The sequence below is a fragment of the Pelmatolapia mariae genome, linkage group LG8 (assembly GCF_036321145.2).
Source record: "Pelmatolapia mariae isolate MD_Pm_ZW linkage group LG8, Pm_UMD_F_2, whole genome shotgun sequence".
Lineage (NCBI taxonomy): Eukaryota > Metazoa > Chordata > Actinopteri > Cichliformes > Cichlidae > Pelmatolapia > Pelmatolapia mariae.
The window spans coordinates 25,410,905-25,471,852 of record NC_086234.1 but is presented as its reverse complement, the minus strand read 5'-3'; the positions used below and the strand labels follow the sequence as shown (position 1 = coordinate 25,471,852).

The following is a 60,948-nucleotide window of genomic DNA, read 5'->3' as shown; positions in this document are numbered from 1 at the left end:
AGTCAGCAGGTTGGTTTCCAGGGGGGTTTCTCCAAGCCGAGTGACTCCAACGCCACGGCGGGCGGCCTGCTGAGTGACTCCAACGCCACGGCGGGCGGCCTGCTGAGTGACTCCAACGCCACGGCGGGCGGCCTGCTGAGTGACTCCAACGCCACGGCGGGCGGCCTGCTGAGTGACTCCAACGCCACGGCGGGCGGCCTGCTGAGTGACTCCAACGCCACGGCGGGCGGCCTGCTGAGTGACTCCAACGCCACGGCGGGCGGCCTGCTGAGTGACTCCAACGCCACGGCGGGCGGCCTGCTGAGTGACTCCAACGCCACGGCGGGCGGCCTGCTGAGTGACTCCAACGCCACGGCGGGCGGCCTGCTGAGTGACTCCAACGCCACGGCGGGCGGCCTGCTGAGTGACTCCAACGCCACGGCGGGCGGCCTGCTGAGTGACTCCAACGCCACGGCGGGCGGCCTGCTGAGTGACTCCAACGCCACGGCGGGCGGCCTGCTGAGTGACTCCAACGCCACGGCGGGCGGCCTGCTGAGTGACTCCAACGCCACGGCGGGCGGCCTGCTGAGTGACTCCAACGCCACGGCGGGCGGCCTGCTGAGTGACTCCAACGCCACGGCGGGCGGCCTGCTGAGTGACTCCAACGCCACGGCGGGCGGCCTGCTGAGTGACTCCAACGCCACGGCGGGCGGCCTGCTGAGTGACTCCAACGCCACGGCGGGCGGCCTGCTGAGTGACTCCAACGCCACGGCGGGCGGCCTGCTGAGTGACTCCAACGCCACGGCGGGCGGCCTGCTGAGTGACTCCAACGCCACGGCGGGCGGCCTGCTGAGTGACTCCAACGCCACGGCGGGCGGCCTGCTGAGTGACTCCAACGCCACGGCGGGCGGCCTGCTGAGTGACTCCAACGCCACGGCGGGCGGCCTGCTGAGTGACTCCAACGCCACGGCGGGCGGCCTGCTGAGTGACTCCAACGCCACGGCGGGCGGCCTGCTGAGTGACTCCAACGCCACGGCGTTGGAGCACCAATTTCAGTTCCAATATGTGAAGCAACTGAAATTGGTGCTGGAGGACTTGACTTTGGCTTTGGAATCTTACACTAATTCCACAGTCCTGACACAATAGCAAGAAAACTGCTTTGCTCTTGAATAAAACTCTTAACTTCAAGTTATGTGTTTATTTGTCCTAGTGATCAAGGGACTTTACTTCTTTCAAACATTTTAGTCATTTCCATAGAAATCCTAAACCAACTAAATTATTGGTATAATTTGAGTAGGTGGTGTTCAGTTCTGGGTGGTTATTTTATATTTTAAATTTAAAAAAAGCCCAACAAAAAGCTTGTTTACCGAAATGCCAAGAACAATCAGAGGGAAGGGTGGTGAGCTCATTGCTTATAGGTATGACATGAAAATGATACAGACCTCAAAGAGATAGTTCCTAGTAATGAAATAATATCCTTAAATAAATAAGCTGAATTTTAACCTACAAAACACCAACCTTCATAGTGGCCAGTAGCTACATGTCAATTTACTATGTGTGCACTAAAAGATGGCAAAAATACAGAAATTTAAATTATTTTTAACTTGAGCAGAAATGCAGAACTCCTGAGGTTTACTACGTGGATGTGCACCTTTAAGGTCTGTGAAAATGACCTTGGCAATTTACATAAATATATTATGAAATGTTATTTGCTACAGTGTAATTTGGTTACCTTTAGTTTCTGACTGACCACTTTCTTCCATGGTACCAAAAGAACTGTGCCTTCCGTAGCAAAATTATCTTCATGCATGACAATACACCATCTCATGCTGCAATTATCTGTCGCATTGGCTACTATGGGAATAAAAGGAGAGAAACCCATGGTGTGGCCCCATACTCCCCTGACCTCAATCCTATTATTTTTTTAAGCATCCTCAAGCAAAAAGGTCTGTGGGTGAGAGGCAGTTCACATGAAAACGGCAGCTGTTGGAGGCAATTGTGATATCTTGCCTTATCTCTCCACATTTAATGGATGCAAGAACTGGAAAGCTTATATGAAAGGGTCCTATGTTAACATGTTACATAAGTTTGCCTGTCAATATGTTTTTGATATAGCTTTTGGTTCTAAGCCGCTGAGCCAAGTACAGTATCAGTGTTTGTACTTTGTTGCTTCCCACCTCTGCTTATACTTTAAACTATTATCAGGGTGAAAACGATTCAGGTTTCATTAATAACACCGCCAACATCTGCTGTACCACTGAAAACTTGTGAATTTGTCAGTTCACACAAAGTGATGACAGTGTTGAGACTGAGTGAACTGTCACATTTTCCTGTCAGTTTGTGGCCCAAATCATCCCCACTGCAATCTGTGCATGTTTCAAATGTCCAAATACCTCACACTGCGGTATAGGTTGGTATTAGGCCTTCTGCATAAAGAATGGTCTTCCAATGCTGAGGTTTTAGATGTGTTTTGGCAAAGTCTAATCTGGCTTTTCTTTTTTCTTCAGACTTATTCTTTACACCTTATGGTAACAGTCTTCTCATTATAGTAGCCCAACAATAAAGGACACAAACCTGGAGAATCATTTTGTTATATTTTATAGAGGTTTATATTTACTATGGAAAGGATGCTGTGATCATCCACCAGTCTTCATTGATGTCCAGGCCTTTTTATGATAAGCTCAGTATGAACACCCCCCCCTTGTCCAAACCTTTGATTTTGCAATTCACATAGTTTTCCTTTTAAAAAAAAAACAAACCAAAAAAACCCATCCTTTTTTGCCACCTATAGATGTTCTAGTCCTGCTGACCTTTCCATAAAATATAAAAATCTGCACTTTAATCGCATATAATAAGAATTTCATTTCAAATTATGAAGAGCCAAATATATGAAAGTAGTGCCAAAAAAAACACTTGTGGACCTAACGATGGATCCCAGCAGTAACAATTGAAGCTCTGAGGACAGGAATCAAAGGATAGATGTCATTTTATTTCCTCAAATACAGATTTAAGATGTTCAATGACATTATATAAAAGTGCAAAAAAATGTTGCCACATAGTTTTTAGTTAACGGTACATTACAGTGCACAAATTCCATAAAAATCGTATCCATTAGAATTTGGTCTTGAGCGCAGCAGGTTTTCAGTCAGTGTGTTGGATTGGTAACAAGGTAACTAAATTACACTAGCAAATAACAGTTCCTACTAGTGCCATATTTACAATATGAATTAAATCCATGTTAAGGAGTTCAAATAGTCATTTTTATTGTGTGATCAATCAGTGAGATCCCTAAAAACAAGTGCAGTCATTTTTTAGGTAGCATTGCCTGTTCACATGAAAACTGTTTCATTCTTTCATGTCCAAGCCACGTGCAGCATTTCCTCCACAGTCAGTAGCTTTTCTCTGGGTTTCCCACGGGGTTCACCTCTTTTCATTTCCACATTGTCAATCTTCTCCCAGTCTGAAAAAGTCACTGGTTTCACTCCTACAGAAGAGAAAAATCACATTTGGCTGTGGCTTAGTGGGAACTTCAGAGAACAGGATTATGAAACAGACAGGTCACTGTGTGCACTGAGATGATGACGACATACCTCACTGCTGCTGTTGCTACTGATTTATGGCTCTCTGTAGCAAATGTTTTGGTGGCATGCAGGATTTATTGCTAGTTTTGTTTTGTAATTTTCTCTTTCAAATCTCTCTGCGTCTTTGTTTTTGTTTTTTCTTGCTCTTCGTCATTTTACTTCTTATGTAATCATTTAATGAACTTCCCTCCTCAGAACACAATTTATTTTACTACTACGACTTTTTGGTGACTGTTCCAGCACTGAGTTCATTTTCCCTCGTTTTTAGTCCAACTGTTTTGGGTCCACGCACATTTACTTTCATGACTCTATACTGGCTCATAGAATAACAGCACATCTCGAGAGCACAGTTATAGGATGTATTGTGAATGAAAAACTAACATTTTTATACCTCTCTTTTCCAGCAGAGCACTAATGCTTTGTGATCCAGGCTTGGCAGCAGACATATCCAACGTTCCCGAGTCCATGTCCTCCACAATGGATCGTGCAGTGTCAAAGCTATTGTTCATAGTGGTAGCTATGACACCTGTGGGGCCTGTTTTAAGCCAGCCGCTACAGTACAGACCTACAAAGAAAAATGGAATCATTAAATATTATTGAAGTAATAAAATATAATATAATGCTTGTTCTTTAGAGTGTTTACAGAGTACCTGCAGCCTGTTTAACGCGGCCCATGGTGTTTGGAACGATGGCTTTGCGGGAGTCAAAAGGCACTGATGGATCGATGGGCAGGCTCTTGTAGCCGATACTGCTGACGACCAGGCCGCAGGACACGTCCTCCACTTCTCCTGTGAGCACAGCCTGGGCTCCCTCACCTGAACCCTGCTCACAGAGAGGAGATCAGCTTTAAGAAGGAGCAGCAGCACAGTGACAGGCACTTTTGGAAATCCAAATCCTGCTAACCTCCAGCTTGTTGATCGCCAGTCGGATGCCAGCTATTCTGCTGTGGCCGGGTTCGGCCAAAACTTCCACGGGGCTCCGGAAGAATCGAAAGCCCCAGCTACGGGAGGCCTTGCGCCGTCTCTCCTGCTCCTTTTCTCCAGGTACCTCCAGGGCCGTCTTCAGCATCAGCTCTGTCAGACGCTTTCTGGGCCTCGGCAAGTCTGACACAGCAGAGATACTTCAGCTTAAAATCGCCCTGCTTTGCTTGCATTTATAACGTACAAATTTTTAATCTTCCAATTTTTTTTTGCATAGAATAGGTAGTGAAAACAACATATACAGTGCTGTGCAAAAGTCTTGAATCATCCCTTATGTCTTTATATTTTGCTTCCATGGAGCCAGGACCTTCTTGTACATTTTAAAGAGCCTTTTTGAAGGTCTTTTCTTTGAACACTGGCTGCCTTTTAACTTATCAATCTACAGCAGATGAACTGAATCCCAAAATCATATCCTTAAGAAACCTGACACGGCACCTGAGAGACGTGACCAATCAATGTTCTGTACTTTGTACCATTTCTTCCCTCTCCTTAGGAAACACTAGTCCCCATGTCCACTCCTATACTTGTTTTTATCTTAAGGGATAAGATGCTTTGTGAATAACTTTTATCTTTCTCCTTACTTAGTCTTTTGATTTTTAGAGGAAATTCCAACAAAACTTCACAATTTTAACAATCTTCTTAGAATTTTGTCACTAGCAGCTACTCTTATACTTGGGAACTTTATGGACACATGCTGTGGTCTCATGACTAGTATTTCTGTATATGGCTGTGAATGCATGTGTTTTTTTTTTTTGTTTTTTTTTTTTACATACAAGCGTGCATGTGGTCTTTCAGTAAGTGATATGTGAGTGTTGCTGTGCATGCATCTTGTATGTGCACATATGCACAGATTAGAAATGGCTTTAAGTAACTGGTCTTTATAAATTTCCTGTAACTGCAAAGTTCTGATGTGCTGCTGCGACCACAGACTTGTCACTCCTGTAATGCAAGCTCAGCAGGCACAATTACAACACAGATAAACATAGCCAGCTTCTTTTACCATCCTTCACTGCTATTTATCACTAAAACGAAACATACGCTCAGGGTTATTTTAGTAATCTGTGACTAGAGTCAAGGTTATCGTTATAAATCTGAGAGTGCCTGTCATCATCAACCAGGCCAGCAGTATTTCTCTGGCAAGGACGAGGCCAGGCTAAAAGGTCAGTACAATGCTGTGGGAGGGTGGGGGGGGGGGGGGGGGGGGGGGGGGTGTGTGTTGCACAATTCTGTTTTGCACCCTAACCTGCAGGTTCCCACACAACAGCAGAAAACCTTTCAAACTATAGCCAGCAGCAGCAGCAGTCTGGGCAGGTTGGCAGTTTCCATTCACCTCACAGTATATATAAGCTATACGTCTCAGCTGGGTATGCTGTTGTTAACCACAGCTTACATTTCTTCCTTCCTTTCAGCAGTCTTTCCTCTTATTCACATGTGTTACATGCACATGTAGGTATCTAACATGTTTTCACTGCTCACTTAAAAACACCAGGCATCTTTTCCAGCTGCACCAGAAAAATTGTAAAAACACTGAAATTTACAGATCTTAAAGCAGCCGAAACTATGTAAACATTTATTGCTTATAAAGACACAGCAGGTCAGTTAGAGGGGAAAGCATGAAGATAAAGCTGCATGTGGTCTCACCTTTAAGAGCCTGTTTGACTCCATCAAAATCAGCCGCCACCAAGTCCGGCCTGGTGTCCGGCAGGTTCACCATTTCTCTGAGCTCCTGTAGAAAAGGAGCATATGTTATGGTTCGCTGAAAACATCATTCAAAACATAGAGAATCTCTTTTGGTAAAATTCTGGTGAAATTATATTTACTGCAGTACCAACAATGACAGCGAACATATAAGAGGGGTGATGATCAGACAAGTTTGAAACAGTCTGGCAACAACAACCAAACTGTTTTCTGAGCAGAAGTACTCATTTTACAGGAGAAACCTCTGATTTTGCACAGGGTGACACTGAAAGATTGAAGAATAGTTCAAATAATATGGGCAGAAAAGAAAATAATGTGATGTTGATCTTGTTTTTTTTTTCACTTTAAACTACAAGATAAAGCTACTCCCTGCAGAGGACACATTTTCTACCAACCTCAGCAGTAACATTACAAGGTCACTGACCAAGTGTGCATGAAAGTGCTCTGGCTTTCTCTCATATGTGGGAACTCTTAAAGCGGACTATTATATTTTCCATATTTTTATTCTTTATTCTTGGACCCAGCTGTAGTAACTTTTAATAGTTAAATAGTTGAATTTTTTACCCCCAAAATTAACAAGTGGAATTAAAAAAGCGAGCCAAAGCTAACACGTAAACAGGTCATTAAAAAAAAAAGAAGCTAAAAACTGCTAGAATTAACAATAAACATTAGGCAAAAATGCAGATAAACAGTTGGTTAACATTTGCACAGTGGCTAAAAGGTTCAGTTTGTACCACTCCAATGGATTAAAATGAAGCCTTCTAATAATATTCTGTGTGTCTGTGGTGTTAAGAAACAAAGGTTTTGGAAGATGTGGTGTGGAGATGAATCGTGATCTGAGGAAGAGGCACTAGAGAACATATTATTCTTTCCTATTATGTTGTCTTTTCTTTCCGACACACACCTTGATTGTGCAAGCGATCTGAATGGGTCCTCTTCTGCCAACTATCAGCACCCTGCGGACCTGGCTCTCTGCCAGAGCCTCCAGCGTTGGTTGCGTAATGTCAGTTTTCTGCAGAAAAACAAGTTTGACAAGTAAATAAAAATTTCAGCTGGAAAACTGAACAGCTTTTTTTTCCAAGTGATTTGATTTGATTTATATTTATTGTTAGCTCATATTGCTGGTTCATACTGGAAGCTTGACTTACAATTTCATGGACAAAAACCCAACTTTTGTAATTTTGCACCATCACAGGCGTACAGACACATTTTAAAAACAATCAGTCAATATGTGATTGAAGTGCAGGCTTTAGATTTTAATTCAGCATTCTTTTACTAAACTTTTACATAAACTGTTTAAAAATTATACCCATTTTTATCAATTTTCAGAGGCTAACATCATTTTAAATATAAGAACAGTTTTTACTTCTTTACATTTGATGACTGCCTGCAGTTTAGAGCCCACGGACATCACCAAATGCTGCGCTTCCTCTCTTGAGAAGCTCTGCCAGGGCCTTTTTTCTTTTTCTTTTGGATAATGCTTTGGGCTTCACTTGTGAAGTGCCGACCAATTTGCAGAATTTGACTGACTCCGAGCAGTCACGTCATCGATAAACGTTAGCGATCCTGTTCCACTGGCAGCCACACATTCCCATACAATAAATCTCCCTCTACCACGCTTGACAAATATTATGGTATGCTCCATATACATCATTTCATTTAAAATCCACTTTATTGGTATACAGAGGCAAAACTACAGGAACTGTGTCCAACAAATGTGAGGTCTTGTATCACCTTTTGATATTTGTATGCCCAATTTCCCCACTTTAGTCTCACAAAGCAGCTCATCACCTATTTATTCCAAACTTCACTATTATAACTGACACCATGGTGTCCCACATCTACCAGTCAAGTATAAAAGGTCACTGTCATCTTTGACCTTTAATTTTGTGGTTATCAGTGGTGCTTTTGTATGAAATGACACACCAGAGAAACTTGAAGCTGATGAAAATGACTCCACTAAGTTGACTTTTCGCAGAGACTGTTAGTTGGGTTAGAGTTTTTAAAAGACGTTAGCTGTTTCTCAGCCCTGAAAACTTCCTGTGGTTAGCTCCTATACTTCCTATGATGTCATGCAGGCTGAGAGATGCTAGCTTAAAAAGCCAACCCCTGTGTACTTAAACTCAGTCCGAGCGGGTCAGAAGCTACTGTTAGTACAGGTCCCAAGGTTTAAAAGGAAACCAACTGAAATTATTAACAAAGTCATGTATTTGACAGGTATGTTGTCTCATGGTAAAGAAAATATTTTCACTATTTGAAAACATTCTGACTTCTCAAGGTGCATGACCCTACAATAATACATTTTACATAGCCTACCAGCCTTTTTAGGGGCCCTCATGTTCTTCTTCAGTCACATTTGCCCATTAATTCTTGTGTCAGGTGGAGGACTGATCAGGAAACTAGAAAGGTCAAACTTCACTTGTCAAAACTAGTGAAACTACTCTGTAGCACTATTTCTTATCTTATCTTTATCTATCGATGATTTTCTGTTAATTTTAGTTTATTTTTGCATTCTGAAACTACAACAGATAAAGACACAACATTTCTCCATTTGGCTTCACGCTGATGCAATTACACCCTGAAAAAAACAAAACAAAACACATTTTTGAGGTTTCAGCAACAGTGTTTTGCTTTTCATGCCTAACAGACAAACAAAACATTTCTGATTATTTAAGCAGATAAAATTCCTCAGCTTAAGCGGTTCTTTCATACATCTCAGAGCACTCAAGACTTGCTGACTGAAACATGTCTGCTCTTCCTGTTTTTGTTTCTTTTGTTCTAAATTTACTGATAACCAACTCACCTTTAAAATGTCGATGGGAGATAGCAGAATTCTTGCTACATCCAAGGCCACGTTGCCTTGTCCCAAAATGACTGCTGTTTCACAGCTCAGGTCTGGACTCAGCTGAAGAAAGAAATCGAACAGATGAGACAGAGAAGCAGTTTTACCTGACAGTTTTTCTTGTGACATGATCTAACTTTGTTGAGGCTCTTTTTGATGGATGGAAACATCTTGTGTGTTTATGTGAAACACTTACTTGGAAGTCTTACCTCTCGACAGCTGGGGAGTCCGTTGTACCAGCCCACAAAGTCTTTGGCAGAGTACACACCAGCCAAGTCTTCGCCTGGCACTCCCATGCTCCGGTTTCCCTCTGCACCATAACTCTGTCACACAATTTACAGAGTTCAACGGAAATAGATGATTATTTTTCACACGTTTAAGGTGAAGGAGCTGCAGTGGGCTTTCACATCCTTACCAGTACGACAGCGTGGTAGGCTTGCTGCAGCTCGGTGATGCTCACATTCTTGCCTACGTTCACATTGCCATAGAAACTGCAGCGTGAATGCTTGGCCGTTTGCGTGAATGTGTTGATGACGTTCTGAGGACAAGAAACGGTAAAATTTAAGTTAGCAAGCTGGACTCTCCATCTGTATTTCAATTCCACCTATTATGGGAGTAATTCTCTATCCAGTGGTTAATGACCTCAGGACAGCAGATGACTAAAGTTTGTTGGGGTAAACTCTGATTTAAGAAGATTTACATAAAACTTTACTATATTCCACTTTGTGAAGGTTTATTGTGCTTGTCTACAGTTTTATAGCTCCTGTAGTGGTGCTCAAACCCTTATTAGACTTATTTGGGAAAACTAATTCACTTTAATAAATGAAGTATACATTACTGTGTCCACATGCACACAAGAACTCAGATTTGAGTGCAGTGTTGCCCTTATGTAGCACACAGCATGGGATAACCTGCTTCAGATTTGCTCTCAGCTCTCTGAACACTCTGGCTGAAGTGAGGGCGCAGCCTCAAAAGAGTGGGCAGGAGATAAGACGCATGACGTCCACGCTCTACCCGTGAATTCGACAAGCCAGCACCTGCTTTATTTTCACATCTGTGTAATTAGAGACCCGGCGCGAGCAGACATCTGTGTTCTCACATGCAGGTCCAGTTTTTAATGCTGCAGTGCATTTATTTACAGTGTTATTATCTATTTCTGGAGACGATGCTTTAATAACTATGCCATATACAAAAGCCAGCAAAATGACTTCATGTTAGTTCCAGTTCAAAGTGTTTACCTGCAAACAAACAAGTACAGAACAGATCACAGAGCCCATTTTTTGCATGTTGTAAGAACAAAGAGTTCATAAAGAAGTTCTAACGTCTTCATGATAGAAGAGCTGGAGGAAAAAGGGATTTCCTTCACTTCACTGTTTGCTGATAAACTGAGAGGTTTTCTCTCAAATATTGTAGGGTCTTTGCCTAACAAAGTGCAGGCAGCTGACTGATGACTATATAAATAAAACTGAATTGAACTTTAGACTCGGACTGTAATAAGAGTACAGCTCAATGAGTGCAGTGGTTGCCACCTTTCACATCCCAGCTGCACTGAGATATGGAACAGAAAACATGGTAGATGGGACTATGTTAATTATCCTCACTGTAATTTTTAAATGCCAGTTTTATTTATATTATAAATACAATAATATACTTTCATTTGGGTGAACAGTCATTTGAAGATTTCAGGAGACGAAAGGCTGATGTTGGCGATGAAATGTTTGCATAATAATAAAAATAATAATGATGGAAGGACCAAACAATCTGTGTTGTTGAGAAGTGATATTGAAAATTCACAAATACCGATAATTTATTTAACTTTAGAAATGTGTGGTTGTTCAGAGGCTACTTAGACAGTAATGATAATCCTGTCTGAATATCGGCGCCTTAATGGAGCTGCTCATGTGGATCCTGCTGCTGTATGATGCCGCATATATTTAATAAAGACTCCAACAAACAGCTTTAAGCAAAAACACAAATTCATCTTTTGATAAGCAAAATATTAATGTATAACGGCAACCTCCAATATATTTGTGTCCTCTCCAGGGCTTGAATTTGCTTCATAGATGAATGTGGAACCCAGTTTTATTTATTATTACATTCTTGAGTTGTCCGTGTGGCTGCTTTAACAACTACAACAGCATTGTTTTTAACTCTCAATAATGCTTATGGAGCCAATGTTGCTTCTGAGAAAAATCTGATGTTAAGATTTGGGATCAGGAACAAAAACAAAAACAAAAACTACCAGAAAGAGCAAGACTGAGCTTGAAATTGTCAAGTATTTCAGTTGATCCTGATATCACCTCTACAACATCGTCTCTGCAGATAACCACATACGTGGACACAGACACACACACACGCATCGCATACACAGTTGTAACTTTCGCCCCCTTTCCCTGATGTGCAACAGTACCAAGTGCAATTTTTCCTACTATGACAAAGCATTTTATTCTGTTATGTACAGTATGTTATTCTATTTTATCTTCTCCCATTCTGTCGTGTTTTTCTTAAATCTTACTTTTCTTACCTTGTACTTTTTGCCGTGACCAGAAAATTTCCCACGTGTGGGATTAAAAAAGGTTTGTCTTATCTTATTACATTCAAATAAATCTGACAGTTAAGTCACAGGACACTGATACTTTTGGCTGCTATCTTGTTCACATGGGTTCGCTCCACATGATTTGGTAGATTTTTATGCTGGGTACCCCTTCCTGACCCAACCCCCAACAGATTTGTGTCTACTGGGATCAAACTGGGGATCTTTTCCAAATGTGTACACCACTACACTATGGGCCCACCGCTCTCTTACCTTTATGATAAGTGAAATTAAAAGCAGGGAACAGCTCAGCAGAAATATCAGACCAGACTAGATCGATTCATGCACTCACTCATGTGCTTTAAAGATGAAATCAACTGCTGCTTCACAAGAAATGGCTGCACGTCACCGAAAAAACACCTTGTTGTTGTTTTCGCATGTTTTGCCTGAGTATTGACTGAACAAAGAAGACACACTAGTGATTTAAAAGTCTTGGTGTATTACTTTCAAAGTAGTATTTCTGCTGAGCTAGGCTAACCACATCTCTAACCACGATTATATCAGACATGCGAAGGTGACATTATTGGTTATGGGAAACAAAGAAGACAGGTCTCGTTATTACCAGTATTCGTCTGTCATTATATTTGCCAGCATGTTAGGATATGTGTCCTGTGGAGGGTTGCGTAACATCGCTTTTGTTGTTCAGTTAAATTTCAATGAGTTGCGGTGTGATGATATGGAAATATAGCGAGCTTCAAACATTGCATTCAACCTCAGACATAAACGTGACAACACCCTTTCACTGTGATGTTATTCACACTTCTAATGGAATTTCACTTCACAGACTTATCTAACGTGTCTCTTTCTGTTTGACTGGTCTGCATTAACCACTGACTGGTTTTTATTTTCCATTAATGTTGCCACAGGTCGTTACACAGTCTGGCAAAACTAAACAGACTTTAAGAAACGGGTTTGTCTGAAGAGTTTCTTTTCCCAAAACAACACAATAATCCATGTGTTAAAAGATTTTCACTGCATCTGGTGTTAGAACTACTGAGGAGAAACTGGACTAATTATCTAAATGAATCTTTTTTTTCCTTTTTGCTTAAAAACAGGTAATATACAGAAAATGGTTTGAGGCAATTATCTGTTCTTTAAAAATCTATTAGAGGCAGACACCTTGACTTCAGGATGATCCGGGGCCACTCCGAACCTGACCAGGCCAAAGGGGACAGGCAGACGCTCATAAATGTCCACCTCAACATCTTGGCGAGCCTGAGAGAAAAAACAGAAACAAAATCCAAAATATAATGCGTAAAGCTTAAAGTGAACCGTTAATAAAAGGCATTAGAAAAAACAGAAACAATATTGTGTGGTTACAAAACTAACTGGAATATCTTTAGTTTTAGTCTTGAAATATTTTCAACACAGCCCAAAAATAAAAACCCTCAAAACCAAAAAAAACCACTGAAAATTAAATAATCTAATTTTTTTTTTAAACAAACCAATTAAAAAACTGTTTGAAAAAAGGATTGCTTGTTCATGTCATCTCTCTAAAAAAATCAACCACAGGACTTCTGGAATAAGATCCTTTGGAAAGATGAGGTCAAAGTGCAGATGCTTGGCATTAATGCATGGTGTGATGTTTGGTGAAACCCAAACAACCACAGGGTCTCAGCACAAAGACCTCAAACCAACTGTTAAGTTGGTGGTGGAGGGGTGATGATTTAGGTTTGATTTGCAGCCACCTTGCCATAAATGAGTCACTTATGAACTCCTCTGTATGACAAAGTGTTCTTTAGTCAAATGTGAAGCTGTCTGTCCATCAGCTAAAGCTTGACCAAAATTAGGTCACACAACGGGACAATGATCACAAACGCACCAGAAAACCTTCAATTGAACGGTTGAAAAGGAAAAGAATCAAAGTGTTACAATGGACTAATCACAGTCCATTGTAACACTGACTGAAAAGTATGTTGGGACCTTACAACAAATATGTATAAACCCTAATGAACTGCTTCAGTTCCTCCACAATGATGTAAACCACATAAAATCATACAGAGAATTATTACTTCATATTATTGCTCTTAAGGTTGGTTCTAGACGGCCACTGAGCCAACAGCAGAAACAACACATTTAAAGCAGACCGGCTCCTGAGCTTTTGGTTCACATTATTTATTTGCACACACATTAAACTCTTATTTGAAACTTGATAAAAATGAACATCCACCATTATATTAATATTAATTACTGTCACGTATCGAATGCAGCTTCCTTGTGCCTACAGTTTTACAAACTTGCTGAACTACAAACACAAAGTAAATAAAAATGTCAAAATGTAAGAAATTAAAATTTGATTTTAAAAAAGTAAATCATCAGAAACTGGTTATTATATTATATTTGTGCTGAATCAGACAACAATTAATATATGAATTTAAAATCATACAAACACACACACCAACACACACACACACAACATGAAAAACATCAAAGAGCCACAGTGCTGCATAGCCAATGCACATCGTGCTGCTGTGTATGGGGGGCATAGCTTGCAATGACATAACCTTGGGCTCAAAGACACAGCATACTCTGCAAGTTATTTCCAGTCATTTGTATGAGCATGTACTCAGTAGGCAGCTCAAAGGCTATATTTTGGTTAGTGTGTGATAGCATAGTGGTTTTGTGTACTAAGCAGGGAGAGAGAGGCATGCTCATTTGTTTGACTTTACATTAAAGGATGCTAGCCGGATTTGGAGAAACTAATGACTGACACACACACACACACACACACACACACACACACACACACACACACACACACACACACACACACAGGAAAATTAACATTTAATTAATACATAACTATTGGGCAATAAATTAGTTGTCATTAGCAAATTCATTTAGAATTGGACTGCAGCTATTGATTATTTTAGTAATTGAGAATTCTACTTATTATTACAGATTGTCAAAGAAATATTTCTGTTGTATTGTTAGTATTCCAAGTTATTCAAAATGTTCAAAATGCTTTCTTGCATTACTCAGCAAGCTGTGTAATTTAAACACTGTGGCACACTAAATTAAGAGTTCACCTACATACTTGCGCTTTTAACTTCTGGAGCTTTACTGGAGATTTTGTTTGCTATATAAAACAAACGGTGGTGGATGTAGCAGCTGAAAAATTCCCTTTTCCTTCAGGCTGGGCGCGTGGATCATTTTGTTCGATACAGGATTCCTGCCAGCTTCTCCTCAGTAAAGGTTTTTATTCTAATTACTGTAAAGAAAAATATCTTATCTCTGAGCTCACCATCTTGTTAATGGCCCTGCCTCTTAGCTGTTTGTGTGTCTCCATGTTAGCCAATGGCAGCATCATCACTGCTACTGTTGTGTTATCAGTCTTTGGTTTTGGAAAACCAGGGGGCTGCTTAGGCTTAGGTTGTAATACTGCAGATCTGTTTTTAGTCACAAACATTCATTCCAACATTCTTTGGATGTTGGCTGCCTTTTGGTTTTTTCTCTGTCGAGATGATTGACAAAATCCACCAACACCACTGGTCCTGTGTCAGATCTTTGGTGGATTTTTCTTTCCCCCTGCTTCTTAAGAACATAGCTTTCCTTTCCTTTTTTGTAAATGTGTTTCCCCCCCAGTAAATATATTTTCCTTTTTCCTCCACTTTGCCCAGTTTTTTTAAGGACATCCTGCACAAACTGACATCCCTGCCGCCCCATCCCTTGAGTTATCTGCCTTTTTAAGTGGTTTCTCAAACAAAAGCACTTTTTGAAGATGTTCAGGTATAATAAGTGGGCCAAAAATGAGAGTTTAAAGAAAACTCTTTAAAAAGCCTGGTGAACTAAGACACCTCTTTAACAATCACAAGACGGGCCGGCTCATTGGAAGAGCATTAAAAAGAAATCAAGGGTGGCTCAAGACTTTGGCACAGTACTACATATTCAGATATTTATCAGTATTGCCTACTATTACTCCTTGTATTGTGCGTCATAACAAGCAGTCCATACCTTGATTAGATGCTGTGCTGTGTAGAAACCTGCTGGACCACTTCCAACAATACACACCTTTGGGCTGCATGAGGACAATGAAGCCTTTCCACAGCCGCCAATACCTGCAAAAACAAAACACGTAACAAGGGAAAAGTTCACGTCTAACTCATTGGAGTTGCAGGAAAACAGCAAGGCCTTAGTTTAAATTAAATCCTCTTAGTGAGCTAAAAGGGTCTCAGTAAGCTAAGGCAGTGTAGTGTACAGCTACAGCCTACTCCTACAGTGTTTTAATGAAAGGCTAGCAGAGTAACGCATGCAGTTATACAGTATTTTGTTTTACTGATGCTGAGAGTTGCTTGATTTATTAAGTATTGCTGAGTTCAATCAGCCTGTTAAAGTTTCTTCAAGCAGGTGTGTAGATCAGCCGATAAGAACGCTAAGTTGGCTAAATTTTGTTCTGGGTCTGGCACGCGTCCACACTGAATATCAAGTGTATTACGAGTAAACATTTCCTGATTACCGCACCTTTGTGAAGTCGCGCTATCCATCCACCTCTTCCTGAGGTCCACAGCTTCAGCTCGGAAAACAGCAGTTTATGAGCGCCCATAGCTTCAGACGAGCTGTCTCGTTTTAAAGCATGAAACGCTTAAATCCTCTCCGTTGCTTTCCTTGACCGTGGTGACCAGCTCTGCATAACTGCCTCTCCTCTGAGCTTTGGACACTGAGCAGCGCTGAGTTCAGAAGCCAAGGTGGAAAACGCTTATCTTTACTCTTCCTTTTATTTATTTATTTATTTTTAAAGCTTCGTGTCCTTAAATGGCTAGCTAATGCTAATAGCGATTAATTATTTTACACATATGCACTTTATCACGTAAAACATTATTACCATAACAAACTGTTTTCAAGGCTGTACCTTGCGTGTCGGCCATAACAGTCCGTGGGAAACCGGCATTGACAATTAAAGTTCCACAAAGACGGCGTACAGATTAAGTATAAATTTGTGACTGTCAGACTTACGTCAAGCTATAATATTGTTAAATGCTGGTATGTATCTCAACATTGTCTTAACAAAAATTATGAGTTATTTGTAAGGGATCGGAAAAGAACTATTTTACCCATAAAACCATATTAAAACAGTGATTGGTGAAACAGGATACTTAGTGACCGCGAAGTTAAAGAAACCAGCCGAACAAAGCATTACACATACACAACACAAACAACAGAAAATATACAAAACTATAACAATACATTGCTACGCGAATGAAAAGGACTAAATTCAATAAGTTTGGGAGTTATTTGCTGTGGAATCTTGGATTTGCAGTGGGTTATGGGATGATGATTCCTTCAGCGTTAAAAGTAATTATAAGCACAATCTTGTACGTTGCCTTTTTACTTTTGTATGTATGTATTTATTTAAAATTTATTTATTTTAAATCCAAATAAAGTATTTTTAGTCATGATTTACCTTATAGCTGGCAGGTGGTTGGGTTGGTTCAAGGCTTAAAACTGTTTTCTTCAATGGAGAAAAGAAATCGCTTTATTAAAGCTTTTTTATGCTAGTATGTACCAGTACAATGTAACTTAGAACATTCACTCAAATACTTTGCTAAAATATGTGTTTTTTATGTAGGTATATGTGTCATCCCACTTTCAGCTTCTACTCCACTGTTTTGGTAAATATTCTGCTTTGCACCCCATCTCCTTTCTACCACTTAGTTTTTATTTTGCGGATAAATAGCAATACTATAGGTCAAACTAGCCGACATTATTTAATTAACTGAAAATAGCCATCCTGCATAATGAGTAAGTTAACTTTAGGTGTTTAAATGTACTCTTATTGTCACAGGTCAGGGTCATTTTGACCCAGCATTTTGAGTTTCTGGTGTCCTGGTGTTTTTCTGTATTATGGTCTATGTTCTGATTTACTAGTTGAGCTGTTTTGATTAGTTTATCCTATGCTTCGGTTTAATTCTTGTTAAGAGTTTAGTTCTTAGGTTTTGGTTTCCATACTCCTTCTGTTCAGTGTCTAGTCTCTGTGCCTGCCCTGGTCCCACATGTCCTGTCTAGTCATCCCTGTCCTTGTGTTCCCTCTGTACCGTGTCAGCATTATCATAATGTGAAGCTCGTGTCTCTGAGTCTGTAAGTTCAGTTGGTGTGTTTCCTGTTTTACTTTGTCCGTGTCTTATGTCAGTGTATTCTGTTTTGCTTCCCTTGTCTTGTCCTGCCCAGTTAGTCCCAGCTGTGTTTCCCTTCTGTTTCCTGATTACTCTGTTTCCTGATTACTCTGCCATGTATTTTAGTCCGCTGTCATTTCTGCTTGTTGTCACGTCGTACCCTCATTTTGCTGTGTGTCCTCTCCTCGCGACCCTTTTAGTTTTTAGGTTCCTGTTCCCAGTCTAGTTTCTAGTTCTGCATTTGAGGTTTTTGTTTTTGTAACATTTATTGTTTTTAAGAGTTTTCCCAGCAATAAAACTGCACCCCAAATTACTCCCTGTTTCTGAGTCCGCCATTTTGGGTCCTTCATCTTGCCTGCCACACAGCACTAGATATGATAGTTATACTGTTAAGCAATTTCAATAAGATTATAACTTTTTCTTAAGTAAAAAAAGTCTAAATGCCTTTAAAAAATAACTTAAACAATAATCTTAATCAAAATTATGTTTTAAACTCTTGAGCAGCATCACTTTTCACATAAGACAAATCGGGGAGACGAAAGAAATTCACTTTAAAGACAAGAAACATTTTCTAATCATATTTTAGGTGGCGGCAGTGCCACCCCTGCAGTTTCCCTGAACATTTCCAGCTGCATAGTGGACTGTTTGGACTGGGATTATCTCATGACTAGTTCACATGCCAGCATATTTGTTGCAGGCATAGCTGTTTCCTAGTCACAGTTGAAAGTCAGTGGCTTCCAGTGTAAAACTCTGCCAAATCAAATATGCAGAGGCATCTGCTGTGGCAATCCATATGACAAGGGAGCAGCTGAAAGCATCTCTTTTTTTCTTTTTTTCTTTACTAGTAAGTCATTTTTGTTAATAGAGCTAAACGACCCAGTGGTACATCTACTAGGCTAATTAGTTAGAATCAGTTTCAACAGTAGATCAATATGCATACACGGTATGGGATTGTGAAACTGATCCTTCTGCATTATATCAGTGCTTCCACTATTTGACTAATACTATTCACTATTTTACTTCTAGAATATTTTGATGCTTTGATACTTTTGTACTTTTACTAGTACTTTGAATTGAGGCCCATTGACTTGTTCTTATCATTTAAAAAAGAAAAACAACAAAACAAAGATTTTTCAAAGGAATGGCAAAATGTTAAAAATATCTTTGATTTATTGTACACATCAAATCAGGTAGAAAACTATGGTTCAAAACATTCAGAGCATTCACATAGAAAAAAGAACAAAACAACACAAAGCTGTTGAAAACTCAACAGGTAAAGCCTGTGTGTGCTAAATCAAAGGAAAAAGTGCTTGGTCTGCAGTTTTTCTTCCCCCACACTCTTCACACATTGCACCTGAACACTGAGCATAAACCAGGATGTGGTAGCTCAATCACTTTTCTGCAGATAAAACACAAATTTCTGTAAAAGGAAGAGAGATGCACTACAGCAAAAGGTTAAAGATTACGAGTTCAGCCATCTGAAGCCGTCTGTGCAATTAACTGTGCATCACCGCGTGTTGAATTATTAGCACTTCTCTGAGCATTACAGGAGACCCCTGAAGTCTGTGTTGACATCCGTGCTTAGAGATGTAACTAAGTAAGCATTGTGATGGTGGCAAGAGCAGGTCTGCCGAGGCCTCTCGGATCTTGGTGGTAATTCAGGCACGGCAGGTCTGAATTTCTTTTTATACTGGAGGAAGACAAAGGAAACGTTTTCACTCGAACACAGTCACATCGACTTTGCTTGACTTTTAACAACAAGTCTATCTACTTCACACTTACTCGTTTGCACCTCATAATCAGCACTCCAATGATGAAGGACAGTATGACAGTAAATCCTATGACGATAGAGCAAATCAAGGTCAGATCCAGTATGGAGTTTGTGCATTGTTCCTCCGGGCCACCCTCTGTGTGTGAGAGAGAAAAAAGCACGTTATAGACAATTAAAATGAAAGTTACACCACTTTTAATGGAAGTGGATTGCATATACTGAAATGCACGATTCTCTTCACCTCTGACGATAATGACTGTGCCGTTGCTGGTCATGAGCAGTTTGTTTAATTTCTCGTCCGTGTAAATCCACTCACAGTAATACAAGTTTGTGTCCTCGAGCTCCAGCAAAGACAACTGGAAAGTGAACCCATGAAGTTCCTGTGCGATCTGCTTGGCTGGACTTATGTTTATTCGGCCTTTGAATTTGTTAGATGTGGTATTCTTGGTGACTGAAAATTCATTCAAGTCCAGGTACACAACGTCTTGTTCCTTGTGGAAACGCCTATGCATGTACAGCCCCATTGGATTCGCCAAGGATGTGGTGCACATGATCTCAGCAGATGAATTGACTCTCATGAAAGTGATGGCTGAAGGATTTTGGAAAGCTGTCAGGGAGAGATGGATTGTTAAAAAAATCACTTATGCAGATTTTTTTGTTTTGTTGTGATACCTTATACATCAGCTCCACCACAGGGCACTGGCAAATAAACTTTCGTTGCAATAAAGCAGAAAAGGCACAATCTGATCCAATTCGTACAGTTGTTGGGGCTGCAGAATGGTAACCACAAAACCAAACTACACCCAATAACTGTATATAAAGTGGCCTAACCTAGATTTAGCTGCAGCAACATATTCCAGTCATGTCACTCGCAATGGGCTTTTTTTTTGTAGACAACTAACTTCTACGTACATATTTTTGGTGCATCACTACATTTACTGTAAAGAGTGATTAAAAAGACCTTTTTCAATGATGTTTTTTTTGAGACACTGCTAAGAGGCCCAAAACAGGATGAAGCTGCAAGCAAACAGGAAAAGATGACTCAGACTCATCTTCAATGACATCTACAGTTATGTAAAAAACAGGGTTTTCTTCCCAGGAGCAGAAAACCCAATAAATTCACCCTGAGGTCAGACCATGCAGGGCTCAGAGAAATAGGCAAAAAACTTAAGAGCTTAGGTTTAGACTTCTGGAACTATGAACTTTGGACAGAGTTAAAGCAATGTGGGGACCCTCGGTCATGATGCACGGCACCGAGAAAACCAAACACAGCATATCAGCACGAACACCTCACACTAAACAGAGAAGCATGGTGGAAACATGTGCAGTTAATGAGCACATAATGATCTTGTTTTGTGTACTACTGCATTCTAGAGTCAAATGTGAGGCAACCTGTCTAAGAGCAAAGCATGGCTGAAATTGCGTCATGATCCGAAGCACAGCAGCAAATCTACAACAGAACGGCTGAGAAGCAAAAGAATCCAGGCGTTCAATAACTCAGTCAAAGTCCAGACTCCAGCTTAATCATGTTGCAGCCAGATCTTAAGACAGCTGTGTATGAGCAAATGACTGCAAACCTCAGTGAACTGAAGCAGTGCTGTAAAGAAGAGTGGCCCAAAATTTCTCCAAAAGAACATAAGAGACTGATAAAATCACACAGACAAAGCATAACTGCGAGCTAGTGCTGCTTAAGTGCTTCTGCAAGCTCCTAAATCATAGGATGCACTTAGTTTTTCACAGGACTGCAGAGAGACCTGTGAAAAGCTTTTTTTTCACATAAATTTATAATTTTTGTGTATCTCAAAATTCCAAAACACACTCACCTTTCCCGATGTCTAATATTACCTCCGCAGGCATGCAGAGCAGTCCCAGCACACAGCTCCACCAGTGGGCTTTCATCATGCAGTCAGGCTAGCACATATGCTCTCTGACTGACAGACAGATTGACTACAACATGAACGAGTGTGACAAAGAGAAATGTGGCGTAAAGAGGAAATGAGACACTGACTCTTGTTATTTTATCAGCTGTACGTGGGTGTGTGCATATGTGCTACATAACATCAAAGATGTGGAAGAGTTTGTTTATGACATAAATTTATTTGAAAAGATGTTCCATTGTACGAAAACTGTCTGATTTACAGTTAATCTGTACAAGCAGCACATACAGGATATTAATCACTTTTCACAGTTCTCAGTTTCACGGTACATTTTCTTATGATTCCTATTTCCATTATGGTTTTCACTTTCAAATGACACATATACACAGAAAGGAATGGTAAAAAAAAAAGATGAAACAGAGGAAGAGTTGTCTCAGAGGAATTACATTGTTTCCATAATAACATGTTTACAATGCTGCATTCAGTCTACTGTATAAATATAGACTATATTGATAAGAATTTATGTTTCCACCATGACATCCCCTTTTGATATGTAATATCCATCCATCACAGTCTAAAGCAAATGCTGGATAACTTTTCCTGTGAGCTGTGATCATAATTATGTGAAGAAGTCCAGGTGGACAGACATCAACGGATTTACAAAGTAAGTAGGTTATCCAACTTCGGATCACTTTACATAATGAGAACATGGATGAATAGTCAACTCTGTGGACATTATTTAGACTCAGTTTCACAACACATTTTCTTAAATTTTTATTCATCAGGCAGGAAATTTACATTCCCAAATTTCATCCCTAATCTTTCCCTTTTACTCAGCAGACTAAAAGTCATGTGGAATGCTCTGTTATTCCCACCATATTACTGTATATATAGTAGTCCGCATCATTGAATTTTAAAAATTAAATGAAAATGCTGATTTTAAAAAATAATGTCCAGAGTCAGCTGCGGTGACTCTACGGTGAGCTGAATCTTTCACAAACAGCAGATATAATATATGTTCCAAATCTGAATTTGTCAGACAGTCGTGAAGTCGTTACTGACTGGTGCAGTGTATGTCACCATCCTCTCACTTACTCTGCGTCTGTAAGTTCTATACAGGAAATACAAAATTACTACAGCAACAGCGGAGGCAAAAATACAACATACAATGGTTGTCACATGTTTTGACTCCTCGGGCCTAATGATGTGACCCTGTGTTGGAGTTGGTCCCTGTGACAAAGTACAATACAGTTATTCTAACAGATGCACTGAATACAATTTGTTATGTATGTCTGAACAAAATGTACACTCATTAACACGCAGAGACTATAAGATGCTGATAGATACTCACTCTGTAAGTGGATGGTGACAGGAAATTTATCCATACCACACTAACACGATTTCAGCTGTGACATTTTCCTCTGTTTGGACATTTAAGATGGTCAGTGACGAGCTGTTCGGGGGATCCCGGGGGGAAAGATGTATTCTGGCAAGCCACAGAGTTTGGTATGATTTTGGTTCATCCAGGAATAATTTAGAGCTCTACAGTCTGAGCCCCCTTTTGTCTTTATGTAACAATTTAGAGTCACTTTTTTTTTTTTTTTTTTTTACAAATGTAACATAGTCAGGGTTACTGCAATTAAGTGACACCACTGAAAGAGAAAAATATTAAAATATTATTTAATATATTATTACATTTATTCTTCCTTATGTATTTAGAGTTGTCATGCTTTTTGGTACATACTTTAGTCTGATGAGACACTGTTTTGCAGAGCACAGAACAGACTTCCCATTTCCACACACAGGACATTTACTCGAAACTACTAGAAAGAAAAAAACATATATGAATTAAGAAACAGGGTTTGCCTGTATAATTGTTTTAAATGAAAAAGTTATCTCAAAATCTGATAACTGGCTTGATTACATCTTTATTGTAACAATGCTTCATGGCAGTAAGTCTTATATGGTTTATTCCCCTTAAATGGTGCAACATTTGTTAGTCAAATGCATTTTTGGGTTGAGCAGCAGAGTTGAGCATGTGGATTGGGATCATGAAAACCTGCCAGATCTTCTCCACCATTGACAAACAGCTTTTTCTGCTACTGACACTTGTTTGTTTTAAGACTGGAGAAACACGACATATTTAACGGATTCATTTAACTAACAGGGTCTTGGTAGCATATGAAAGAACCAAACACAGCCACAACAGCCTTGCACCTCCTCCTCACAACCCTGGTCACAAACTGCTGTAGAATACCATCCCATTCTTCAACAAGCATTCGTTGCAAGTCAGCCAGTGTGGTTGTGTTGGTCACTCTGGTATGAACAGCACGCCCAGGCTGATCCCACAAGTGTTCAAAAGGTCAAGTCTGCAGGCAGGCCATGCCATCCTCTCCACTCACAAATACACATCGCTAAACATAATGTTCCTCTGCATAATCAGGTTAGAGTGCACATGTTGCTGACACCAGCGCAAACAGTAATCATGACAAGCCTTATGAGGCTGGACACTGGCTATGAGCAGATGATTCTGGACTGTCTGTGTCCAAAGTTGTTGGCCAAATCTTGTCTATGGTTCATAAGTGATGACGGGTTGAGGAAATGGTGTCATTTTCTTGGGTTGCCCACTTTGCAGCCTTGTCTCTGATATAACCTGTTATGTAGAACTTAGTTTCAGTTTGGAGATGCTATGAGGGCCCAATCCAAGTAATGCTGCAACTTGCCAGGTTGAAGTTACCCTATAGTACAGACCCTATTCAGATCAGTGAAACATGGCATACTTGGAGCAGACACCAGCTGAGCAAGGATCCTGCTACAGGGACCATATAAGATTCATTGGCTTTAAGTGTTTTTACAACAAAGACATAATTGGCCGAACACAAATGTCCTTTGTGCTAAGTTTAGTTCATGTTTCTTTGAGTTGTAGTCTGCAAGTATACTGTATACTGATTACTTAAAATACAGATTTAAACATTTCTCACATTTGAGAGTGCAAGAGAAACAGCAGAGATAATTACCAGAAACAGTTAAGTGCAAAGATAGCATGCAAGCTTTCTGTTCATTTTAGTTTTTCCCACATTTCAGCACGAATACATAGATAACTTCAATAACAATAACGTCACTGCTCTCCTTTAGTGTAACATTTTATAGACTTTACATAGCAGAATTCTCATTTATCTCTGCCCATAAATATGCTATTGTCTAACAGTCCTCAGAGGATTTGTAATTAACAGATTTTTTATTGCCAGAATAACTGGTCAGTTTCCAGATAAAAGTGAATGCCTGTAAATGTGACATCTAATCAAATCTTTTCCAAATCAGGACAAAAAGTTTAGTAGTTATTGTAAGAAATACTAAATAACAAAACGTAATGAATTTTGTTTAAATTAGTTAGTCTCTTTACATAATAAGAACTTTTAATTTTGATACTCAGCATTGTGCTTTTGTAAACTTAATTTTCTTAAATAAAACTTTGTGAGCAATTTAGGTTATCTAAACAAATCTATTTGCATTATTAGACTTGCATTGCATATAAAAACATGCATATGTTTCATGACTTTGTCAAGGGAAGAAAAGCCAAATAACACTAGCATGAAGAGAATTTAGTTAAAATATGTAAAAGAAGCAGTAATACTTGGTAGAGAACTTCTCTCTTTGGAGAACATTTGAAAATGAGTCATAACAAACAGGGCAGATTAGATCAGTGGTGTCAAACATACACTCTAAAAAATGATTCATGGGTTTAGTAAGTAAAGCTTAAAATCAATAGCTTTTTCTGCATAAAAAATTAAGTTTGTTGCATGTACACATTGTAATCAGTTGATAACTTAATTTAATGAGTTGGTCGAAATGAAAATAAAGAAAACAGTCTTAGCTCAGTAATATATCGATTTTGAACAGACATTTCTGTGTTAACTTAACATGAAAGTGTATTCAGTTAATACAACTTAAAAATCTCGTAAGCGTCCTTTAAAAGCTGAGTACAAGGCTGACTTGCCCGGACATGTTGTGCTCTCAGACCACTGATGAAAGAAACGGAGGCAAAGAGAGAAAGCGGAGAAGCGCTATTTTGTACGGAACGTTATCAAACAAAGCTTTGTGGTAAGTACAATTTTTTGCCTTGTTTTATTCACAGCAGCTAATAACTCTAACTTTAACTCTATCAACACGCACTGCAAGAAATCCTTTTTACACAACACTAAACTCTTCCTCGGCGAGTGGTGGTGATAAGCTAGTAACGTTACACTTCTGGCTAACTTGTGAAGTAATTCGACAGTAACATTAGTCTTTGTTAAGTTTTGTTTTACGGTGGCAGCCAAATGGTGTTAATTGACACTGAGCTTCTGTAGCAGTAGTTTTAACTCTGCAAAGACAGGGTAATACACGTTTTTCTTCTTTCTACTTTGAAATCGTTGCAGCGTTGATGAAGGTTTGACCAGCAAAAGGCTGGGCCGTTTTACATTCATGACTAAACAAATGTAGGTTACTGAGTATACATTCGGTTTAACATCGATGCATTTTGATGTTTAAGTCCTAGAGTTATTTTTATGTGAGATTGAAGTTTGTTAATTGAGCCCTAGCTGAAGAACAGCCTGTGTCAAAGTTCAGTCAAAAAACGCGGGCGAGGAAGCGAACGCCATGTTGTAGAAACGCCACAGGAAAGATCTTAAGTAACATTCATAAACTAGTTGTTTTAATGACATTACATTGAGTGTGCATTAGCACATAACATATAATTTTGCTCTTTTGGGTGTTAACTGCAGATACATAAGCGCAGTTGTATCACTTAAGAAAAAATATCTTTGATTTGGAAACATAAAGCAACTTTTAGGAGAAACTCAACACTAAAAATAATATACATAGTTTTAACTTTTAATGTCATAAGGATTTCCTGTGTTTCCTCCTCACCCACAAGGAGAAACGGAAGAAAGTTTGGAATATGGAAGAGTGGAGCTCCTCAGTGAAGTGAGGAAGAGGGACAACTGTCAGATCATCAGTGACAAAATGGCGAAGACATTCTCCATTCGCAGGCAGGAAGTTGTCAATCAAGCACCAAAAATCAATGACCTGAAAGAAAGATGGCCTGCTCTTTTTGATGCAGTTCAGGTAAATATTTTTCCATAAGATAATTTGCAGTATGTATTCTTTTAAAGTAAATTGTATACATTAACATGTTGTGCCTATTTGTGCCTTTTTTTTATACAGATAAACCAAGAATTCAGAAGGATCACCACTGTTAACCTGGAGACAACATTCATGGCAAAGCTGGACTAGTACTCTCAGAAAATAATGTCCTTGCTGTCCTCAAGAGGAGGGGCTGCAAAAATGCGCATTCGGCGCATCCAGAACATGCTGCTAGAGGTATGAATGAATGAAATGTAGTTTATTTCAAATAGGACAATCCACTTTTTTTTTCCAATAGGTGATATTGAGTCTTAAAAGGTAGCTGTTTACAACGCAACTATGTCAAATTATTGTTTAGAGCTTGAGGCACAAATATCAATTAAAACTATAAATACTTAATAATAAAACAAATTATAGGTGATGTGGATCATGATTGGCAGAGTAATTTGCAAGATTTTGCAGTTTTTCTATTTGTTACCTGGATTTTTCAAGTTCATGAATTGATCATTTCAGAGAAATGGCTCTTTGAAATGATCAATTCATTATTTTGATTATCACTGGAAATCTATAATTGGTACAGTTTAGGCCATATAAAGTCAATCCTTTTTTTTTTTTTTTTGGATGTAATTATCAAAAACCCATCCTCCTCGAAGAGCAGTTCGACATTCTTTTTCTTATTCACAGGACGATTCTGTGGAGAGAAGGCGAGAGGTCGCTATCCGTGGCTTAGTGGTGTATCTCAGGGAAAAGGAGGAGGATCTCTTCAAAGAGCAGGTAAATCAGACATGACTATACTTTGTATTAGAGCTACGATCTAATCTATTATTAATTGATTTCTAAATTAATCGGCAACTATTTTGATAATTGATTGATCGGTTTGAGTAATTATTTTAGAAAAAGAAGTCCAAATTCTCTGGTTTCAGCTTCATAAATGTGAATGGTTTCTGGTTTCTTTACTCCTCTATGACAGCAAACTGAATATGTTTGACATTTGAGGTCATCATATTGGGCTCTGAGAAACATTGACATTTTTCACCATTTTCTGACATTTTCTGGACCAAACAACTAATCAGATAATCGAGAAAATTGTTAGTTGCAGCCCTATTTTGTGTTACTCTCATGTATAAGTATGATTACTTAAAACATTTATATTGATTCTGACCTACCAGGATGGTGGCGGGGATATTACCAATGAAGTGATGAAGATTGTAACCAGAGGTGCCACAACGTCTGATGTCAGTTTAAATGTACATTATATCAAGAATATGTTTACTGCTTTATTTTGCTATCAGACAGCCTTTTCTGTGAGGAAAGAGAAGTTCTACTGCTTGTTTCAAGCGCTTTGGCCCACCAGCGTCCATGGACAAAAAGCAATAGCAATTTTACCTGACAGCACACAGGAGTTGCTGGTCTCCTGCTGCCTTGATCAGTAAGTGTAATTGTGTTATTTGGTGACTTTGGTGTTAGTTCGGGTTAGTTCAGATTTACCAAAGTCACACAAACAAACTGAGCCTATCGTGCGTGTCGGCAGGAATGTGCTGACTGCTGTCTACTGTGTGTAATACACTCACAATGTACTTCATACTTAAAAAAACCTAAACTATCACTTTAACACAAACAAACTTGAATCAGAGCATGACTGTCAAAATGTTCAGTCTTTTTGAGACAGATTTACAGGGGTGTTTTATGTCATTTATTTTATGGAGGCAACAATTTTGTCTGCTATTGAAATGTCAATGACTCTGGAATGGTGGACTGGTGTTCTAATAAACAGTTTGATCATAAAACTGGAATTTCAATGTGTAATTTATTGTATAATTGTAAGTTATAAGTTATTGTAAGTTATTAGTACTCAAAAAAATTAAGGTAACAATTTGCATGGATATTTCTGAGTAGAATAAAAGTAAAAAAAATAAGTTTTAATAACTAAATGGAGTAATTTTTAAACAATTAAAAATAAGTTGGTTCAACTTAATTAAGCTTGTAGAGGACAAAGCAAATCATGTTGTTTGTACGTAAGGAATAGAGTTTGCCTAACTAGAGAACTCTTGTGGCATTTACGCTATAGTGGCTAAGCTGAAGTAACTTAAAAAGATCCATGCAAATTGTTACCTTAATTTTTTTACGTTAAGCCAGCAGATCTTTTTTTTAGAGTGTACAGCCCGTGAGCCACATCTGGTCTGTGAGATAATTTCAGTTATTAATAGCCATCAGTGTGTGGGAGCTGAATCTTCAGCCCTGCTGAGACTTTATTTTGACAATATTTTGAATGGCACACCATTCGGCCAATCAGATGCAGTGATAGACTGGGCTCATACACTTATGTGAGAGAAGGAAGGGGGGCAGATGTTCAGCAATGACAACAAGTACAGTGGTTCAGTCCAGGAAATAAAACCCCAAATATTTCATCTGTGACATTTGCAAAGTTAATTTAAATACGGTCATTTTTATTGCGCTTGACCGACAATATATATAAAATAATGTCTCGTGTTAACCCGGTGATATTCTCATACATGAGGTGACTTCAAAAACAGCAAAAAAATAGCCAGGATAAGTGAACTGTCACCATGAACATTGATGATGTTCCTCTGACATTAAAAATAGATACGGGACCATATGTGACTGTAAGAAGTGAAGAAACCTTTAATACACTTCCTAAAGTCTATAATGTGATCAAAGGGCAAAGTTGCAGTTACATCAGCAGACCTGAAGCTGTAAACAGTGAAATGAGTGGAAAACATCAGTACTGTTTTGATAGACTATGAAAAACTGAACCAGTTAAAATAATTCTTAAACAAGATGCACAGCCATATGCAGTTCACGCAGTCAGATGAGTACCTATACCTTTCATGCCTCTTGTGAAAAAGTAACTGCTGAGGCTTGAAAGTGAAGGGATAATAGAAATAGGGGTTGATTCCAGTGTGTTCCAGGTTTCAGGTGTTCTACATGTGGATATCTTTGAGTCGATCATGGAAGCTTCACGGTTTTTTGAAACTACATGAAATTATTATTATTTTTTTTTATGTCACTTGACCTAAAGGTTCACCTAACACAGATTCTGTTTAATCCTTTCAGGGTGAAATGTTCGTATAGGTCATTTCAGGAAGTTTGAATAGTTTCAAATGGTATGGAAAAAAAACATGACACATTTGATTGAAAGACTTGTTACAATTTGAGTGTATTTTGAACAAAACACTGTTCAATTTTACACACAGTTATTTTGTAGTGACAAGTGACTCTTTTAACTCCAGTATAAGGTGTTAGCTGTAAACATCTATAAACACAACACTGACATTTAATTTTGGATAGGGCTAACATCTTAACAAACAGTGGTTTACACGTAGGCCTGGAAAAATATTACCAGTCAATTTTCCTTTTGCTCTTTTTTTGCTCTCTGTCATTTCTGAAGGAAGTATATGTCTGATAATGTGCCAACCAATATGCAACAAAAACAGCAGCACTGTAATGATGTGGACGGTCTGTCACAGTATATAATATTGCCACAGTCTTTGAGTTTACTTGAGTTAACATATAGTAATGCTAGACAGGTGGCAAAAAATCCATGTGCGGAACAGGGAAATGCATTATCCACAGTCCACAAGAGTCCCATCTATCCATTCATTCATCACAGCCTAAAGTAACAGTTGGATGATTTTTACTGTGAGCTGTGGTCACAATTATGTAAAGAAGTCAAGGTACAGAAACATCAGTGGATTTACAAAGTAAGTATGTAATCCAACTTCGGATCATTTCCCCATGATTAGATCGTGGAGGAAAAGTAAACAAAACTGACCTGATGTTCACACAATGAGTAGTCAGAGCTGTGACAAATCTGTAGACATTCATCAAACTGTTTCACAACACATAACAGGTTCAGTCCCAAATGTTCTTAAATCTTTATCCCTTAGACAGGAACATTCCCAAGTTTCCCCATAATTGTTTCATTTTACTGAGCAGACTGAAAGTCATGTGAACGCTCTGTTATTCACATCCTGTTATTGTATATCTATATATTGTATATAAGATATCAAAGAAGTCTAAAAATGACTAAAAATAAAAAAAGCTAATAAAAAAACAAACAAACAATATGATTATCAAAGAGTCAGCAGTGATGAGCATCATCTTTTACAAATAGAAAATATGTCACACACATTCATATACATTCATATCCCCCTCGCACTGATAAACAATCATACAAAGAAACAATAAATTTTCAAACAACCGTGAAGTCTTTACTGACTGGTGCAGTGTATGTCACTGTCCTCTCTCTTACTCTGCGTCTGTAAGTTCTATACAGGAAATACAAAATGAACACAACTACAGCAGAGGCAAAAACACAAAGTACAATGGTGGTCACGCGTGTTGACTCCTCCTGCTGCAAGATGGGTTCTGGTATTGCCCCTGATTCATGTGAGAAAGTGGAATACAGTTATTCTAACAGATGCACTGAATAACATTTGTTATAATATGTAACAATGTACAATGTTTGAGTCGTTGTTCTTCACCTGTGCTGTTGTCTGGTGCTGTCGTTGTTTGGAAAACTTCTTCTTTTGGATGGATAGTAAATTGCAGTTATTTTAACAGTGGCAATGAAAACAATTTATTCTGGATATCTGAACAAAACATACACTCACCACTGATTAGCCGTACTCTGATAGGAAGTGATTTCACCATTCCACAGTTTGACACGATTTCAACTGTGACATTTGCCTCTTCTTGGACATTTGAGATGGTCAGTGACACATAGGTAAGGGCATCCCATGCACAGGTGTATTTTGTGGCATCAGTTTCACATAGTTTGTTGCTATTTGTGTTATGCCAGTCATACTTTTGACCAGTACACACTTTCCCTCCAAAAGTCGAAGTTATGGAACAATTTAGAGTCGCATTTTCTCCAGCTGTAACGCTGACAGTGTTTGTGCAATTAAGTGACACCGCTGAAAGAGAAGAAATATTTGATGTTCAATTTCTTCTTCCTTTAGAGTGGTCGTGTTTATGAGTAACATATCTGTTTTTGGTGCAAGCAGTATAGAAATACCTTCATCTGATGAAACACTTCTTTGTAGAGCACAGAACAAACTCAAACATGTCAACAAGTACAACATCCTGGAAGCTTCACCTCACCCCAAACGGCTGGAAAGAACACAGTGATTACTGCAGGTTCACATAAAGTCATGCTGTTTTAGAAAACACAAGAAACAAGGTATCGTTCACACATTAAACATAAAGTAAAATTTGCTTATACCTAAAAATTCATTTAAATTTCTATCATTTGAGAATGTAAGAAAAACAGCAGAGACAGTAACATATGATTATAATAGTTCTATTAAGACATAAACTGACATATCAGCAGTGTTACACACATTGTATCTTCTGTCACATGCCACTGTGGAGTCACGCTTCCTACTTTAGTTTGCTGTGAAAACCAAACAATTGCGAGATTGACAAGTTTGAACAGCTCCACAACAGCTGCCAAAGAATGTTGGTTCAAACAGGAGCTACTGTAGGCCATGTGCCATCATCAAGTCGTGTGCCACTGCTGAGACCAGATTCATAGCTTTGCAGACTTAAAACAGAAAACTTTACAGGTGTGTTAACGGACAAAATGGACTGTTTGGAATAATCACACCTTAATGTTTTAGTGTCACATTTTATGTGCTTCTGAGCATGTGTATTTGGTACATTCTTGAACCATTGATACCCATTCTGTAAGACTCCACAGATTAGGATGACTAAATATTGTTAAACAGTCTCTTGGATGAAAGTGAAAAGCACTTTGGTGGTTTTCCCAATAAAAGCAGAATCATATTCCGACACTTTATGCTTCTGCATTCATGGAGTGCTGCAGTTATTCTAGTACTTCCTTATTAACATTCTTCTTTCTCCTTTTTGCCTGGAAACTCCTGTTACCTGTTAGCTTCCAGCTACAAGTGGCATAGATTGCCTATAAATTACAGCTTGTCAGATGCAGAAAGAAAAACAGAGGAAAGCATTTAGTAGTGAGGTTGAGAAATTGTAAATCACAAAATATAATAACTTTTGTTTAAACCAATAAAATGAATTAATTGTTGTATTCACTTTTTTTTATATAGATAGATATAGTAATAAAAATTTAGATACCCCAAATTAGCCTTTTTACATAATGAGCACTTTTTATTTTTGTTAGTCAGAATTTTGCTTTTGTAAATTTCTTTAAGCATTAAGTAAAGAACTAACTTTTACTATGTGAGCAGTTTGTTAAAGGTTTTCTAAGCAACATTATTTACATTTAAATGACTTGATTACCCTGATAAAAAGATGCATATGATTTATAACCTTTTTGAAAGAAAAAGAGACTATTAACAATTACTAGCTATTTGCATGAAGAATTAGTTAAAATACATAAAAGAAGGATTAATACTTACTTGGTAAAGAACGTCTCTCTTTGGAGAACATTTGGGAATGAGTCGTAAAAACCAGGGCAGATTCAATTATCCGGTCGAGGTGACACATGACACCTGGGGGAGTTTCTTGCAGGTGAAATGAAACTACCTGCAGAGATTAAAAGACTGATTGGCAAAGAAGAATGGAAAACAAGAGGCAAACACATTCCTTAAAACAGGGTCTAAGGTGACACTTTTCATTTATGAGAGAATAAATGAACCGGATCTAAATGCTTTTTTTCTAACACTAACACTAGCTTGCGAAATGATTTTTTAGATTTTACTAAAAGTGTGATTAGTAGATTAAAAAAACAGATTGAATTCAAAAACTAGTTGTGGGGCATTTCAGGTAAGAATAAAAGAAATAAGCAAAGGTTAAAGACAATGCTTTCTAATGAGAATGCTATTATAAGTTTCATTCTTTTATTTTCATATATTATATTTTTTAATCAGCATATAATACAAGTTAGTATTGAACATAAGTTGTAGCTGTAGTCTTGTTTTTATTGCTAATGCCAGTTTAATCAATCTATCCACTTATCCTTTTCAGGGTCGCAGGGGTGCATGTCTTTGGATGGTGGGAGGAAGCCGGAGTACCCAGAGAGAACACACAAACTCCACACAGAAAGGAATTGAACTCAGGACCTTCTTGCTTTGCGACAACAGTGCTAACCACCTAACCACCATTCACTTTAAATTATTAGTTAATTTAAAGGTAAAAGAGGGAACTCATACAGACTTAGCTGTCACACATTTTTGCTTTGAGTTTTTTTCATACCTTCATGTGTACACTACCAGTCAAAAGTTTGGACACACCTTTCCTTTAATGGTTTATCTTTGCCTTCATGACTGTTTACATTGTAGACTCTCACTGAAGCCATCAAAAGTATGAATGAACACATATGGAATTATGTAGTAAATAAAAAAGTGTGAAATACCTCAAAACATGTTGTATACTTTAGATTCTTCAAAACAGCCACCCTTTGCTTTGATTACTGCTTTGCACACTCTTGGCATTCTCTCGATGAGCTTCATGAGGTCGTCACCTGAAATAGGTTTCCAACATTCCTGAAGTAGTTCCCAGAGATGCACTTGTTGGCCCTTTTGCCTTCACTCTGTGGTCCATCTCAAACCGAACCTCGATTGGGTTTAGGTCAGGCGACTGTGGAGGCCAGGCCATCTGGCGCAGCACTCCATCACTCTCCTTCTTGGTCAGATAGCCTTTACACAGCCTGGAGGTGTGTTTGGGGTCATTGTTGAAAAATAAATGATGGTAGAACTAAACTGGATGGGAAGGCATATTGTTGCTAGTTCAGCGTGCCTTCAGTTTTGAATAAATCTCCAACAGTGTCACCACCAAAGCACCTCCACACTATACCACCTCCTCTTCCATGCTTCACGGTGGGAACCATGCAAGTAGAGACCATCCGTTCACCTTTTCTGTGTCGTACAAAGACACTGCGAGTGGAAGCAAAGATTTCAAATTTGGACAAAAACACAGATTTTCACAGGTCTAAAGTTCATTCCTTGTGTTTCTTGGCCCAAACAAATCTGTTCTGCTTGTTGCTTTTCCTTAGCAATGGTTTCTTATCAGTGGTTTTAGACCACAAAGATCTGATTCGCACAGTTTCTTCTGATCAGTTGATGTAAAGATGTGTCTGCTCCTGGAACTCTGTGTGGCATTTATCTGGGCCCTAATCTTTGTCCTAGCGCTTAATGGTTTTTTGCCACTGCACTTGATGACACATTCAAAGTTTTAGCAATTTTCCAGACTCACTGAGCTTCAGTTCTTAAACTAATGATTCAATTCTATTTATCCAGAAACAAAATCACAGCAACAGTCACCTCAAGGTGATTTATGTTGCAAGGTAGAGACCCTACAATAATACATAAAGAGAAAAACCCAACAATCATATGACCCCCTATGAGCAAGCAGTCAGACTGTCGTTTCTCTTTACTTAGCTGATTGGTTCTTGCCATAATATGAATTCTAATCGCTGTCAAATAGGGCTGTCAGCTGTGTACCAACCTGACTTCTGCACAACACATCTGATGGTCCCACAATGAACCTTGAGAAGGCACACATGTGACGTGAAAACCATTTCAGTTGACTACATCACGAACCTCACTGAAAGAAGGCCAAGGGTTTGCAGCACTGTCAACAAAGCAAAGGGTGGCTGCTTTCAGGAATCTAAAATATAAGGTATATTCAGAGTTATTTATCAGTATTTTTTCTTTGCTGCAGAATTCCATATATCCTGCTATATTTGATGTCTTCAGTATGTATCTACAATGTAGAAAGTAGTAAAAATAAAGAAGAACCATTAAATGAGAAGGTGTGTCCAAACGTTTGAGTGGTAGTGTATTCATCAAAGTTTTTAACCGTTTATCCTCTCAATAAAGCGTGAAGCTGACATAGAGTTAAAGACAACCATACACCTCCACAAACATGCCCATAACCAGTTTAAAATCACAAGTTAAACTGCCAAACATGCCTTAGGAGGATACCAGAGTGCTTGGAGGAAATGCCACACAGGCACAGGTAGAACAAAGAAACGTAACAAACAACAGCTCTGACCAGTTCACGAACTCAAATGTATCCTTTTATTATTGACAAAGGTTTTTATTTAACATTACCCTTTTCTTGCAGGATGACACATGTGCACAACCCTACATGATAAATCTACATGACTGATGTAAAAAAAACCCCAAAACAAACAAACCAGTACCTGAAGCTAATGTTTGTGGAACCACGCAACTGCAGAGGCTTTTGACTCTAAGCTAGTTTTCTGGGTAAAGGTGATAAAAAACTCCAGGAAGTCATCAAGCCTTGCTGCTGGCTTGTCATTTAAATCCTCACAGAGCTCCGTGTAGCAGGTTTTACATTCCTCTTTTTTCTAAGAGTGAAATAGGTGCCAAGCGTTTTTAAGTTCGGCAGGTGTTGCATAAGAAATCTCACGGAGACAATAGAAACGTTTACTCATGACTCCAGTGCTGATGCTGAGCCAGTTCACTTTTACTGACAGAGTGCCAATCACATCAACAATCTAATTTATGATCTGTATCTGTGCTGAACACCATCTGGAGGAACTGAAATAAAATATGTTTTAATCAGAGCCATTTTTTATATTTTGTGTAGACCCTGGCTAATAATCTTATTCGTTTGCCAGTTTAATGACAGGAAATCGTCCACAAAATCACAAACAAGTAAACATCAGCAGCACTAATGTTGGTGAGTTGTAGTGGAAGCCAGATGCTAAAAACACCTTTTTGTACCAGGTAAATATACTTATTTTGATTCTGCATTTGAGCATGCTCTTGCTAACCAAGACGCAAACTCCTGAAATGAAAGAGGAAACTGCATTTCCTCGGGGTACTTGCGAAAGTTAGCTCATGACATACATTCTAGCCTCGCCTCTAAATATTTATGCGGGCCAAGGAGGTAGCACTGAAGCTAAAAACGCAAAACCCAAAACAAATGGGCGACATAATGGCGGCTACATCAACTTCAGCATCATCAGAGTGTCAACACTGAAATGAGACAGCTCTTGTTTCAGAGAGGCTCAGACTTTTTAGAGCTTTACATGACAAATATATGACAGCAGGGGAGATTCTAAGTCAGGGGTGGGCAATCTCAGTCCACGAGGGCCGGTGTCCCTGCAGGTTATAGATCTCACCTTGGGTCAACACACCTGAATCACATGATTAGTTCGTTACCAGGCCTCTGGAGAACTTCAGGACATGTTGAGGAGCTAATTTAGCCATTTAAATCAGCTGTGTTGGTTCGAGGACACATCTAAAACCTGCAGGGACACCAGCCCTCGTGGACTGAGATTGCCCACCCCTGTTCTAAGTTGAAACTTTTATGCATGCAGTGCCTTGTAATTTATATTAATGAAATATGCTGTTTGCAAATGTAATCAGCCTCATCATCAAACCTCAACTCAACTGGATAAACATTATAAAGCTATCTTGAAAAGCAACCTAATCAGTTGGATGACCTATTGTAATGTCTAAGAATAATTCAGAGTGAATAATCAGACATTTCAATCTCATCCACCCTTTTCAGGGTGGAGCCTTTAGTTACCATAGCCAAGGCAAGGGCTCAAGGTAAAGAACTATTTGTGGCAAGCAGATCAGATGAGATACACGCACAACATTAGTTCAGTCTCGTAATTACACAGAATCGCATACAAATCATTGAGCACTTAAAGTAGCATTAATCAGTACAGACACTAGAAACTCAGGCTGCCATTCAGTATACCTGTACACGAAGTAAACTGGTAATAAGAGTTGCTTTATATTAAAGTTTCTGAATTCATACAGTACAAACCCTTGTTTTATTAAACAATGTTTTTTTTCACCTAACATTTCTATCTGCTCACTCGTTCTTTCTGTTCTTCCACAACCTCTTGTCCTCTCTTTCCATCCTCGTCACTTAACTAGAAACTAGAAACTGGTCTCCACACACCTTGTGTGAATCGCACACCTGTTCCTGATGACTTCGCTGGACTGCTTTATAAGGAAGGGTTATTCTTTGCTGTAACAGTGAAGCCTGGTATGAACTCTTGTGGTGTTTTGTTTCTTATTGTGAGGAGTTGGTAATGGCCAAATGAAGCTTTCTGAAGCACTGGCTCATATATTGAAAAAAAGTTCACTACTGAAGCTTTTCAACACATGCTTCTTTGGTGACATCTGGTGGCCACAAATATGAACAGCAGCTTTAATCCACAAATTAAAAGGAACTGCTGTATTATGATTGCCCACTCGAGAGATGCTGATTTGCCAGCCTATATTTAATATCATGTGACATTCTGTGACATCAGCCTGACTTTGCTTGTGACTTCCTGACGTTTGTAAACACAATAGATAAAAATGACATTATATATAATGACATATCACACAGTCTTATAACAGGTTGGACTATGCTTCTGCTGTTAGGTAACTGCCTCAATGTGATTATGTAATTAATTTGTGGACTTGTGCATTTATATATATTATATTCTAACTCTTATGTATAGTGTATTTGTATGTATGTTTTGGACCCAGGGATACACTTGCTTATCAACTAGTAAAAAAACCCCATAAAATAAGGTTATTCTGTTTGTTTTTTTCCTCGCTGACTCTGTGTCTCTCAATATGTCTTGGTTTTCTTTTGACACATGTGCCGTGAGCTTCAGCTCCAAACGGAGCTGTGTTTTTGACCAATTCCTCAAATCCAGACAACTTCCCCCCTTGGCTAAATGGAAGAATTATCTGTTGTCGTACATTGGGCCAGAATCAAATATGTGGTTGTCCAAGCAGACTGAAAATTGACTATTTATCTGACATCTCATAATTTCCTCTTGCTTAAGGAGTGGCTATGATCTTTGTAAAACAGCCAGCAAGATTGCAGCACAGGTTTTCCAGGCATAGCTGAAATGACCCTAGTGACATCATCAGAGTCTGTTTCCAGCTGGCCACATTACAGTAACACAATTAGATTTCTTTGTACACTAGTCAAGGTGCAGTTTGGGTAATGTAGATGCTAGATTGTAATGTGGTGGGGGGACGTAACAGAGAGACTTTCAGGTTTTATTCCACATGTAATCAAATATAAAATATCCCCCTAAAACAAACAAACAGATTATACAATAATTAGAATTTATTGTGGTCACACTATCCCACCATTAACTGGAAACATTGTAGGCTTCATACAAAAGAGGAGTTAGTGTTCACACATCACTGAATGAAAGTAAACAGTATTTTTGTAACAAAGCTCCTCTCAGGAGCACAGAAGACAATATTCAGCTGCAGCTGTGCTCGTTGTTGTTGGCTCAGTTTGTATAAACCTATCGAGTAATGACAGTAATGTTTTTGGGAAGCAGGTGGATCCACTGTGGTGATCAGTAGCATTCATAAACAACAAATACATGCCACATAACACCACAATCAGTCTTTAATTCACAGAGCAGAATCTGTGTCACTTACATTTCTGTGTGTCTGTGACTTCTATAGAGAGAAAATGGACACAGCTGTGGGAAAAACACAGAGTATGATGGCCATCACATGTGACTCCTGCATTCCTCGTCCATTTACTTTGCCAGCTTCAGTAAGGGTGACAGGAAAGTACATTTATTAAAGTACAGTTGACATGAGCATGAAATACAATTGAAATACAAAATATTAATTCACAGACATATTTCTTGTAAATGTACAGTACTGTGCAAAAGTTTTAGTCAGGTGTTAAAAAAAAAAGGTTGTAAACAAAGAATGCTTTCAGAAATATAAATTATTGTTTATTGGCCCCAAATGTATTGTGCAGCAGGACAACGACCCCAAACGATGGTATGGCCCCCGCAGAGCTCTGATTTTAACATCATTGTGTGTGTCTGGCATTACATGAAGAGACAGAAGGATGTGAGGAAGCCTACGTCCACAGAAGATCTGTGGTTAGTTTCCCAAGTGTGGGACTAACAGAGGTTCCTCTTATCTTATCTCTTAGCTGTTAGCCAGGAAGAATTGATGATGTTTTGAAGTTTGATTTCTCTTTTGTTCATTCACTGCATTTTGTTGATTGACGAAAATAAATTATTAACTTTTCCATTTTTGAAAGCATTCTCTGTTTACAACATTTTTTTCTCACCTGCCTAAAGCTTTTGCACAGTACTGTATATTTCTGATGATATTACTGAAACTTACTAACCTGCAGTAGGGAATAGTTGTACAGGATGGGATTTAGCCAAACCACAGTCTGACCTGATTTCAACTGTAACGTTTTCCTCTTTTGTGACATGTTGAATGGTCAGAGACACAAACTTCAGAGAATCCCATTCACAGCTGTAGTTTGTCCCATTGCATTGTATGGGCCCATTTGTGTTCTCCCAGGTATAATTTAGAACTCTACAGTTTGAGCCATCTTTCCAATGTATGGGACATTTTAGGTACATTTTACTTTGTCTAACTTCTGCAGGATTGCTGCATTTCACTGACACACCTGAAAGAGAAAAAAGCACCAAATGATATTATTATATTTGTTCTACCGAATGCATTTACAGTGGGTACTGTTAATAGCAATACTTCTATTTTTTGATACACACATTGTTTAATTACCTTGATCTGATGATACAGTGCTTTGTAGAGCAAAGAACAGACTCAAGCATATCCACAGGTAGAACATCCTGGAAGCCTCAATGTCTTTAAAAACTGGAAGGAAGTAGAAATGTTTTGCTGTTTTCAGTGAGCATCTCAAACTTTCACACACAATACACTTCACTTTTACTAAGCATGATCGTTTTCTGTGGAATTACAAAAAAACTGTAACACGTTTCGACAGCTTCCTTAAAGAATGGTAAGAATGCCGATAGCCTGCAAAAACAACAACAAAAAAACCCCCCCAAAAAAACGGAAAGTGGAATAACTGATCCATGAAAGACACCTGAAACCAGATTAGGTATGAAGATACTCCTTGATAGATACTCCATTCTGTAATATTTGATGCCTGATCTTTTGTTGTGATATACTTTGGCTGTACATTACTAACATCATTGTGTGTCACAGTACATTGATCAGGATTTTGCTGATCAACAATACTCCGCAGCACACAGTAATCCTTAATAATTTTTCCTCTTTAATTTCCCAATAAAGTAGACTTTTGTTCCCATTTCAGGGAATAATATTGTACTTTAAACCTCTGCATTCATCGGACAACTACAGCTCCTCAACTAACAATTATTCTATCCACATTAAGATGGTTGGAATATGATAAGTTTTGCAACTTTGATCTAAGTTTGCACATCTGTCATCACAGTAAACAGCCAGCTTCCTGCACATGCATCCACATCATTTACAATTTAAAGGCATAATTTATTAAAAGTAATAAAAGCAAATAATAGCAAAACAAATAGTAAACAAACAATAAATAATAAAATGTAATGGATGTGACTTAAACAGATCAAAGCAATGCATATTTGACTAAATTAATAAAAAAAATTAAATTAGACAGGTAAGAGTGGTACTTTTACTTTTGATATGCAACATTTTGTTTCCACAAACTCACCTAAAGGCACTTTTCTTAAATATAAAATATTTCTCCCAATATTTGTTTAAAATGATCAAAGCAAATCTCTTTGCATCAGCAGCTCTCTATCACCCAAATAAAACCAAGCATATCATTTTATTCTAGGGAAAAGAAGCAATTTATACCATCTCTTGCAGACAATTTTGGTAAACTAGGTCATTGAAAAGCAATACTTACTTAGCAGGGAACTTAACTCCTTGCAGGGTATCTGAGAATGACTCAAAAAACAGGAGAGACAGCATTATTCCAGTTCACAGCTGCCACAGGACACCAGTGGGAGTTACCTGAAGAAGAGAAAGTAAGAAGCAGACAGGTTGCTCAACATGAACTCTACCACTTCAGATAAGAATAAACCACCAGCTACCAGTTTTGGGGTCATTAATAAAGAAAAGTAAGAGAATAGAAAAAAAAAATAGAAAAATAGTTATCCACAGTTTATTTTTTAATTTGGATATTGGCTACTAATCACTTATTTTGATCCCAGGCCTTGTAACTAATCATTTTCAAGGGAATGTTTGTTAAACTACGTTTTGTTTGTCAAGGGGCAGCTCATGCCTTAAGTGTGGGCCTATTGTGGGTATACTGCAGGGCTCCACTGGGGGTCCCGCTCTACTTAGCGTAGGTAGCCCAATCAATAGGTTGTCACATTTGGACTGAGATGTGCTCTACGTTTTACAGCAGAACTGGGGCCTGTGTCTCTGTTGTTCTCTCTCCATGTCAACATCCTGGTGTTGCCCACTCTGGGCACGTGGGTCTGTTTGCTTGGTTAGTGATTATTAGGAATTCCTTTGGCTAATTGCAAGAACATCTGGGTTTAAATCTGCCATCTGCCTGGAGCCTTTTTGTCTGCCATTTGATGTTCTCTCCATGTCTGTTTAGGTTCTCTCCAAGTACTTTGGCTTCCAAAGACATGAAATTAATGAGGTTAGGTTAACTAGGGATTTTCATATTGCCCACAGGTGTGAATGTGAGTTTGAATGGTTGTCTGTCTCTCTACTGATTAACTTGTTTCCCCTTGGGCTCAACACAAGAGCCACAGGCAAATACAGACAAGCTCCCGCAGGATCGTCTTTCCCTGGGCCAGAATTAAATACACATGATGGTTCAAGCAGAATTGGTAAGTGGTTTGTGATCGGTCCTCCTCTCGCAGCCGACTGCCTTTGGTCTCTGGCTTTTCTCCTTTATACGCCACACCCACATTTATGAGGGGAGACACCTGATAAATGCTGTCTTTGTTGCTTTCATGGTGACTTTTGTTTTCTGTTTGGGGCTACATTCAGATGACCTCTGGTCTATCTGGAGCCTGTCCTACTTCATGGTCAACACCGTACTTAACAGACGATTTAATTGGATTAATAGAAAGGTGTTTAATAGGTGTTTTTATCTCTTAACCCTTACATTATTAAAACATTCTTACATGGCACTGTGATTTTGTTGGCTCCGATACAGTCACAGAGGCACCGTCACGATTTTCTGTGGAAATACAAGTCCCAACAGCTCCAAGCTGATCAGAATGTTCATATGTGGGACACAGTGAGTAGCTTAGGATTGATTCTTGACTGTGTGCCGATCTTAAAACCAGATTAAATCTTGGCAGATTATAATGGAAAGTTGAAAAAATAAATATTTTTTCCTTTTGCTTACATTCCTTTTCAAGTAAACTGTATTGCTCTTCAGATGAAGATTCAGACGAGTGTTTCGCCTTCATTTCTGCTACTATAAATAATGAATCATATGCTCTGCACTTGCATTTAAACACATATACCCATGAAGACTGACTTTGAATATTCAGCTGTAATAGGTGGCCATGTATTTTATATCTTTTGATAGTGTGTGTAATCTCTAATTCTGCAGGTTATGATGACTGCTGTGTGAAGCTACTCGTTAAAATGTTTATTTAGATTAAAATTTATAATACCAAACATGCACTCAAAAAAGTTGCATCTAAACAAACCTTTTTGAATAAACAGGCTGCTGTTCCCTGTGTATGCAAACAGTTTTGTTAAATTATATTAAAAAAACCCAAGAACTTATCTTGCTGGAGAGCACATAGTCTTGATGCATGCTCAATCATCCAGGTAAGTAAATCTCCAAAAGTTGATTCTGTTCATCTGGACGTAGCGTTTTCAGTGGGAGAAAAGTTTCGTCACTCATCCAAGTGACTTCTTCAGTCTCGGCTGACTGCAGGTTTCCCCAATCTTATAAACAGTACATATGGCTCTGTGGCTTTTAAACCCCAAAACACGCTGCAGCAAAAATTGGTCCACCCCAAGGATCGGGTCCCCCGACACAAACAGAGTAACATAGTGTACGCTGTTAAGTGCCAGGAGGATTGCCAGGATTTATACATCGGGGAAACCAAACAACCTCTGGTGAAGCGGATGGCACAACACAGAAGAGCTACCTCGTCAGGCCAGGACTCTGCAGTCTATTTACACCTACAGGCCAGTGGACACTCTTTCAAGGATGAGGATGTACACATCCTGGACAGGGAGGAACGCTGGTTTGAGCGTGGAGTCAAGGAGGTGATTTACGTGAAAAGGGAAAGACCATCTCTGAATCGAGGAGGGGGCCTAAGGGTACATCTTTCGCCATCTTACAATGCTGTGATTGCAGCCATTCCCCAACTCTCTGTGAATGGTACTCATGGCCATTGATCAGTGTTCTCTGATCAGTGGTCATGAGAATTTGCATAATTATGATGAAGGAACTGACCTCCCAGGCCTTTGTTCCTTCAGTGGGCTGGTTTAAGTCATTATGCAAATGTACTGTTTATAAGATTGGGGAAACCTGCAGTCAGCTGAGACTGAAGAAGTCACTTGGATGAGTGACGAAACGTTTCTCCCACAAAACGCTACGTCCAGATGAACAGAATCAACTTTTGGAGAGAGCACATAGTATACATGACAGATTATTCAAGATTTAATCATCATGTCATGCCTGTGGGAGTTACCTGGAAGAGATGCAAACACTGACTTAACATTAGAGGAAGGCATGTTGTCCAACATCGGTCTAAGGTATGAGTGAACCAGTTGTTTTGGTTGTCACTATGCAGTTTTATCATTCTTACACAAACTAATAAGAACATATCTGATAAAAAATATGATACTCTAAATAATCCTTAGCTTTTAATTTTTGTTATAGGAGGGAACATATGTGGTATTATAGCATCAGACACTTAGTTTTCTGTTTTCTGATGAAGTTTTTCTGCATTCATTTATGCAGATGATGTCTTTTATTTAACGAAAACACAAATCAGACACCAGCTCACAACCTTAAACATGATTATTGTGCTAGCAATTGGGTGTGATCCAGTGATGGATTTATGATTAGCTAACAATGAGGATGGCAGGGAGTTTTTTTCTTTTACTTTAGCAAAGCAATAAAACAATGAAAAGACCTCAAGAGACATAAAACTGTTTTACTGGCAAAATATCAAAAGTAAAATCAATAATTTTGCTGATTTTCTGTATCTGTGCAATATGGATTAATGTTACTGCTGCAGCTCTTTAAGGTAAATATCAAAAGTATTACACTGTTTAATCCACACCAATGCATCATAATCTGTAAAATCATATTCTTATATATGCTGTCCTGTGAGGACATCTGATCTCTGAAAAAACAACTGTTAAGGAAGCTGGAAAAACAAACCCACATCTTGATCCTTAAAAAAGCATATTAATATATATCTTAATAAGAAAAACAATCACAGCTGACGTAAAAGGCTTCAGCCTACTAATATTAGTTCATAAAATACATTCTCTGTGCCAAAAGTGATGAGTTAAGGTGCCCATGGAGGCAAGGGTGCCACCAGGCGTTTGGCCCCGGGGCAGACCCAAGACAGGCTGGAGAGATTATATGTCATGGATCGGCTGTGTGGCAGGCAGGGAGTGGACCCAAACGCAAGCTCGCGGAGACAGGAATGAACTCAAAACGCAGCTTTATTGCTGGACAGGAAGACCATACAAACTAAACTGGAAACTAAACATATTGCACGGGGAAACACACGGCCATGTATGAGGGAGAACGCCACACAGAACTAAGGGAGACGCAGACCTAAATACACAGAGGGTTAACGAGGGAAGTGGGAGCACACGAGGAACACAGGTGACACTGATAATCATAACAAGACAAGGCAGGAGAAAACGCAACACTGACGGGAGACTGTCAAGGTAAAACAGGAAGTACAGAGGTTCAGACAGGAGGAGAGAGAGCACAGACATAACGGGCTGGGGAAAACATGGAATAAAACACAAGGAGGGGAGACGAGGGCTCACAGATACACAGAGGGGCACACAGGGGGAAAAAGTCACAAGGGGAAACCAAATAAGAAACAACTTAACAGAGCAACCCAGGAACCATGGCCTAAATAAAGAAATACACGAGAACCAAGAAAGCTGGGCCAACATGGCCCAGGATCATGACATCACCCCCCCCTCAAGGGCTGGCTCCCGACAGCCCAAACCCAAGAACCAAAACACACGAAAAAACAGAAAACAACCCACCCAGGGCGGGAGGCGGGGGACCAGGACGGCGGGACCGAAACCAAACGAAACACAAGGAGCATGACACCAAAAACCGAGTTCATGAATACACAAGAACAGTCCAAAACAAAAGATTTCGGAGTCCAGGGAAGCAGTGTCCACAGAGAACAGAGGGTCGACCCGGGGGCGACAGCACAAAAGTTCACAGTTCAGCTGTTCCGGAGGCCGGCCACGTGAAAAGCGGCGGTGGCAGCAGAACGGGTCCGGAGGCCGACCGCGTGGAAGACGGCGGCGGCAGCAGAACGGGTCCGGAGGCCGACCGCGTGGAAGACGGCGGCGGCGGCAGCAGAACGGGTCCGGAGGCCGACCGCGTGGAAGACGGCGGCGGCGGCAGCAGAACGGGTCCGGAGGCCGACCGCGTGGAAGACGGCGGCGGCGGCAGCAGAACGGGTCCGGAGGCCGACCGCGTGGAAGACGGCGGCGGCGGCAGCAGAACGGGTCCGGAGGCCGACCGCGTGGAAGACGGCGGCGGCGGCAGCAGAACGGGTCCGGAGGCCGACCGCGTGGAAGACGGCGGCGGCGGCAGCAGAACGGGTCCGGAGGCCGACCGCGTGGAAGACGGCGGCGGCAGCAGAACGGGTCCGGAGGCCGACCGCGTGGAAGACGGCGGCGGCAGCAGAACGGGTCCGGAGGCCGACCGCGTGGAAGACGGCGGCGGCAGCAGAACGGGTCCGGAGGCCGACCGCGTGGAAGACGGCGGCTCTCAAGCGTCGGGCGTACTGGTCGAGGCTTGGTGGGCACAGGACCAGACGAGGTGGGACCAGACAACGGAGTTGGACCAGGCGACGGCGTAGGCGGAGCAGAAGCCGATGCAGGGGCCGGACCGGGCGGAGCAGAAGCAGATGCAGAGGCTGGACCAGGCGACGGCGAATAGAACCCTCCACCGAAGACGAGGAGCAGCTGGAGAGGTTCTCCTGAACCCCCAGCGGAGACGAGGAGGTGCTGGCCGGGCTGACCAGAGCTGCCAGCGGAGACGAGGGACGGCTGGAGAGGTTCTCCTGAACCTCCAGCGGAGACGAGGAGGTGCTGGCCGGGCTGATCAGAGCCGCCAGCGGAGACGAGGGACGGCTGGAGAGGTTCTCCTGAACCCCCAGCGGAGACGAGGAGGTGCTGGCCGGGATGATCAGAGCCGCCAGCGGAGACGAGGGACGGCTGGAGAGGTTCTCCTGAACCTCCAGCGGAGACGAGGAGGTGCTGGCCGGGCTGATCAGAGCCGCCAGCGGAGACGAGGAGGTGCTGGCCGGGCTGATCAGAGCCGCCAGCGGAGACCAGGGATGGCTGGAGCGGTTCTCCTGAACCGCCAGCGAGAAGAGATGCAGAGCCAGCAGGTGCGGAGACCTCTGGCTCAGTGGACGCTAACTGTAGCTGCACAGGGCACGCAGTCGGCTTAGGATGCAACGGCTGGGGCTGTGCGGGGCAAACAGTCTGTCCAAGAAGTGTCAGCACCACGCAGTCCTCAGCTGGCTGAGTGGGCTCACAAGAGCTTCTAGCAGAGGATGGCAGTAACTGAACGGGTTGCAGAGCTACTAACTGAGCTGGTAATGACTGAGCTGATAACTGAACAGGCAGTGGAGCAAGAAACTGAGGTGGTAACAAAACGGATGACTGAGCAGACAATGGAGCTGATAACTGTGCTGGTGACAAAACAGGAAACTGTACTAATAACTGAGCTAATGACTGCGCTATGGACAAAAGTGCAAGTTGTAGTGGTGGTGGAACAGCAGGCAGTTGAACTTGTGATTGAGCAGGTGTCTGACTCTTGGCTGCTCTCCTCCGGGGAACAGGAACGGGTACTAGGCCTGGCCGAACACCAGTCATCCCCACCCGAGGAACAGAGACGGGTGCAGGGACGAGCTGGGCTCTGGCTGCCTTTACCCTGGGGGCCGGTGTAGGTGCAGGAGACAGCTGGACCTCTGCTGCTCCCACCCGAGGAACTGAGACGGGTGCAGGAGTCGGCAGGGTCACAGCTGACCTCACCCGGGGAACCGGAACAGGTGCAGGCAACGGCTGGGTGTCCATCAACCCCACCCGAGAAGCAGGTACGGGTGCCGGGATGAACGGCGCCTCTGCCAGGCTGGGGACAGAAGCAGGGACCAGCTGGACCTCAGCCACCCTCACCCGAGGAACTGATACGGGTGCAAGGGAAAGCTGGGCCCGCGCTGCCCTGGGTACAGGAACTGGAGGTGGAGAGCGAAGCACAGGAACAGTTACAGTCACTGGGTAAACGAGGTTAGTGGTGCCGAACACAGAACTAGCAATCTGCGACTTATGGTGGGCTGGTTCAAGCAACTCTGCTGTACTTAAGTTGTCCATGTTAGAGGTAGCAGTCTTTGGAAGAGCGAGTTCAGGAGCAGTTACAGGTACTGGGGAATTCACACAAGTAGTGTCTGGATAACCTGGGTGTGAAGCAATACTACACACAGTTGTACAGGATGTAGCTCGAGACGTAGTACACACAGAGTCCATGAAACTTGGCCGAAAAGCATAGCGCACAGAGTTAAACTGACATGACCGGGGAACAGAAAAGTTAACCTGTGCAACCAGCTCTGCAGTGCTCAAACTAAATTCTTTTGCCAGTCTATGTATAGCAGATGACACCTTGCGGCTCTTAACCTTAGCGGGCATTGAATACACAGTTGCAAGGAGTCCACGAGGAAAAACAGAAACAGTCTCCTGCTTAGCAGGCACGGGAGAAGGTGAGGTTTCACAGGTAGCGTCCGAGTTAGCACTTTCAAGTTGTGGCACAGAAAAAACCACAGCCTGAGAAACTGACAGAGCAACACCGGGAGTCACAGATACAAGAGCTGGTTTAAAGATTAAACTGTTCATAGCAGAGGAATGGCTAATAGTCTCTGTGTCACCTGGCTCAGGCAGAACGCTAGGAGTACACGGTAAATTGGCTTGCTTAGCAACACAGGCCTCATTCACAGTAACTCTTTGAGGAGCTGAGAGAGCAGTGGCTGGTTGAGAAGTTGGCTGAGAAATATCAGAAATATCTAAAGACACAGCGGGCTGGAACATGAAACAGTCATTTGAAGGAGCATCAGCTATAGAACACTCAGTCTCGGATGGTTTGTGCTCCACAGCATGCACTGTTACATCTAGAGCTGATGGTGGTGGTGGTGTGTGGCTGAGCTCAGACTGGGAAACCTCAGAACATCCAGGCTGATTAAAACAGTTCTGCGGGGCTACAATGCTGGTAGCAGTATGTAGGTGAGTCTGGTGTAGGATAACAGTCTTTGGTTCAGCTAACTCCACAGGTGAAACATTCATACTGGCTAACTCAGAGGAAACACTGCGAGCATTGCAAGAATCTGATGGCTCAGGAACACAAAGATCACTGGTTAGGACAGCCGGTGAATAACTCGGCACGGATGTGTCACTCGGAATAACGTCTTTAGAGTCCAAACACAGAGTGGCGGAGTTATCCGATTCAGGCAACACAATGGCGGGCAAAACAGAGTTACTCACAGTGGTGGATAAGTCATGAAGTCCGGGATCAGAAAACTTGGGCTGAGTGAGTGACGCACAGTCACTCTCTCCCACGGGTGCAGCCTGCTTGGCTGTACAGGAGCGACGGCGGCGTGAACGCCGTTTCCGCCGAGAAGGGGGAGGAGACGAGCCAGGCCGCGAATCCTCCAGCGGACCGGGCTGAACGTCCTCCAGCTCTTCATACTGGAGCGGCAGCTCCGGGCGGATGCGTACAGTGGAGACGAGGAAATCCTGGATGTGGGGGTGTAGCGCGCCGAACAGCCATGGGAGTCCGGACACCATCCTCTGTAGACGGATGGCTACGGTCTCCCGATATTCTGCCCCTGGCAGCGCTGCCCACTCCTGACAGTGATACTCCACCGTGTAGATTAAATCCTCGCGGAGCTCAGCGGAGGGATTGTGAGCTGCTGGGTCCATGTCGTGGTCGCGTTCTTCTGTCATGGATCGGCTGTGTGGCAGGCAGGGAGTGGACCCAAACGCAAGCTCGCGGAGACAGGAATGAACTCAAAACGCAGCTTTATTGCTGGACAGGAAGACCATACAAACTAAACTGGAAACTAAACATATTGCACGGGGAAACACACGGCCATGTATGAGGGAGAACGCCACACAGAACTAAGGGAGACGCAGACCTAAATACACAGAGGGTTAACGAGGGAAGTGGGAGCACACGAGGAACACAGGTGACACTGATAATCATAACAAGACAAGGCAGGAGAAAACGCAACACTGACGGGAGACTGTCAAGGTAAAACAGGAAGTACAGAGGTTCAGACAGGAGGAGAGAGAGCACAGACATAACGGGCTGGGGAAAACATGGAATAAAACACAAGGAGGGGAGACGAGGGCTCACAGATACACAGAGGGGCACACAGGGGGAAAAAGTCACAAGGGGAAACCAAATAAGAAACAACTTAACAGAGCAACCCAGGAACCATGGCCTAAATAAAGAAATACACGAGAACCAAGAAAGCTGGGCCAACATGGCCCAGGATCATGACATTATATCTCTCAGCTGGCCTGGGAACGCCTCGGTGTTCATATTCATATTAATATTCTTATTCTTCTATGACAAAAAGTACAAGTGTTCATTTAAGGAAATAAACAGAGCAGTAAGAGATGTTTTTTTTTGTTTTCTTTATTTTGATTTGCCGCCAATTACATGTTTTTATTTGTAATTTATGTAGTGCTCCCTACTATGTGAACCCCTCACCTGAAGTTTTATGTTTATTGGTTTAAGCCAATTAAATTCTAAACTATCACAGGGCTCGCAAAATCGCTAGGCTGATGTCCCGGGGCTAGTGACCAAAATCTATCTCAGCTGAGATAGATTTTGATTGTATCAACCCAACAATCAAATGATCCCCTTTAATAGCAAGCACTGGGCAACAGTGGAAAGGAAAAACTCCCTTATAAAAAGGGAGAAACCTTTGACAGAACCAGGCTAAGAAAGGGGCAGCCATCTGTCATGACTGGTTGGGGGGTGAGAGGCAGAGGAAAAGAAAAATGAGAGCACATGTTAGCTATATGTTGTTCACATTGCCTAAAATGAACAACGTGTGGTTTTCTGGACTGTGAAAGAAATGTCTCAAGTCAGTTTTCAGTGACGTGACTGAAGACTTTTCTGGATGGCCGTACGGATGCTTGTCAGAAACAGTTCATTTCCTGTCTTGGTTAAATGAACTCCGTCGGGTAAAAAAATTGAGCTGCTGAAAAACCTGAAGCACGGATGCTCAATAATCACTCCATCAAAGCGGTCGACAGCCTTTCTAATGCTGGCATTCACAATCTTCCTGTCCTTATTGATTTCGCCTGGATTTCCATATCTCCACACTTGACGCCCATTGATGGATGAATATGCAATTGTCATGGAGGGGAACTCTGTGTGCAGTTGCATCAATTCCTTCTCAATGACAGAAGAAAGTTTATAAGCAGAAAAGAGTCCCAAATCATTGCCCCCAGCATGGATTACCAGTATGTCAGGTGGGCTCTGTGTGGATAGCTCCTCATAAAAACGAGGAAGGACTCCCTGCCAGCGCATTCCTTCTTTGCCAAACCACTGGACTTTGGCATTAAGTCCGAAATTTTCTCCGAAAATCTCTTTTGCTTCACCCTCGGCTCGTCTGATGTAGCTGGACCCAATGATCCACACGTTTGTTTCTCTCTGGTCTTCTGGCCTCTTGTTGTCTTTCTGTGTGTTTTCAGAGGTTCTGGTATCACTCAAGGCCATATCGTTTGTTTTCTGACCTGGGGATTGGATAGTCCTGGACCAGGGACGTTTTTTGATGCTCTGTGTCACTGCTATTTCTTCTGGCCTCTTGTTGTCTTTTAGTGTTTTTCCAGAGGTTATGGTATCACTCAAGGCCGAATTGTTTGTTTTCTGACCTGGGAGTCGGATAGTCCTGGACCAGGGACTTTTTGGAGTGCTCTGTGTCACTGCTGTTTCTTCTGGCCTCTTGTTGTTTTTTGGTGTGTTTTCAGAGGTTTTAGTATCACTGAAGGTCGTATCGTTTGTTTCCTGAACTTGGGGTTGAATAGTCCTTGACGAAGAACTTTTTTGGATGTTCTGAGTCACTGCTGTTTCTTTTTTCTCTATCTCTATTCTCATCCTCTTTCTCTCTGGAGAGTAGCTCTCAGAGTTGTTTTTGCCGCCTTTTGAAATCTGACTGTATTGTCTTTTCAACACATTTTTTTCTTCACAGATAAGTCTTTCTTTCCTTGGTGGAGAGCAGCTGTCAGCACTTCTCCTGCAAATCTGTGCAGCATAATCCGGGGCTTGCATTCTCTTGAGTGGAAGCTGGACAAGTGCGTTTGTTTCCTGAACTTGGAGTTGGATCATCCTGGACGAAGAACCTTTTTGGATGCTCGGAGTCACTGCTGTTTCTTTCTTCTCTATCTCTATTCTCATCCTCTTTCTCTCTGGAGAGTAGCTCTCAGAGTTATTTTTGCTGCCTTTTGAAATCTGACTGTATTGTCTTTTCAACACATTTTTTTCTTTACAGATGGGTCTTTCTTTCCTTGGTGGAGAGCAGCTGTCGGCACTTCTCCTGCAATTCTGTGCAGCATAATCCGGGCCTTGCTTCAACTTGGGTGGAAGCTGGACAAGCGCGTTTGTTTCCTGAACTTGGAGTTGGATCATCCTGGATGAAGAACTTTTTTGGATGCTCGGAGTCACTGCTGTTTCTTTCTTCTCTATCTCTATTCTCATCCTCTTTCTCTCTGGAGAGTAGCTCTCAGAGTTATTTTTGCCGCCTTTTGAAATCTGACTGTATCGTCTTTTCAACACATTTCTTTCTTCACAGATAAGTCTTTCTTTCCTTGGTGGAGAGCAGCTGTCAGCACTTCTCCTGCAATTCTGTGCAGCATAATCCGGGCCTTGCATTCTCTTGAGTGGAAGCTGGACAAGTGCGTTTGTTTCCTGAACTTGGAATTGGATCATGCTGGACGAAGAACTTTTTTGGATGCTCGGAGTCACTGCTGTTTCTTTTTTCTCTATCTCTATTCTCATCCTCTTTCTCTCTGGAGAGTAGCTCTCAGAGTTGTTTTTGCTGCCTTTTGAAATCTGACTGTATCGTCTTTTCAACACATTTTTTTCTTCACAGATTCGTCTTTTTTTCCCTGGTGGAGAGCAGCTCTCGCCACTGCAATTCTGTTCAGCATAATCCGGGCCTCGCTTCCTCTTGAGTGGAAGCTGGAAATGAGTTTCTTCAGAATTTGGCTCCGGATTTTGGTGGTCCACTGTAGCAGAGCCAGCTTGTTGATTTTTGCCGTGATTACTCTGAGACATGTTGGAGTGTTGATGAAGTGACTTCAATTTAACTGTTTTAAAATGTTTCTCAGGCGTACCTTTGAATGCTGCAATCTTGAGTGTTACAAGTAAACTGCATGAAAGTATGGGATTCTTACCCCTATTTAAGGATTCACAGATCAAAGGCATATGAAATGCCTTTGATCATCATGATGATGTCATAACGTAACAGTAACATTCTTTTTTTTTTTTTTAAATTTGGTGTTATTGTCTATAGGGCTTTGGAACGTGATGTCACGGCAGGGGGCGTGGTCGCCGGGGCGCCATTTTAGCAGGCCAAACAAAGGGCTTAAGGAGCAAAAGCATCAGCAATGGTTCGCCTTGCTGTGTTGTGGGTTGTAATGTTAGATCGCATGATCGTGAAGGGAATAATCTTGAAAATTGGCTCACTTTTTATTCTTTCCCCACCTGGAAGCAACGTGAGGGAGCTTATGTATCGGATGTTACCAAAAGAAGGCATCTAGCCTGGATAGCAGCTGTGAGACGAGCTGATATCCAGTTCTCTACCATCCACAGATATCTGTTGGTGTGCTACAGACATTTTCATTCTGGTAAGTTCTAAATAAGTTCATATTAGGGCTGTTCGATATAACGATATATATCGGATGACCATATAAAAGCATCTGTCGTTTCATTTTACACTATCGTTTGTTTCGTGCTGTTGCAAAATAAACTGTTTACGGCAATATTTTTTCATCGTTTTGATGGTCACTGTAATGGCTATATTAATTTCTTAAAGTTCTCTCTTTCTCTTATATTTAATATAACCACACTACGGATGGACAAGCACTGTTTTTATGCGTTGTCGTTAGCAACAACAACGTTAAAACCATCGCGTGTCCGCTTATTTTCCACATAAACCTTTCACAATAAAGCTCAATATCCTGTTGAGACTTTTCAAAATAAACTGAATTACGTGAAAGAGTGTGCCGATTTTTTATGGATGAGAAGCAAAAAAGAGCCGCCAGGTGCTAAAAAATAAACCTTAGACTCAAACGTTAGAACAGGCTTTTCCCCGCAGCACGCCATGTAATAAATACTCACAAAGAAAACGGCGGCCGTTACAACTTATGTCTAAAAATGTATAGCTTCATGCATCGGTTAAAACTCTGGACTCCAAGTACACGACGCCCAGCTGGAAACACTTCACAGAAGTCGAGCTGCCCGAGATTCACAGAATTCAGAGAAAATGTTAGAAAATGTAAATTTTTGTGATTTATATCGTTATCAGACGATAGATGTCTTATATCGGGATATATTTTGGTCATATCTCACAGCCCTAGTTCATATTACTCTTTATAGCCTATTAGTGTTATTTTCAATGCGCTCTGATGTCATAGCAAATTAGAACAAACATCCTAATGAGTGATTTTGTAGATATACGTTCTATTTATAGAGTTGCTAATTGTTTTTCATTATTGCAGGCAAACCAGCCTATGAAATGGATAAAACTAATCCCGACTGGGTTCCAACGCTACACATGGGGCTCTACAACATCCCAGCTTCAAACTACATGCTACATACCACCATGCCAATCAGATTACATCTTCCATGTGAGGGTGAAGAGGTGACCCTTCTGGATAAGATGGTGAAGGTTTGCTGCGTTTTGGTGAACATGTGCCCCAGTGTGGTAGTAAAACCAGGGAAAAATTGCTCTTGTTAAATACTCTTAAAAGTCTTGTGCTGTATATGTAGTGATAAGATTTCAAGAGAGACAGTAAATTACAGAATGCTAGTAGTGGGTGATATTGTTTAAATGCTGTCATGATTTTATGTGAACATTTTGTCATTTGTAAACTATACATGACATTGATTCTACATTGTTACTGGTGTGATGTTCTACAAAGTGGTTTTAATTAAAAAAAAAAAAGGCAAACATTTATTTGTTTCTTTATTCAACTTTTGAACAGTGGTACTTAGTAAGTACATATTCAGTAAATGCAAATTATTTACATGGCAATGCACTTCAGGCACAAATGTAGACCCTCTAAATACAACATTATGGGTTATTCAGAACAGAACTATGCTTGGAGAAATATTTCCCATCAGTCGATACAACTCCTCCACAGTAGCAGGTGGAATTTCTTTGTATTTCTTTTGTTTTTCTTGTACGTTGGCTGTATCCTAATTCAGGGTATGCAGCCTTAACGGTCCACAAGGGCCGCGCACTCAAAGACCGCTAAGACAGGAAGTGCGAGGCTTGTGAAATGGGACGGTCTAGCCCCCATTGCGCTGCCCAGGTTGCCTAGCAACCATGATACTAACCGCGTTTCATACAGCATTGTTTGACAGAAATGAAGGAGAAAATGTTTTGTTCATTTGTTTGTTTGTTTTTACATGAGCTTTGTTTGATTATATAAGTATCTGAGGCTGAGACCATGGGACTGTAAAAACATGATTGTTGGGCTTCATTTCTGTACTGAACAGTCATTTTAAGATTAGTTAGTAAATAACAATTAGCTAATGTTGTTCATTAGACTAAATAAATAAAAATAAAAATTAGACTGCTCAGGAACTTTTACTCCTGCACCATAGAGAGCATCCTGACGGGAAACATCTCAACCTGGTTCGGGAACAGCACCATGCAGGACAGACGAGCTCTACAGAGGGTTGTGCGATCAGCTGAGCGCACCATCCGCTCCGAGCTCCCTGACCTGCACTCAATCTACAGCAGGCGGTGCTGGACCAAGGCCAGGAAGATCGTGAAGGACCTCAGCCATCCCAACAATGGACTGTTCTCTCTGTTGAGGTCAGGAAAGCGATTCCGACCAACACAGGGAGACTGAGGAGAAGCTTCTTCCCGCAGGCAATACGGTCTCTCAATCACACTACCACATAGTACTGACCCACACATATGGTTTTTACACACACACTGGACATTTGTTTACACTAGTGGCCACTGCACAACTACACTGCGTGGTCATCTAATCAATTCACTTTATCAATAAGTCACTTAAATAAATCACTTTAAGCATATTTAAGCACACAACCCTGGACATTATATTTCTTCATTACCATTTAGTATTTGTACAGCTGCTGTTATTGTTCTATATTTCTTCATATATTCTTATACATTTCTATATTGTTGTCAGGAGTTTTCCTGTATTGCAACTCAGGTCAGAATAAAAACGCTCAGACATGTTTAACGTGTACACGGGTGAGACTCAGGGAGACTCGCACCCTGCAGTAAAAAGAAACAGTCTTTATTCAGAGAGCACATACAGGAAGAGAGAAAATAGAACTGCAGGCTTCCTGTGTAACTTCCCCATTTAGGAGTCTGCACAGAGTTGCAGAGTTTAAGCTGAATACTGAAAAGAGCAAACACATTTAGATAAAGAAACGTACTTTTAAGCATAACATAATAAAAATCCCAAAATCCTAAAAAATCTCTTATCATTCCCTCCTGTTGTACATATATATATATGTATATGTACAGTTCATAGCTTATTGTATCAGTCTATGGCCACTTGTAAACATTTCAATACTATTCAAACATGGTATGACACATGAAGTGAAAAGACACAATAACAGTATTATAACACCAACAAAAACAAGTCCTTTAATCAGCAGGGACTTCCAAGAGCCAAGACCCTGTGTTGCATTACTGCAATGCACAGAGCGTCAATCTCCTGATCCCGTTCGTCGTTGAATTTACATGAAGCATTCAGAACCTTTTGTCTTTCAGTCCAAAGTTTAAATTCCTCTGGGACATCGGAACCCCATATGGAATCATGCTGCTTGAGGTCTGGGGTGCTTCGTCTTTTCCTTGTTGTTGACGTTGATGTTGACGTGGCGTCCATGGTTATCTTGAAAGTGTGGTCAGATATGAAAATGGGAGCGCACTGACCTGTCCAATTCCCAGGAAGGATATCCCAGGCCATCCCTTGCACCCAGAAGGTGCCATTTGAGATGTCGCTGCTCTTCACGGGCCCTCCAGGAGCGTGTGTCTGTACTGCTTTGCAGTTGGTGGTGGTTTTCCCATTGGCGTGGATCCGTTCTCTTGGCGGTAGCATAGGCTGTGGCTCAAATTCCCATTGTTTCCAAGAAAGACTGGGAATGATTTAGCCTTACTTCTGTGCCTCACTTTCAGGTCAACCCAGAACCATTCATCACATGTGCCGTTTCGTAGTTCTATCTGGAGAGGTTCCTCATGGTTGACCACGATTCCCTGGAATTGATACCCACGGCTGGCGTAGCTTGCGGCACACTTTGCTTGAATTATGTCCATTGCCTTCGCGTACAAGGTGGCGTACTGTGTCGTTGGGGGCATATAGGAGCAAACATAGCAGTCTTTTCTGGGTGTGCTGTCATGTATATATCGACACCATGCGTTGTTCATCCATGGATGAATGTGGTCTTGTGTCATGTCAGCCCTCCCTCCACCTTCGGATCACCAGAGTGCAGGGGCGTCGGCGTCTATTAGTTTATGTTGTCACTCACTTTTTTGCAGTGGCTTTGATGGATCCAAGATGGTCTTTCTGCTATTTTGCAGGCAGTAGGTGTGGTGAGTAGCACTTGATAAGGACCTTCCCACCTTGGTGAACTCCAATTTTTCCTTTGGAGTACTTTGATCAGGATCCAATCACCTGGTTTCAACCTGCAAGACACTGGAGAGTTGTTTAGAACAATCTCTTTATTTTCAAGTAATTTAGTCATCCATTCCTCTTATAGTTCCTCTTATTTACTTATCTATGGGCTCATTTGTGATTGGTAGTGGAAATGGTCTACCGTGAATGATTTTAAAAGGTGTGAGTTTCTGAGAACTTTGTGTCAGTCTCATCCACATTTTAACCATTTCTTTTGTTCTCTAGTTGGTGCGGCTTTCTGTTCGTTTATAAGCACATCAAGTGGTATTTGCATTGAGGAGTCAGACATTAATGTGTCTATAGTTTGTTGTGCTGCTGCTTTTGCTGCTTGATCTGCGAAGTTATTGCCTTTAGTGACCTCTGAGTTGTCTCTCTGGTGTGCAGCACATTTACATAAGGCTAACTGTTTTGGCAATGTTATCAATTCCAACAGTGTCTTTAAAAGATTTCCATGGATTGCCAGTAGAAGTAATCATACCTCTATTCTGCCAAATTTTTGCAAAATGATGTACCGCTGCAAAAACATACTGGCTGTCAGTGTGTATGTTTATAGCTTGTGCTTCATGCAGTTGACACGCACGTATAACAGCTGTAAGTTCTGCACTTTGCGCAGAGTGTGAGGAAGTTAGTGCCTTTGCTTCTAAAACTGTGTCTGCTGTGGTTACTGCATAACCTACACAGTTTCGCCCAAGGCCACTTTTGGACGCTGAACCGTCTACAAAGATATCAACGACACCAGCCTGTGGGGTGCTGTGAAGGTCAGCGCGTGATATAGCATACAGCAATTCTGATGTGTGACAGTGTAAGCTCATAGCTCACAGCTCTAAAACTAGGCATCAGCAAATCATATGCCCAAATCATTATGTGTCACTGTGATCCACAAGTATGATCACAAATTTGTTTTCCAAACTTACTAAGCAAACAAACAAAAACAAAACAAAATGCCTATGGCATCAAGGCTTTGCGTTCATATTAATTGAGTGTAAGCTGCTTTCTTCATTGCAAGTGTTTATTGCCATAAGGTTTAATTCATGCATCATATCACTGAGTTCTAAATTCAAACTATCTCTTCTGACCCTTTCCAGAAATAATTTCACATATAACAATTTGAGTATGTGTTGTCTATTCATTCTATTCATAGAGTCTATTCATAGAGTTCTGTTTCTCTCTGTGGGCTGTCTTGACACACCACAGGCACACATATTTTCTGTTTCTGCAGACTAATCGAACTCTTTTGTTTCTCTTTGTATTCATACTCTATAAACCCTCTTTAATTCTACTAAATCTTGATCTAAAACCAACACCTTTATGTCACGCTCACACTCCTGAATAGAGCCCTTTCAGACATCAGGAATCATCACACACACTGCCTTTTCTCTCAAACTTCCACTCGTTCACTCACTCTACTATGAACCTTTGTAGTGTTATTATTACTTATTTTTATTATTTTTGTACAAATCACACCCAATCACTCAAAACCTACTACTCACAGCATTCACACAGGTAAAATCACTCAAAATATGCTTTCATACGAGTATTTCACACATGCTTTTCAAGATATATAGAGGTCACTCACTGTACATCCACAGTAATGAATTCAAACTCTATTTATACAATTGTAGTGAGCAAAACCAGCATCTCCATGCGCGTCACCGCTCCTCATTAGCTTGGTAGTGTCCACATATTTAATTCAGCTTCTCATTAGTTGTTAGTATAGGTTTGCTCTTCATCCTAACGAAGTCTCATCTAAGATGACAGGTTTACAAGCAGGTCAAGTGTCTCTATGCACCTGATTAGTGTAGTTAATTCCTTATTTTCTTCATCTCATATATCACTGTACTGAGTTTGAGCAAACCTTAAGCTTGATTTAGACTACTTTTAACAATTATCCACCTCACATCATAACTGACTGAGGTGCCTCTTCTTATTAATAGTATCTCATTGTTAATATTATTATTGTTTTGTTTTTCCTTTTTTATAACAGCAATAGTATATTACAATATTTCACTATGTATCCATCCAGGGCTGGGGGTGATCTGCAGTTTCACCCCCTCCCAAGCTGGAGACACACTTTCCTTGGCTGAATAATGACACAGCCTCAATATACCTTATGCATCTCTCTTTTTAATTTGATATATTTTCGTGTGAATTATCTGGTTTCATGCATTCTGTTCATTCTAGGCACGGTCGTCATGCCAACTATGTTTCATTGTTAATACCAGTTTACAGGTTGTTATCCTTCCTATTATTAGTTTGAATACATTAGATAAGCTCTAATTTAATTTAACCTTTTGTTTATTCCACTTCATTCCTCTTTCCATGCTTTAAAATATTACAACTCTTGCGTATGCTTTGATTTCTTTTTAAGATAAGATAAGATAAGATAACCTTTATTAGTCCCACACGTGGGAAATTTGTTTTGTCACAGCAGGAAGTGGACAGTGCAAAAGTTATGAAGGACACTTAGAATAAAATAAAATAAGAATAAATACAGTACACAACTGTACAGAATAGAATAAAAATAGAATACTATATACAGTAGAATAAAATAGAATAAAATATACAATAGGATAAAAATAGAATACAAATGCTATATACAACAGAGTGAAAAATACAACGGTGCCAGAAAGATTATTGCACATTTGTGTTATTGCACATGTGTGGATGTGTGTGTTTGATCAGTTAAAGTCTTTGTTGTGGAGTCTGACAGCAGTGGGGAGGAAAGACCTGCGAAATCTCTCCGTCCCACACCGTGGGTGCCGCAGTCTCCCACTGAAGGAGCTGCTCAGTGCTGTCACAGTCTCATGCATGGGGTGGGAGATGTTGTCCAGCAGGGATGACAGCTTAGCCACCATTCTCCTGTCACTCACAACCTCCACTGGGTCCAGAGGGCATCCTAGAACAGAGCTGGCCCTTCGGATCAGCCTGTTCAGTCTCTTCCTGTCCCCAGCAGAGATGCTGCCACCCCAGCAGACCACACCATAAAAGATGGCTGAGGCCACCACAGAGTCATAGAAGGTCTTCAGGAGTGGGCCCTCCACTCCAAACGACCTGAGTCTCCGCAGCAGGTACAGCCTGCTCTGTCCTTTCCTGTAGAGGGCGTCTGAGTTATGAGTCCAGTCCAGTTTGTTGTTCAGATGAACACCAAGGTACCTGTAGCTGTCCACAGTCTCAATGTCCATACCTTGGATGTTCAGTGGTTGCACTGGAGGATGTTTGTGCCTGCGGAAGTCTACCACCAGCTCCTTGGCTTTACTGGCATTGATCTGGAGGTAGTTCAGCTGGCACCAGTCCACAAAGTCCTGAGTCAGTCCTCTGTACTCCTTGTCGTCCCCATCAGTGATGAGGCCGACTATAGCAGAGTCATCAGAGAACTTCTGCAGGAAGCACTGGGTGGAGTTGTGGGAGAAGTCTGCAGTGTAGATGGTGAAGAGGAACGGAGCCAGAACCGTTCCCTGTGGGGCCCCCGTACTGCAGACGAC

General features: G+C 40.8%; 2 protein-coding genes across 2 annotated transcripts; both read right to left on the bottom strand.

Annotated features, from left to right (window-relative positions):
* Window positions 1–2,976: 2,976 nt before the first annotated feature.
* On the bottom strand, window positions 2,977–16,526 carry fdxr (ferredoxin reductase). The gene is made up of 12 exons (XM_063481643.1): window positions 16,135–16,526; window positions 15,628–15,731; window positions 12,793–12,888; window positions 9,496–9,618; window positions 9,290–9,403; window positions 9,042–9,143; window positions 7,143–7,250; window positions 6,182–6,266; window positions 4,464–4,663; window positions 4,211–4,382; window positions 3,952–4,125; window positions 2,977–3,463 (listed from the first exon to the last, which is right to left on the bottom strand). Exons 1-12 carry the CDS (start codon window positions 16,214–16,216, stop codon window positions 3,333–3,335), a joined length of 1,491 nt encoding a protein of 496 aa, XP_063337713.1. The 5' UTR covers window positions 16,217–16,526; the 3' UTR covers window positions 2,977–3,332.
* A 2,450-nt stretch (window positions 16,527–18,976) lies between these two features.
* Window positions 18,977–21,527, bottom strand: LOC134633355 (uncharacterized). The gene is made up of 4 exons (XM_063482226.1): window positions 21,378–21,527; window positions 19,796–20,161; window positions 19,566–19,690; window positions 18,977–19,473 (listed from the first exon to the last, which is right to left on the bottom strand). Exons 1-4 carry the CDS (start codon window positions 21,454–21,456, stop codon window positions 19,327–19,329), a joined length of 717 nt encoding a protein of 238 aa, XP_063338296.1. The 5' UTR covers window positions 21,457–21,527; the 3' UTR covers window positions 18,977–19,326.
* Between the last annotated feature and the right edge of the window lie 39,421 nt (window positions 21,528–60,948).

Bases quoted from the DNA above. Each gene is read 5' to 3' on its own strand.
- LOC134633355 (XM_063482226.1), bottom strand. From the start codon at position 21,456: ATGATGAAAGCCCACTGGTGGAGCTGTGTGCTGGGACTGCTCTGCATG. The intron at 20,162-21,377 runs GTGAGTGTGTTT...TCTCCCTGACAG, and splicing joins AATATTAGACATCGGGAAAG to CTTTCCAAAATCCTTCAGCC. The intron at 19,691-19,795 runs GTGAAGAGAATC...TCTCACACACAG, and splicing joins CACAGTCATTATCGTCAGAG to AGGGTGGCCCGGAGGAACAA.
- fdxr (XM_063481643.1), bottom strand. From the start codon at position 16,216: ATGGGCGCTCATAAACTGCTGTTTTCCGAGCTGAAGCTGTGGACCTCA. The intron at 12,889-15,627 runs GTATGGACTGCT...TTTTTCTCTCAG, and splicing joins CAGCACAGCATCTAATCAAG to GCTCGCCAAGATGTTGAGGT. The intron at 9,144-9,289 runs GTAAGACTTCCA...TTCTTTCTTCAG, and splicing joins GACTCCCCAGCTGTCGAGAG to CTGAGTCCAGACCTGAGCTG.